Consider the following 72,089-nt stretch of genomic DNA (forward strand, 5'->3'; position numbering starts at 1 on the left):
TACTGTATTATTGACTGTATGTTTGTTTATTCCATGTGTAACTCTATGTTGTTGTATGTGTCGAACTGCTTTGCTTTATCTTGGCCAGGTCGCAGTTGCAACTGAGAAATTGTTCTCAACTTGCCTACCTGGTTAAATAAAGGTTAAATATTTTTTTCTTTTTTTAAATGTCAAGCAAAGAGGCATTGGGTTTGAAGGTAGGTCTTGAAATAAATACACAGGTACGCCTCCAATTGACTCTTATAATGTCAATTAGCCTAGCAGAAGCTTTTAAAGCCATGACATAATTTTCTGGAATTTTCCAAGCTGTTTAAAGGCACAGGCAACTTAGTGTATGTTAACTTCTGACCCACTGGAATTGTGATACAGTGAATTATAAGTGAAATAATCTGTCTGTAAACAATTGTTGGAAAAATTACTTGTGTCATGCACAAAGGAGATGTCCTAACCGACTTGCCAAAGCTATAGTTTGTTAACAAGACATTTTGGAGTGGTTGAAAAACGAGTTTTAATGACTCCAACCTAAGTGAATGTAAACATCCGACTTAAACTTTGTAAATATATATATGACACTGAATGTACAAAACATTAGGAACACCTTCCTAATATTGAGTTGCACTCCGTTTTGTCCTCATAATAGCCTCAATTCGTCGGGGATCGAACTCTACAAGGTGTAGGACAAAAAGGGGGTGCAACTTAATATTAGGAAGGTGTTACTAATGTTTTGTACCGTCAGTGTATAACGTTTCTTTCCTAATTACACTGGACTCCAAGGTCAAATGTAAAAAGGAAAAAAAATCTGAATTCCTACTCTCAGATAACCACAGACTAAGCCACCTTTCCCAGTACACTAACATTTCACTATTTCCTTTTGCATACATCCTTCTATTTTACTGTGATGTTTTATGAGGGTCTTGAACCTCTCTATTTGTAGCATTTCTACCGAGATTCTCCTAAATAATAAATACTTTACCTTAGGGTATTATCATATTTCCCAATAATTGATCGTGGTTTTTCAAATCTCTTGACAGTACTGTTTGTAGGTCAATCTGAGCACAGACTTTATGACTTAATAACCACTTGTGGACCTGACTCCAAAAGCGAGCCACCGAAGGGTAGTACCAAAAGAGATGATCTATTGATTCTATTTCTTCGTGGCAGAGTCTGCACAGGACTCACTGTTCAATGCCCCATATATTAAGCATTCCTTTTGTGGTGAGAATTTTACATAATAACATTAAATTAAAAATAATGGATTTATGCTTCAATTGTTGTTTTGTAAATCAGTTCATAAACCCGATGCCATGGTATTGGGACATAAAAAATCTGTTCCCAACTATCTAGAATTATATGCGGCGTAGTTATCAAACCTCTCGACCTTAAGTGAAACTGATACATTTTACGATTTATACTAGTCATTTTAAGCCATGCATGGTTTTTCATTGGAGGCAGACAAACCAATTCATTCCTTTCTATTTTGAGAAATGTCCTCTGCTGCGATGAGTTCGTTATACTCCATACACCTTTGTTAATTGCTTGTGTGACATAATTTTAGTGTCCTTATTTACAATGTCAATGTCATCCCTTATACATTTTTTCCAAGAAAATGTGTATTTCCTTTATCAGTACAATGGAGTTTAGCCTTAACATTTGTGAATAATAATAATATTATTATTCTATTAAAGACAATTTTGTGAGGGTCCCCTACCAGAAATGTACATGCTAAAAACGTATGAATGTACATTCATTTCACAATAACAACATTTATTGTAACACAAATCGAATTGTAACATACTTTTTTTTTTCATAAACACCTTAAAGGTTGTTTGGAGTGCCTTTGTAGTTCCAAAACACATTACAAATGCACAGGAAACAGGTAATCAAGTAATTTCACATGAGATGGAACATGTTAGAATTGCAAACAGAATGTGTTTATTTTGTGTCAAATTTCCAGTAGGGTAACTGGTGCTTTAGGTGGTGATATTTCCGTGCTTCCTGGCTGTTCATCCGATGACATCTTCTTGATCCCGATTACATCATTCTTACCCCTCTCCTAATAGTTTTTTGTTTTATTCCCCCAAATCCAGATGAACTTGCATGCAGCCTTGTTCCCAAGGACCTCACCTGTGACCTTCAAGTAATCACAGGTTAAGGGTCTCAGGGACAACAAAACATGCGTAGATATAAGTCAAGTCTCTAAATATACTTAATGTGAATCTATTTGAGGATAAAAGGTACAATACAACAAAGACAATAGAGCATGTCATTATCACGTCACAATCAGAGTCATCATTTGGATGATGGTGGGAAGTGTATAAAGGCCTTTTGTAGCGAAACGGCGAACAGCAGTTAATGGGAAACTTACTTATGACGATCCCTGAAAGAAAGAGTCAATCTGCCACTAGTTTGGATACCATATAATTGTGTTGTGTGTTGGGTTGGCGAACGGCTCCACCTCATAATGGCTCATCTCTAAACCTCCAAAACTTGCCAGAGATGTTACCTGAAAGATGAAAAGAAAGAAAGAATCATTGGATGGTATTGATGCGCTGTACCATTCTTGTGTTTTCATTTGAATCTTTCAAGACATGAAGATATTGTATATGCATTTCATTCCTCTAGTTACCCCCTAGTGGTAGACAGACAGAGAAAAAGTTACTGTTGAAACAGACGGACATACTATTGTCTAAACCAGGGATGGGCAACTTTGATGGGGAGGGGGCCACAAAAAAATTTAACTCATGAGGGGCCGCAGTGGTTCGTGGGTCTGCGTACCCACACCCATATTCTAGTTTAAATGTATATTTAGTAGAAATATCATTGATTTACAGACACATTTCTACGCTAGTCTATATTAGACAAACAGTGAAACATAACTAAAGAAATGCTTTCTTAAAAGTAAAAAAAGGCTTAAAACTACTGAGATACTACCGATGCGCTAAGTTTGCTGCATGCATGTTAAAGACAGATCATGCATGTTAAAGACAGATGGGGAAGATGGCCTTCACAAGGCAGCAAGAACACATCTCCGAGCTCATGCAACGGAATACATACATGTCATGCAAATAAATCCAACACAACGAAGGTGCATGTAGCATGTACTGTCTGAAATTAGACCCCTTCAATTTCCTCTTGTCCCTCAGGTTTTCCCCGTCCCAGATTGACGAGCTCCTCCTTTCTCTCCAAAGCATGAGAGCACAAGAGGAAGGTGGATGAAGAAAACCAGAGAGAGAGGGAGTAGAAACACCACGCAAAAAAAAAAACAGGATGAATGTGAAAGAAGAAATGGAAAGAGAATAACGGCGGCTAGCCAAAGAGGTCAGATAGATAGCTTCTCTCTTTTCGTTTGCCTATTCGCTCGAGTGTATCCACTCACCATTTTGGCTTTAGCTGGTGTAGAATTTGTGCTCCTTGTGTAAACACACTCACACACATGACTGTGTGCACATACATACACACAAATGGATGCACATACTGTACATGCATACACAAGAGCGTGCACACACACACACGCATGCAAACATGCACAGTAGCACACACACACACACAGACACACACACTCTCGATTAGTTATTGATCTATTACCCCACTGAGAAAAAGGACGATTATTCCATCGGTAAAGGAAATAAAGCACAATAAACCCTATCCTGCTCCATCTTCACTGTCTTCCTTTTTTTCAGGGCTGTAGCCTAGACAGTAACATGAAAAAGGTGCCCGTTCTACTCCCCCAGCGTTCTCTTTTTTGTCTCTCTCTCCTTCTCCTATCCCTCTCACAGGCTCTGTCCCTGGCTCTGTTAATGGCTGTCTCCATGTGCCAAGTCAGATCCCTAATTCTCCGGGCGATTAGAGTCCAAGCAGCCATTGTGTGAGACAGGTACACCACAGACAATCGCATTGATGCCATTACTGCTGTACTTACGGCCATACTTCCACAACCCCCTACCACAAACACCAGCCAGTGCCTCCATCTCTGACCTCCTCCCCTCATAAATCTGTGTCACCTATATACATCGCACACACACAAACACACACAAAACACATATGCAAGCTTACAGTCCATCTTTCTCTCTCGCCTGCTGACATTCTCACCGCTCTGTCCCCGCCTCCCCTGCTCTGTCTCTCACCCCCTTTCCCCTCATCTCCATCTATTCCCTTTTCCTCCTCCCCCCTCTCACTTTCTCTCTCTCTTTCTCGCTCATACTCTCACCCTTGTGTTTTTTTTCAGGCGTGACGACTTGTCTCGCCCATCTTGCAGTCTGTGTGCGCGCATGTGTGTCTTTACGTGTGTGTGTCTATCTGTACGTATGTGTGTGTGTGCACACTTGCATGTGTGATGTGTGTGCTCGTACACTGCTGTGCTCGTGCATCTGGGAAAGAGAGTAAATGTGTGTGAGAGCTGGAGGGAGGGAGTGGGGGAAGGTGGCAGTGGCAGGAGCAAACAGAGACTGAGGCTGTGGTATTCACACAGCATGAGGATCAAAGCCACATCAAGCCCAAAAGTGAGTAACCTCACATTCTGTTCGACCACCACCGTCCTCACTATTATACACTGGGCATGTAAACAACATACATCTAGCATCATCTCTACATCTAAACAACACTCAGTACCTCTGAGGCAAATATGTCCCTAAGAATCTGCCTCTTATAAATATCTCTTAATATAAATGTTTTACAGTTAGAATCCCAATTATAATATGCATATAACTGCCATCTCTTCATTGATCATTTCTACTTGGCACAGACACGTTTATCTCAAATGCACACATGAACAGATTCACTGTTATTTTCATGTTACGTGATTCACTTATTCCGCGCCACAGTTGTGTAGCACGTTTAAACCAACACAGGTTGTATGTGAATATAACACAATCAAGATAAAGTCATATGAGACAATTGGTAATATCAAGAATGAAACATCAACGGTTGACGGCTTGAAAGGAATGTCAGAAAGTCAAAAATAACAAAGTGCCCCCACAAACCTATGAATGGCACGAAATTCCAAAATAGCAGACAATAGTTGGCACTAGTGCCATGCTGGGTATATTTATCCTGTTGGAGGAGAGATCAAGCAAGTATTTCTTTGAGTGCTTAAAGATAAAACAGCGGCAGGCACAGATGAATGATATGTGTTCTTTTTCTCGCCTTACTCGAGCACTGTAACGCAATGCGGATAGTGACTGTCTGAGCCACTAGCCAGACACACTGGGGGGGACTTAGGGGGAGTGGAGGGGGGTTGTAAGGCGAGGAGGAGGAGAGGGGGAAGGCAGTATGGTGGGGGGAGCTCAAAGCTCCCATGCTTTCAGACATATTGGTACTAATAGCTGTACTTCCTGCAACCACACAGAACAGCAGACTCTTGTGAAGATGGCGAATTTACGAGATCACAGTAGAAACCTGTCACCTGTCCATTTTATTCAAAGGCTATATAATCCAGGGCGTGTGCCTATTTTTTTTATTTAACTTGTATGTAGTCAGGGGAAACTGATTGAGACCAGGGTTTCATTTTGAAAGGTGCCCTGAGCACAGCAATACAACAGTATAAAAATGATCATTCTAACAAAACAAAAAGAAAACTACATTACAACTTTCAACATTACAACCAAAACAATCTCTGAATTCAATCAAAACAACTGCAACTTTCATTCAACACATCTAATACTATAATCTTAAACCGCCCTGGCAGCACCAGGGAACCAAGATGCAAGAAGTTCTGCAGGCTAGTCCAAGAATGGGGGGCATTAAAACTGAAAGCAGATCTACCTAGATTGGTGCAGACTGGTGGAACCCCAAGAGTTAACCATCCCTGTGAATGGGTTTGGCGTTTTAATACATTAGATATTTATCAATCCAAACGCACAGATATTTAAAACCTCTTAGGGCTAGGGGGCAGTGTTCGGAAGTTCGGATGAATGACGTGCCCAAAGTAAACTGCCTGTTACTCAGGCCCAGAAGCTAGGATATGCATATAATTGCATTGGATAGAAAACACTCTGAAGTTTCTAAAACTGTTAAAATAATGTCTGTGAGTATAACAGAACTGATATGGCAGGCAAAACCCAGAGGACAAACCATCCCAAAAAAAACAAAATCCGCCTACCACTGTTTCCACTGGCTTTCATGTTTATTATGAGGCGAAGTCTTCCCAGATGGCAGTTCCTAGGGCTTCCACTAGATGTCAACAGTCTTTAGAAGGAGTTTCAGGCTGGTTTTTGAAAAATTAGCTAGAAGTTGTAGTTTTTCTAAGTGGTTCCCATTTTGGCTGTAGTGTTTCCATGCTCGTGGATGAAAGCACATTCTTTGTTATTTATCTCCGGTAATGAACATACTATTCTCCATCTTAAATTTGATCGTTTATTTACGTATTAGAGTACCTGAGGTTTGATTATAAACGTTGTTTGACTTGTTTGGATAAGTTTATTGGTAACGTTTGGGATTCATTTTGTATGCATTTTGAAGGAGGGAAACCGGTTGATTATTGAATGAAGCGCGCCAGCTAAACTGAGTTTTTATGGATCAAACAAAAGGACCATTTGTGATGTAACTGAGACCTTTTGGAGTGCCAACAGAAGAAGATCTTCAAAGGTAAGGCATTTATTATATCGCTATTTCTGACTTTCGTGTCGCACCTGGTTGAAAAATGTTTTTCATGCTTTTGTATGTCCTCAGATAATCGCATGGTGTGCTTTCGCCCTAAAGCCTTTTTGCAATCTGACACATTGGCTGGATTAACAAGAAGTTAAGCTTAATTTTGATGTATAATACTTGTATTTTCATGAATGTTAAATATTTATATTTCTGTAATTTGAATTTCGCGCTCTGCAATTTCACCGGACGCTACCGTCCCACCTGCCCATAAGAAGTTATACTCTGTCAATTAGGTTAGTATTGTGGAGTAACAACAATGTTGTTGATCCGTCCTCCAGTTTTCTCCTATCACAGCCATTAAACTCTGTAGGTGTTCACCATGCTCAAAGGGATATTCAATGTCTGCTTTTGTGGAAAAAGTCAAGGGGTGTGAATACTTTCTGAAGGCACTGTGTTTAGTCCATCTGAGAATTTTCTTTGCGTGAATTAGAGAGCAACATATATTTAGTTTTGCTCGCATTACTGTAAGTACAAGTTTTAAATCAACAAGGGCTGGGAGTTGGTCAGGGATTCTAATACCTTGGCTAGGCAAGATAACTATCGCCCAATTTCCAAGTTATCCAAGTCAGAAGGATCTCCACCATTTTCCAGAAGGGGATAACACCAGTAGCAATTGTCAAGTAAAAAATAACGGTTAATGATTCAACAATGAGTCGGGCAGAGAGCTGTAGTAAGCCCATGGGGATTTTTTTCCCATCGATCTTTAGCAAGGTACTAAATATATCAGACATAAAATACTTGAAATGAAAAAAATAAGATTGTCTGTACAGTCTGTTTCAAGTTAAATAAACTCCCTATAGAGAAATTAGAGGAATTCTCAGAAACTATTCTTTCAAAAAGGTGGCCAGCTGAGACAAAATGGTTAAAAGCATCACAAATTTCCATTTGCTCTATATTACGGGACCAGAGGCTGTCATAACCTGTAATGGCAATGGGGGAGTGCAACAATAAAAAGGGCAATACACTGTAATCTGTGACCATGAACAAACCATGATAATGGTGTTTAGGTTATGTTATTGTATGTGTACCTCTAGTTAACAGAGCGCAGTTGAGAAATCTCAAACTGTGTAGGAGAATAATTGATAAAAGCTCTATACGTCCACATGCTGCACCAAATACTTATCAAACAGCAGACCATGTTGATGTCTGCATGGATTTCCCTCACTGTCTAAGTGCTTTTGGAGTTTCACATTCAGGAACAAAAGCCCTGATGTCAACAGCATATATTAATGAGAATACCATTTTCCTTATGTCATTCCATGTCTATTTCAATCGAATTGACATTTTGGTTGCATTAGGGTATTTGTTTATAAAAAAATATGAATGTTGGGATGAAATTCAAGTAACATTTTCAAAGTCTAAATAATGTGCCTTAATCGGCCTCTTATGCCCCTTATTCAATCGCACACATAGATTGCGTCCCTATGGGCACTGTTCAAATGTACAGCACTATTTAGGGAATACATAAAATCTAAATCAAATCAAATTTTATTGGTCACACGTGTTTGGCAGATGTTATTGCGGGTGTAGCGAAATGCTTGTGTTTCTAGCTCCAACAGTGCAGTAAAATATAACAAGTAATACCTAACACTTTCACAACAGTATACACAATACACACAAATCTAAGTAAAGGAATGGAATTAAGAATATATACATATGAGATTATCAATGTCAGAGCGGCATAGACTAAGATAAAGTAGAATATAATAGAATACAGTATATTCATATGAGATGAGTAATGCAAAATATGTAAACATTATTAAAGTGACTAGTTTTCCATTATTATAGTGGCCAGTGATTTCAAGTCTATGTATACAGGCATCAGCCTCTAATGTGCTAGTGATGGCTATTTAGCAGTCTGATGGTTTGAGATAGAAGCTGTTTTTCATTTTCTCGGCCCCAGCTTTGATACATCTGGACTGAACTCGCCTTCTGGATGGTAGCAGGTTGAACAGGCAGTGGCCCGGATGGTTGTTGTCATTGATTATCTTTTTGGCCTTCCTGTGACATCGGGTGCTGTAGGTGTCCTAGAGGGCAGCCTTCTTCATCACACTGTCTGTGTGGGTGGACCATTTCAGTTTGTTAGTGATGTGTACGCCGAGGAACCTGAAGCTTTCCACCTTCTCCACTGCGGTCCTGTCGATGTGGATAAGGGGGTGCTCCCTCTGCTGTTTCCTGAAGTCCACGATCAGCTACTTTGTTTTGTTGACGTTGGGTGAGCGGTTATTTTCCTGGCACCACACTCCCAGAGCCCTCACCTCCTCCCTGTAGGCTGTCTTGTCATTGTTGGTAATCAAGCCTACTACTGTTGTCTCGTCTGCAAACTTGATGATTGAGTTGGATGTGTGCGTGGCCACACAGTCATGGGTGAACAGGGAGTACAGGAGGGGGCTGAGCACGCACCCTTGTGGGGCACCTGTGTTGAGGATCAGCAAAGTGGAGGTGTTGTTTCCTACCTTCATCACCTGGGGGCGGCCATTTGGGACACAGCCCTATTTCACATTTCTTACTCAGTGGTATTACACATCATTATACATTGTTCATTATAAATTGACAGAATACATAGTAAAGGTATTTTTAGGGGCGGTTTCCTGGACACAGATTCAACCTAGTCCTGAACTAAAAAGCAAGATTAATGGAGCGTCGTAGCGTAGAGCTGACACTTTCTAAATGGCCCACTCTGTCTAAATGTCCAGAACTGTTGTGGGGTCTTTAGTCAACTCTTCATACTTACCACAGGGGAGTTGAGAGAAGGGGTCCATTGGATGATGTATTGGTGACACCGCAGGGAAAGCTAGAAGGTTGTACAGTTATCTCCAGGCTGTTTATTATGCGAAACAATACAACCAACTACCTCACACTGCAGAGCCCTCTTAGAGCAGGGTCACTGCTGGAGTTTCCTGACAGAATGACTGTCCATCTCTTTAATGGTCTGTCCTTTCAGTATTTTTACTCTAAATACAGTATGTTTTTCACCCGATTCATCATACAATTCAAAATTGGTTCGAAAGTCATCCTGAATTAAAAAAAAAAAAATAATAATAATCCAGAAAGGTTTGTTAACTTATATCCTAACATTGTACAGGGTATCATGATGAAATGTTCAGATTCCAAAGTGATTAAAAAAATGCGCGAGGGTTAAGAAATGCATCCACCTAATGCATTTCTGTGGTATTGTCTCCCTCTTGTGGTACGTGATTGAACCTTCAAGACATCCCCTCCCCCTTCAACTCACTTATGGCAAGACCTTGGTTACGTCCCAAATGGTACTTTATTCCCTTTATAGTGCCAGATCTGGTCAAAAGTAGTGCACTATAAAGGGAATAGGGTGCCATTTGGGACCCATCCCCTTCACTGTCTTACAGCACAAAGCCAGGCACTCTACCTGCAATCTGTCTGACGTACTTAAACAATAATGTGGTGCATCCCCTTGAATACTGAGAATACTTCATTATTCTAAAGCAGTCTAGAAATGCTGAGTTCAGTCTCATCCTTTCTCCTTCTTCTCCCACAAAAAAAACATCAGAATTATTGTCTCTCTTTGTGAACTGATAATCATCACTTTACTCAGGTAAAAAGGTCTGTAGGATCACTCTTCACTAGACTATCAACTGATGGCAATAAGATTGTGACACAAGAATGATCAAGACATAGAGTGTAGTGATTTGGAAAGGATGATGCTAGATATCTTCTTTTAGCACACTCGTTCAATCACCACAGCATGAGTCATTGTATCAGTAGACATTCTGTCTTAATAATCATATGGGAGTGCCTAAAACAGGGAGTATAATATGTACTAATATAATATACTCCCTTCTCTGATCAATGAAGCAACACTTGTCCTGATGGTAGATCCAGGTTTGATTTTTTATTTGTAAAATATGAGTAATCATGGGTTACAGATCTACAGCTCAACATTAGGTCAGTCTCTCTCACTGCACAACATAGGGAGCTGATTTTGATAGGCGCGTACAGACTGCAGAGGGAGGTGCAGATCTACAGCTCAACATTGGGTCAGTCTCTCTCACTGCACAACATAGGGAGCTGATTTTGATAGGCGCGTACAGACTGCAGAGTGAGGTGCAGATCTTTTCCTCTCCGATAACAGCAGTAAATTGGCTGTTGTTGGAAGTCAATGGTGGTGTTTTGACACTCTTCCTTTGTGCCTGAAGGACTCACTGATTACTTGATAGCTACACAGCTTTGCTAGGCTCCCCATTCAGCTTGGTTAATGCGCCAAAAAAAAAACATCCTTCACTTCTGAGTTGGCGAGCTAAAGCCTTACGGAATTTCTGTTGACCAAAAGGTTGAGGCGCGGGAACAAGGTTTCATGTCAACTGATGCATATTGACTGGGAAATTCGTATTGCGACAATTACGTCAGTGGCTTTTTGTCTAGGCCTATGTATGAGCATAAATGCCATCACCAGAGCCAGCTATCTGAGTCTACCCTTCGTTTGATATATTACACAGATATATCAGGTGGGAAAGACCAACTTTTATGCCCTTCAATAGATTTAGTGCCAATGTCAAACCTATTATGAAAAGTATGATCAGTGGAGACATTACAGATCGTAATCTTTTTCTTTTTTTTTAACTCATTTTGGATGGCATCCAACTGCAAACCCCATTCGCCACTTCTCTTTCTCCTTCAGTCTACCCCACAAAGCCCGTCTACCCTTCATTCGCTTTCATTGGCCGGCTTCCCCGGTCTCTAAGTGCCTCTCAGTTGTCCTTCATTGCTAAACATTTGTCTGAGAAATCTTTTCCAGCTCTTTTTGTTGTTGGACAATCTCTCTTTTCATACAGGTCTCCCTTCTTCATCCCCTTGATTCCGCTCCTCTCCTTTCAATCTCTCTCACTGTCTCATTCGTAGTCGAATCACGTGTGTATGCGGCATGGTTGTGCCAATGCCATTTCTCTGCCAGTCTGTGTGTGTGTTTGTGTGCCAGTGTAAGCCTGATGGAAAGCCCTTGCGTTGGATGCCAGTCTATGGTTTATGAACCCAAGATGGTTTGGGGTTATGTGAAGCTATTGTAGATGACTATTCAAACAACTTGATTGACACCAAATTAATTGGGAGGGTTGGAGGATCGTAGCACAGAGCTCCACCGTCAAGACAAATATTGATGAAGAATATTTAGATATAATAAAGAATTAGAAATTCCTCTCTGTATATTCAGAGAGTGACAGTACATGCACTTATTAGGCTCTGTCTGGGAATCTGTGACTTTGCACCAGACACCAGAGTTGGGCTTGTTAAGGTGAGAGAAGGAAGCACATCCGTCGACAGAATCCAAATTTGGCACTGCACAGTTGACTGATGGATGGTCAAACTTTCCAGCTGTTTCACAGTGGGTGGCTCCCTCCCAGCCCGTCTCTGTAACTAACAGTGTCTACGTCCCAAATGACACCCTTTTCCCAACATAGTGCACAGCCATTGACCAGGGCCGAGAGTAGTGCACTACATAGGGAATAGGGTGCCTTTTGGGACGCAAACAGTGTCCCACTGGATATTCACTGAAGATAGAAGGACATTGGCCCCCTTCTGAGTAACCAGCAGTTACATTTTTTTTTATCCATTAAGGATATAAGGAGAGAGAAAGAAAAAAAGTAACCAAAGCTTGTTTGTTTGTTAAAAGAATAAACGTAACATCTGTTCTTGTAGTCAAAAGTTGAGAGATTGACAAAGTCTTAAATGAGATTTGAGGAAGATAATACATTTAAAACACAGTTTGACTTAACAGGGAGGGAAGGCAAAACAAAATCTTTTGAATTTATATGCTTCTGACTTGACTGGATAGAGACACTAGAGCGACGTGACAGCTGCATTGGTATCAAACGTGCCAGTCTGATCTTTGTCAATCACTGAGAAAGTGATACAAAGCTAAAAATAATGAGCTCAGGTGACAGATACACCTTTGACACACTTTTAAAAAAAATGACACGTCTTAAGACTTAACATGTCTCCACTGTGATTTGATTGACAGACAACTAAGCCACTGTGTACCCAGACAGCCGGAGAGCAGAGTCCATGAAGTCTGCATGGCAACAAATAAATTGTTGAGTGGAGAGTCTTGACTCAATCTATCATTGTCTCCTCTTCTAACTGGAAAAGCAGATTGAGTTGGACGGCAAGTCGACGTGACACGCATTACCTCACCAGAGCGGAGGCAGGTGGGAGTATAAACTGTGTATACTGTGTGGATATGTGGTAATTATTTTCCCTTTTATTTTCAGAACTTTTATGAGAGTGTGTTTATGTGACCGTTAGACGTTGGGGAGGATGCTGGAATGTGTTATACTCCTCTCCGGAGTCATATACAGTCCCTTGTACTCTTTAGAGTTTGGGTCTGGTTCTCTGTATGGGAGAGCAAGGCTCAGACCACCCCACATACAAACTTTCCCTCTTCAGCCAGATGGCAACTTGATTCAAGGCCAGGGTAAGTATCTGCTTCTCCCAGACCATAAATGATTAGCTTTCTCAAGATGATACGAGATGCTGTAGTAGTCCCCACCCCTCTATTCTCTTCCCCCATTTCTCTCTCCCATATTTACAAAGGCAGCATAAGATGTTACCATGGGAACACTGACACTGCCTGGCAACCTCAATGGCTTGGCAAGATGCCCAATAGTTACTATGGCGCAGTTTTCAGTTGCTATGGGTATTGTGCCAATCCTGTGAGTGCACGTGTGGAACATGTGTTTTTGTAGCCTATGTAAGTCAATGTACTTGTACCCAATTCTAATATAGCCCATTGAAAAAGTTGATATAGCTCATTATTTGATGTTTTATGTAAATTAGATATTCTACCATCTGTTTGAAATAGCTACTAGTGGGAGTGATTGTGAGTGGAATGAGATTTGAAGTTGCCAGAACATTCACATATGTGTGTATATGTGCGTGTTTCTGTGTGTCTCTCTCGCTCTGTGTGTGTGTGTGTGTGTGTGTGTGTGTGTGTGTGTGTGTGTGTGTGTGTGTGTGTGTGTGTGTGTGTGTGTGTGTGTGTGTGTGTGTGTGTGTGTGTGTGTGTGTGTGTGTGTGTGTGTCTGAGAGAGAGAGAGAGAGAGGAGACAAAGAGAGAGCGAGAGAGGGAAAGAGAAAAAGAGGGTGTGAAAAAAGGGTGAGAGAGAGAAAGATTGGAGGCAGCTTTACCTTACTGAGGCTGGACTGAAATTCTTTCCATTGTTCCTCCTTAGTGGGAAGTTTCCACGGACTCAAGACAAGAGTAGACCACAGCATTCCTGAAAGCAACAGAGAATAGGCTGTTTATTATTATATATTAATAAATCAATTCATATGTCCACAGTTCAGACCTGACCTTGTCCAGTGCTATTTCCGATGGAAACATAGAGCATTGGATAATGTAAGCTAAACATTTGTGAAGCAAATCTTTGAACAATAAATAACAATAGTAGAGTAAACCCATTGAACCGAAATCATAATAGCTCATAGTCTTATAGATAAACTATGCAGAAATCACTACAATTCTAATAGTTTGCCTAATTTCAGTTTTTGACAAAACAAGCAGTCATTGTGTAGAGAATCATTGTACCATCTAAACCGCTGTGAAATATATTTTCCATTAGCAAAAATATTGTATATTTAACTGTTTGAAGCTGGTGTACGAAACCAAAGCAAAAGAGCAAAAACTAAACTTCAGAACGGAAAGAATAGAAATAGCACACATAGAACATATCTACAGCTTATTAGACTTGCCTTCAATGGGAATGAAAGATCTATAACACACATTTCAATGCGAATTTGGTCAGGTTGACCAAAAAGTTACATATTGTAGCTTTACGTCAGGAAACAGAGTATATCCGCAATATTATCTGTGTAGATAATGAAAGGGAAAATGGAAGAGTGAAAATATTACAATGATGTTGTGCTATTGACAAAGACTGAATAGAACATGACATACAAAGCCATGAAGAGATGCTTTAAGACAATAGTGATGAATAATACATTAACAATGATGAACAGCACAATCCGACATTATAAATTAAATAGTAGTGAGCCAAACAAATGCAATAATTATTACATCTCAACACAGTGTTTGCATGCACTTAAGGCCTCTGCATGCTTTGGTTCAGCTGGCACCTAGCTGTCTCGGTGCGGCGAACCGAACGAGTGCGCTTGCATACCTTCGACCTTCGCTTGAAAACAACTTGGCTTAAAAGAAAACAAGGGGAAAAAGCATCCTTAGTACCGTTTGTCAATCTGGAGACGCGTAGCCAGTATACACTTCCTCAAAATAGTCAAGATATGTCATTCACTTTTACATGTTTGCCAAGGAAATCTTAGTCGCACATTTTTATATTTAACTAGGATGTTTGGTGCAGTATTTCTCAAATGAAAAAATGTATATGAAAACGAGTCGTCCATCTTTGAATGACAACAAACTCTTCATTGAGTAATCCTTACTGTTGACCAATTACCGATGAAAGGGCGTAGACTTCGCCTTCCGAACAGCCCTAACAAAAAAAAAACTTGTCGAAGGCCAAAACCAACAAAAACGTCACAAAACGTAACTTCAGAACTTCGGTTTGCCTCAAACATTTTTGTGTGCACGAACAGCTGAAAAAACCCTTGCCGAAGGACAAAACGAACGACAACATCACAAAATGTCATCCTAATATATGCACAAACTGCTCCAAACTGTTTCAGATGGGAAGCATGCCTTCAGTAAGAGATCAGTGTTGCCTGCAGTGTGTTTTGATCTAACATCACCAGAGGAACTGTTGCCCCTTCCCCTGCCTCTCCCATCCCTTTGAATTTAAACCATGGCTGGAGATGTAAGATTGAGCTCAGCATGCCCTTAAAGGAGGTCAAAGACCAGGCTAAACAGTCAGGTGTTACGGCAACTTGATGCCACCAACCAGAGATTGTGAGGGGGGATGGTTTGGGAGGTCAGACAACCTGTCAGGGGGTCATTATCAGAGACGCATCATTATGGCTCTGAATCAGCAAGAAGGAAGTTGAGCCTAAAATATTGATGTTTCTTAAAGTGTATGTTCAAGTGAATCTCGGTCTGGATACTCATTGAGTTTTCACTTGTGTCCTTCATACTTCCCCATGCATACTACACTCTTAGAAAAAAAGGGTCCCAAAGAGGTTCTCCGGCTGTCCCCATAGGAGAACCAATTTGGGTTCCATGTAGAACCCTCTGTGGAAAGGATTCTACATGGAACCCAAGAGAGTTCTACCTGGAACCAAAATGGTTCTACAGTATGGAACTAAAACGGGTTCTTCAAAAGGTTCTCTTTTTTTTTCTAAGAGTGTAGACATCCTTCTATGAATGAATTGTATGTGTGGTGCCAGTGTTGCCAAAAAACAACAATGACAATGCAACACTAAACAAAAATGTAAAGCCCCTTCAAAAACGTCAACACTGAAAAATGAACAGCAGCTTTAGCCTAATTGTGTTACCTGCAAGGTCTGACTCTGTTTTCAATTCAGCTCTGGAGTGTTGGGTCAATATGGAATCTGGTCTCCATTCTGTGTCATTTGCTTGTCTGATCATTTAAGGAGAGACCTTTTTAAGTGTGTCCGCAGGTGTGTGTGGGACAGAGAGAGATAGAGACATTGACGGGAATAGCACTGAGTGAGTGCATATTTATGCATGCATAGTGGTATTTCCATTAAATACAATTCAGATACAGACCTGTCTTCACAACGTGCATGCATTGACGCAGTTCACATATGTCCTATGTGAGTGGGTGTGTGTGTGCTTTTCCAGAGTGTGTGTGTGTGTCTTTATGTTTGTTTAATGCGGCAGAGGGTGGAGTGGCGGATCAATAAGAAACAAAGGAATTCAGATCAATATGAAGCCAAGTGAGAGAGTGAAGGAGAGAGAAGGGGAGAGAGAGAAAAAGGGAGGAGGGGGATGAAGAAGTGGGAGGTGGTGAGTTGGAGGGTTGGACGGGGACTGACTGTTAGTGCTAGTGCACTGGCTAACTGTACACTGGGGAGAAACCAGTCATCTCTACAGCACAACCTGAGTACTTAAACTCTAGACGTCAGTGACAGTGAAGAAAGAGGGTCAAGGAGGGGAGAGAGAGGAGAGCAGAGATACTGGAGACTAATTCAACCTTCCTGCATTGTTATTGACATTCTGTTAAAGCAGTGACTCAGACAGAGAGAAGAGAGGGAATTGGATATTATTACAGGCTTTGGTTTTTCCATTTATGTTTTGAGGTTGGACTTTAGTACGTTAGCACTTAGGACGTACCGATTGGTGTCACATCGTTAGTCAGTATGTGTTACACCTGTGGTGTCTTGTTCATCTCATTAGTGGGAAGGTGTTTCATCTGTGCTGGCCCAGGTGCTATTTAAGAGTGGCTGGCCCAGTACTCCAGTTGTCTTGTTAGATGCAGAGCGTTAACACCTTTAGTTGGCTATTCCTATTTTGATGTCTAGACAAACAATCCTTTGTCTGATTTTGTTTTGCGCCAAGTTTGGTGGCCTCTCATGGTCGGTGTCTTTTAGGTTCCAGTTGTTGTTGCTAGTCAACTTTCAGTGGGCACCCCCATGAGTGTCTTTCAGAACCCCTCCTAAAATCCCACCTGTTTCGTTTTGGTTGTTGGTTGTTGCTTTGTTAGTTCCCCCTTCTGTTTGAGCAACATTATTTGTTTTTGACCAGTGCACTATATGGAGAATATGGTGCAATTTGGGACAAAGCCACGGTTTGGAGGGTGTCCAGGGTATGGCTGTGTGTCACCTATCCTTGACCTCTGAACCCCAGTCAGTGAAATCTGGCTCTGTATGATAGAGGCAGACACACTACAGCTGAGGGCCAGGTGGACTCTGACCATCAATCTGTCACCCCACCGTCTTAAGCAAAACTCCATCTTTTGTTTTGAGAAATGCATATGCAAGTATCATGCACTATACATACCATACATTCTATCTTTTCCAACTATCGATTTCCTTTTCAGATTGGTATTATTTATCTATCGTGACAAATATTTCAAATTCTTTCAGCCAATGTCTTCACACATTTCAAAAGTGGAAACAGGATAACTTGGGTTTCTACAACACCTCATCGCTTGGCGGCGAGATCAAAGCGCAGAAGGCCATTTCGGTGTCTATACTGGATGAGACTTTTTTTGATGTGAAGTGGTGAAAGTGCTGAGTGCTATTGAACCTGCTCTCCATCTTGCTCAAGGTTCCTCAGTACTCGAGACAAGTTTTAATTAGAAAGGCCACCGCATGCATACAAGTCAAACTGACCATTTCTTCTGAATGATCTGTGTAGAAATATAGCGTAGTGGTGTTAACTGCTGAGATTCAGCAGGAGGTTCAGGGGCATAAGTGTACATTTCTATTAAAAGTAACCACATTTCCATCCACAGTTTTTATACCGTATTGAAAAATCACGACAGCTATGATGGAAACAGGATGTTTCGGGAAAATGTTATAAATGCCGACAAATCATTTGTTTGTTCGGTAAAATGTATTATGCGAGAAATGTCTGTGGAAAAATGCTACTTGAAGTCATGATATGGTCTGTGGTCTTCCCACTACGACTTGGGAAACCATGCAGTTTATTAGGCTACGGATGAAATAACTTACGATGAAATCCACAGGGTGGTGAAAGTGCATGTTGATCTTGATGCTTCTTTCCAATAATTATCTCGGGTCTCATTATGGTGGCATGAGGATCGATGCTTGGCTGCCAATTGACCCCCCAAAAATATTCTCACTGTTATCCGTAATAATATCATCATGTAGACTTGCCTAACCGCACAGCCTACCTGCACTGTATCTGCGAGCTGTTCACTACAGCACACATGCCACGACTAGAGTAGGTACATTTGTTTTTTATATTAAACCTTTATTTAACTAGGCAATTCAGTTAAGAAAAAAAGAAGTAATATTTACAATGACGGCCTGCTCCGGCCAAACCCCAACGACGCTGGGCCAGTTGTCTGCCGCCCTATTGGACTCCCAATCACAACCGGATGTGATACAGCCTGGATTCGAACCAGGTACTATAGTGACGCCTCTTGCACTGAGATGCGGTGCCTTAGATTGCTGCGCCACTCGGGAGCTGATGGGAACCACATTTGCTATTTAACGCAAAACACTTTTTGTGATAAAACTATGGGTAAAGTTGAAAATGCAATGGAAATAGAAGTTTCGATTTTTATTTGAAAACTTAAGAGAGAAATGACATTTTGTGTGGACTACATCATCACACACTGATTTCTATCCGCAACAAGTCCGTTTGGTGGAAACACACCACTGGCGGGAAAATTAGCATATTTTCTTGATGCATATTTTGTTACATTTGCATGAAAGTCTGTCGCCGATTGGATGGAAACCTAACTAGTGTTCAAACAGGTGCATCCTAGATAATATCGATGCATGCGCATTATGTGGGTCCAAATGAGGAGAGGATCATCATGTTGAAACTGTACCAGTAATCGTTTAGCGATATGTGTGTTTGGCGAAAGGCATATAACGGTATTCTTGTCCCCTATAGACAGTACCAGTCAAAAGTTTGGACACACCTACTCATTTAAGGGTTTTTCTTTATTTGTACTATTTTCTACATTGTAGAATAATAGTGAAGACATCAAAACTATGAAATAACACATGGAATCATGTAGTAACCAAAAAAGTATTAAACAAATCAAAATATATTTAATATGTTAGATTCTTCAACTCACTGCCTTGATGACAGCTTTGCACACTCTTGGTATTCTCTCAACCAGCTTCACCTGGAATGCCTATTCCAACAGTCTTGAAGCAGTTCCCACATTTGCTGAGCACTTGTTGGCTGCTTTACCTTCATTCTATGGTTCAACTCATCCCAAACCATCTAAATTGGGTTGAGGTCATGTGATTGTGGAGGCCAGGTCATCTGATGCAGCACTCCATCACTCTCATTCTTGGTCAAATAGCCCTTACACAGCCTGGAGGTGTGTCGGGTCATTGTCCTGTTGAAAAACAAATGATCGTCCCACTAAGCGTAAACCAGATGGGATGGCGTATCGCTGCAGAATGCTGTGGTAGCCATGCTGGTTAAGTGTGCCTTGAATTCTAAATAAATCACAGTGTCACCAGCAAAGCACCCCCACACCATCACACCTCCTCCTTTATGCTTCACTTTGCGTCTCACAAATCACAAATTTAGACACATCAGACCAAAGGACAGATTTCCACCAGTTTATTGATCGTGTTTCTTGGCCCAAGCAAGTCTCTTCTTCTTATTGGTGTCCTTTAGTAGTGGTTTCTTTGCAGCAATTTGACCATGAAGGCCTGATTCATGCAGTCTCCTCTATACAGTTGATGTTGAGATGTGTCTGTTACTTGAACTCTGTAAAGCATTTATTTGGGCTGCAGTCTGAGGTGCAGTTAACTCTAATGAACATATCTTCTGCAGCAGAGGTAACTCTGGGTCTTCATTTCCTGTGTCGGTCCTCATGAGAGCCAGTTTCGTCATAGAGCTTGATGGTTTTTGCGTCTGCACTTGAAGAAACTTGTTCTTGAAAAAAAAGAATCTTTCATGTCGTAAAGTGTTTCTCTTTGCTTATTTGAGCTGTTCTTGCCCTAATATGGACTTTGTCTTTTACCAAATAGGGCTATCTTCTGTATACCACCCCTACCTTGTCACAACACAACTGATTGCCTCAAACGCATTAAGGAAAGAAATTCCACAATCAACTTTTAACAAAGCACACCTGTTAATTGAAATGCATTCCAGGTGACTATGAAGCTGGTTGAGAGAATGCCAAGAGTGTGTCCAAACTTTTGACTGGTACTGTACATTATCATGAAATATCATCCTTATTTTACCCCCATGGAACTTGGCATCTTTTTTAAGCGGATTCAACATGTTCCAAGTTATATTGACTACCTTTATATGAACATACAGTTGAAGTCGGAAGTTTACATACACTTAGGTTGGAGTCATTAAAACTAGTATTTCAACAACTCCACAAATGTCTTGTTAACAAACTATAGTCGGTTAGGACATCTACTTTGTACCTGACACAAGTCATTTTTCCAAAAATTGTTTACAGACAGATTATTTCACTTATAATTCACTGTATCACAATTCAAGTGGGTCAGAAGTTTAAATACACTAAGTTGACTGCCTTTAAACAGCTTGGAAAATTCCATAAAATGATGTCATGGCTTTAGAAGTTTCTGATAGGCTAATTGACATCATTTGAGTCAATTGGAGGTGTACCTGTGGATATATTTCAAGGCCTACCTTCAAACTCAGTGCCTCTTTTCTTGACATCATGGGAAAATCAAAAGAAATCAGCCAAGACCTCAGAAAAACAATTGTAGACCTCCACAAATCTGGTTCATCCTTGGGAGCAATTTCCAAATGCCTGAAGGTACCACGTTCATCTGTACAAACAATAGTACGCAAGTTTTCTACAAACAGGGGCGCACAACTTGATAACATGCATGCAGTTTTGATTAACAACACTCAAAGCAGGAATGTTCTAGTCCAAATGCTGCAAACCAAACTTTCAATTAATGAACACCATGACCAAGTTGGATGAAAAAACAGAGGAACTCATTGAAGTTGCTGATCAAATGATTTGAGAGAACCAAGGCGAGAAAGATGAAAAAAAATATATTTCTCAACAAGCGGAGGAAATCTCATCACTGAATCGCTCACTCCGCACTCAAGACCTCTACCTGCAAACCATGACGGATAAGTATGAGGCTGAACGGAGACAGTGTGACACTCACGTGTCTAGATTAAGTACTCTAAGCGCCCAAGTGGACTCTGCCATGCAGAGTAATACCACCCTTAGGTACCATTTGGAAGAATTCCAGAACGGTCACGTGCTACAGAATGAGTACCCAACCAAGCAACCAAGCTCGCAACCAGAGCTCGGTACACAAAGAAGTGAAGACAACAAAAGGTTTCAGGCTTTGCCTCTCTCAGGTGTCCCTCAGTCTGACATGGCAGGGCTGGCAAACTATTACAGACTACAAAGGGAAGCACAGCCGAGAGCTGCCCAGTGACACGAGCCAACCAGACGAGCTAAAAAACTTCTATGCTCGCTTCGAGGCAAGTAACATTGAAACATGCATGAGAGCGTCAGCTGTTCCGGATGACTGTGTGATCACTCTCTCCGCAGCCGATGTGAGTAAGACCTGTAAACAGGTCAACATTCACAAGGCCGCAGGGCCAGACGGATTACCAGGATGTGTACTCCGAGTATGCGCTGACCAACTGGCAAGTGTCTTCACTGACATTTTCAATCTCTCCCCGTCTGAGTGTGTAATACCAACATGTTTCAAGCAGAGCACCATAGTCCCTGTGCCCAAGAACACTAAGGTAACCTGCCTAAATGACTTCCGACCCGTAGCACTCGCGTCTGTAGCCATGAAATGCTTTGAAAGGCTGGTCATGGCTCACATTAACGCCATTATCCCAGAAACCCTAGACCCACTCCAATTTGCATACCACCCCAACAGATCCACAGATGATGCAATCTATTGCACTCCACACTGCCCTTTCACAGCTGGGCAAAAGGAACACCTATGTGAGAATGCTATTCATTGACTACAGCTCAGCGTTCAACACCATATTGCCCTCAAACTCATCACTAAGCTAAGGACCCTGGGACTAAACACCTCCCTCTGCAACTGGATCCTGGACTTCCTGACAGGCTGCCCCCAGGTGGTAAGGGTAGGTAACAACACATCTGCCACGCTTATCCTCAACACGGGGGCCCCTCAGGGGTGCGTGCTCAGTCCCATCCTGTACTCCCTGCACGGCCAGGCACGACTCCAATACCATCATTACGTTTGCAGATGACACAACAGTGGTAGGCCTGATCACTGAAAACAATGAGACAGCCTATAGGGAGGAGGTCAGAGACCTGACCGTGTGGTGCCAGGACAAAATCCTCTCCCTCAACGTGATCAAGACAAAGGAGATGATTGTGGACTACAGGAAAAGGAGGACCGAGCATTCCCCCATTGTCATCGACGGGGCTGCAGTGGAGCAGGTTGAGAGCTTCAAGTTCCTTGGCGTCCACATCACCAACAAACGAACATGGTCCAAGCACACCAAGACAGTAGTGAAGAGGGCACGACAAAACCTATTCCTCCTCAGGAGACTGAAAAGATCAGATCCTCACGAGGTTTGACAGCTGCATCATTAAGAGCATCCTGGCGGGTTGCATCGCTGCCTGGTATGGCAATTGCTCGGACTCCGACCGCAAGGCACTGCAGAGGGTAGTGCGTACGGCTCAGTACATCACCGGGGCCAAGCTTCCTGCCATCCAGGACCTCTATACCAGGCAGTGTCAGAGAAAGGCCCTAAAAATTGTCAAAGACTCCAGCCACCCTAGTCATAGACTGTTCTCTTTGCTACCGCACGTCAAGTGGTACCGGAGCGCCAAGTCTAGGTCCAAGAGCCTTCTAAACAGCTTCGACCCCCAAGCCATAAGACTCCTGAACATCTAATCAAATGGCTACCCAGACTATTTTCATTGACCCCCTCCCTCTTCTACGCTGCTGCTACTCTGTTATTATCTATGACCTCAATTACCTCGACACCTGCACATTGACTCTGTACCGGTACCCCCTGTACATAGCCCCACTATTGTTATTTTACTGCTGCTTTTTAATTATGTTATTCTTATCTCATACTTTTTTTGTTGCATTTTCTTAAAACTGCATTGTTGATTAAGGGCTTGTAAGTAAGCATTTCACTGTAAGGTGAAATGTTGCATTCGGCGCATGTGACAAATAACATTTGTTTTGATTTGATTTGATTCATCAGTATGCACACCTGGCATCCATCATTACGCGCACCTGCAGATTGTTAGGATACTCACCTGGACTCTATTACCTCCCTGATTACCTTCCCTTTATCTGTCACTCCCTTGGGTTCCTTCCTCAGTCGGTATTGCTGTCTCGTTTTCATGTTTGTTGTTTTATTAAACGTTTCACCTGCACCTGCTTCTCAACTCACAGTGTCATTGTTACACTCAGATTGCAACACGTGGAAGGAAATCTCCAAAACAATCTTCTGATGGTTAACACACATGCCTTAAATAAATAGAACTCTCCATTCAGGAGGAAAGTGTGACATGGTGAGGTTGGACCAGGTGCAGAGAAGAGACCAGACGAGGAATCAGTGGTAAAGGATAAGCATAATACTTTACTGAGAAACGGTCATGGAAGGATCACAGTAACACTGGGAAAACAACAAACACTAAGTCTTGAAAACTCACTCAGGAGACAAACGCACACGGCTTCAGAAAACACACCTCTTTTAACAGGGAAATCATAATGAGTAAATAGGACACACCTGAGTGTCGTTAATGTCTCTAGGACGGTCTCTGCTGCCCCCTGGTGACAGGTGGAACCATGACAGTACCTCCCCTTCTAGGTGCGGCACCAGTCGCGGAGCCAGGGCGACCACCACATAGTTGGTGAAGTCCCGAATGAGTCCCGGATCCAGGATCTCCTGGGCAAGCACCCACGCCCGCTCCTCGGGCCGTAGCCCTCCCAGTCCATCAGGTACTGCAGGGTGCCTTGAACCTGACGAGCCTCCAACAGGCATCGGACCGTGTAGGCCGGGCGACCATCGACAAGTCGAGGGGGCGGAGGGGCAGGTGTGGGGGAAGAGAAGGGACTGGTCCTTACCAGCTTGAGACGGGAGACATGGAAGGATGGACAGACCCTTATAGACCTGGGAAGCTGGAGACGATAGGTGACCGGGTTGATGAGACTCGGGATCTTGAATGGTCCTACATAGCGTAGAGCGAGCTTCTGCAAGTCCACCTTTAAGGGAAGATCATAGGTGGACAGCCACACTTGTTGACCCAGATGGAGGAGCCGAAGAGGCCTTCAGTGCCGGTTTGCCTCGTGTTGGTGTCAGTGAGATGAACAGAGTAAGGAGGATCGCGCTCTGATCCAGGTGAGTCAACATCGTCGAAGGAACGCCTCGGCTGATGGCACCACTGCTTCGGCATCTTGTTCAGGAAACAGGGGGGGGGGGGGGGGGCGGCGGCGAACTGACACTCGAATGGTGACAGTCCAGTGGACGAGTTTGGCAGTGTGTTGTGAGCATACTCCGCCCAGACAAGGAACTTGCTCCAGTTGCTGGCCTGGGTGGAGACGAAACAGCGGAGGAACTCCAACTCCTGGTTGGCCCGCTTTGTTTGCCCATTCGACTGTGGGTGGAACCACAAGCCCAATTTCCCCGACAGGGGCAGAAGACTTTCCAGTACCATGCGACGAACTGGGGCCCATGATCCGAGACAATGTCCTGGGGAAGTCCGTGTAGTCAAAAGACATGGGTAATCATGAGACCAGCGGTCTCTTTCGCTGAGGGCAACTTGGGTAAGGCAATGAAATCGGCTGCCTTGGAGAACCAATCAACGACTACCAGGATAGTGTTAAGACCTTGGGATGGAGGTACCCCTGTGATAAAGTCTATAGACAGGTGGGACCAGGGCCAGCTGGGGATGGGCAGAGGTTGCAGCAACCCAGCCGGTTGCTTTCATGAGGACTTGCTTTGGGCACAGGTGAAACAGGCCGCAACCAATGATCTCTTATCCTCAATCATGTTGGGCCACCAGAATTTCCGCCTAAAGGAACTCCAGTGTCCAATTAACCCCTGGAAGCCCAGTTAATTTAGAGTGTCCCCGTTTTAGCACTCGAGAACGGACTGATCGCGGAACATAAAGTCTGTTAGTGGGACCTCCGCCGGGGTCAGGTTCTCGGGTCTGGGCTTGTCGTACCGTGATCTCTATACTCTATACTCAGAGGAATACCACCCTTAGGTACCATTTGGAAGAATTCCAGAACGGTCATGCGGGTCTGGGTCTTGCGGGTTAGGGCTGTGAGAGGCGCTGCCATCGTACCAAAGTTCTGTAAAAATGCCTGTAAAAATTGGCAAGCCCGAGGAACCGCTGGACTTGTTTGAGTGAGGCGGGATGGGGCCAGTCAGTAACCGTCCTAACCTTAACAGGGTCCATTTGGATGCTGGCGGTAGAGATGTGGCCCAGGAAAGAGACTTGGGATACATGGAACTCACACTTCTCAATCTTGACGTATAGTTGACTCTGCAGGAGGTGTCCCAGGACTTGGCAGACGTGCAGGATGTGTTCCGGAAGGGTCTTGGAGAAGATCAGGATGTCGTCGAGGTAAACAAAGACGAACCAATTCAATATATCCCTAAGAGTGTCATTGACCAATGCTTGGAAGACTGCCGGTGAGTTTGATAATCCGAATGGCATGACTAAATACTCATAGTGGCTACTAGGGATGTAAAAGGCAGTTTTACATTCATCTCCCTCCCTGATTCTGACCAGATTGTAAGCGTTGCAGCGGTCCAGTTTGGTGAAGAATTGGGCCCCTGGTCCAGCTCCAAGGCGGCGGACAGAAGGGGTAGGGGGTAACGGTTCTTAATTGTGATCCTGTTTAACCCTCGGTAGTCGATGGTGGGACGCAGACCTCCATCCTTCTGAGGAGCGAATGAAACCTGCCTCCAGCAACTCCCGGATGTAATTGTCCATGACTGCAGCTTCAGGGATCGAGAGGGAGTAAAGACGGCCCCGGGGAGTGGTGGAGCCAGGTAGGAGATCTATGGCGCAATCGTATGGACGATGAGGAGAGAGGGTGGTGGCTTGCCTCTTACTGAAGGCCTCCCGGAGGTCGAAGTATTCGGAAGGGAGAACGAAGAAGTCTTGGTCTTCAATGGATGCAGGGGGATGCGGCGAGGCTCTAGGTGGGGGTCTTAGACATTTAGTCTGGCAGTTCTTTCCCCAGTCTAGTATGTGTCCAGGAGAGTAGTGGGTTATGTAGTGCTAGCCAAGGTTCTCAGGAGCCGTGATCAAAAGAAAACTAAGAGTCTGAGTGATTCACCCCAACATGCAGTAGAATGGGCTTGGTCTGATATTACACCTGACCGGAGCCAATGGGGCATCCATCGAGGGCTTGAATCTGCAGAGGGATTGTATATTTCACGCAGGGGATTTGTAATTCTCTGCTGAAGTCCTGATCAATGAAATTATCTGAGTCCCTGGAGTCCACGAAGGCTTTAATCTGGTGCTGACGGTTGTCCCAGTGGAGGGTTGCGGGTAGTGACAGATGGTGAATAGGTAGCCAGGGGATAACTGCACAGCTCGTCAGGGTATCCCCTTGTCCTGTGGAGCCCTGGCGTTTTCCAGTCAGCTCTGGGCATGTAGCACGGTGATGGCCGAGCTTCCGCAGTAGAGGCAGCAGACTTCGTGCATGTGTGCCTGTCACGCTCCTGTGGGCTCAGACGTGTGCGTCCCAGCTGCATGGGCTCCTCAATGCTGGGTTCGGGGGGCTTGGGGTGCTCAGAAAACCAGGGCACTGGGGTGGTGTCAAAAAAGCGATGTCTCGCGTTCTTGGAGGCGGCCATCTATCCTGATTGCCAGCATTATCAGGGACTTGATGTCCTCTCCCAGTTCCCGAGAGGCCAGTTCATCCTTAATGGAGTTAGACAACCCCTGGTGAAAAGCAATCCACTCTCGGCAGCGAGGGTGCGGAACTCAATGGCGAAGTCAGCCACTGGTCTGGCCCTTTGGCGGATGTTGAACGGTCGGCTGGCCGATTCTCGTCTGCCGACTGGGTGGTCGAAGTCTTGTCACAGCGAAGGCTAATATGGAGCTGCAGGATGGTGGCTGCTGTTCCCACACCGCCATTTCCCACTCCAGGACCTTGCCCGAGAGTAGAGAGATTATATAGGCGATAATAGCCCTATCAGTGTGGAACGAGGAGGACAGTAGCTCAAACACCAGAGAGCACTGGATGAGGAACCCCTTGCATCCTCCAGGGTGGCCGTCATACCACTCAGGGGCTGGGATCTTGGATTCCCGGTGGAGGTCCCCTGGAGGAACTACGGCAACGCCTGTAGCACTGGGTGATGAGACTTGGACATTGGCTGCTCCTGGGTTGGGGTTGGACTGTGGTTGGAGGGAGTCGGTAATTGCCCGGAGGGTTTCTGATATCTGAAAGAGTTGTTCTTGCTGCCGCCCCAGCAGTGCTCCTTGGTGGGTTACAATATTCTTGACCTGACTGACCTCTGCTGGGTCCATGTTGTAGGCTGAAGATTGCTGTGACATGGTGAGGTTGGACCAGGTGCAGAGATGAGACCAGACAAGGAATCAGTTGTTAACTTCTCTGGGATATGTGGGATGCTAGCGTCCCATCACGACAACAACCAGTGAAATTGCAGGGTGCCAAATTCAAACAGAAATCTCATAATTAAAATTCCTCAAACATACAAGTATTATACACTATTTTAAAGATAAACTTCTCGTTAATCCAGCCACAGTGTCTGATTTCAAAAAGGCTTTACGGCGAAAGCACACATTGTGATTATGTTAGGTCAGCGCCAAGTCACATAAAAACACAGCCATTTTCCAAAGAAGGAGAGGTATCAAAAAACTCAGAAATAGCATTATAAATATTCACTTACCTTTGATGATCTTCATCGGAATGCACTCCCAGGAATCCCAGTTCCACAATAAATGTTTGTTTTGTTCAATAAAGTCCATCATTTATGTCCAAATACCTCCTTTTTGTTCGCGCTTTTAGCCCAGTAATCCAAATGCACAATGCGCGAGCAATTAGTTCAGACGAAAAGTCAAAAAAGTTATATTACAGTTCATAGAAACATGTCAAACGATGTATAGAATAAATCTTTAGGAGGTTTTTATCATAAATCTTCAATAATGTTTCAACCGGACAATTCCTTTGTCTTTAGAAATGAAAAGGAACGCAGCTCGCTCTCACGGCCGCGCGCCTGACTTAGCTCATGGCATTCTGCCAGACCTCTTAGTCAAACAGCTCTTATTCGCTCCCCCTTCATAGTAGAAGCCTGAAACAAGGTTCTAAAGACTGTTGACATCTAGTGGAAGCCTTAGGAAGTGCAATATGACCCCATAGACACTGTATATTGGATAGGCAAAGACTTGAAAACCTACAAACCTTAGATTTCCCACTTTCTCGCCTGCCATATGAGTTCTGTTATACTCACAGACATCATTCAAACAGTTTTAGAAACTTCATATTGTTTTCTATCCAAATCTACTAATTATATGCATATTCTAGCTTTTGGGCCTGAGTAGCAGGCAGTTTACTCTGGGCACCTTATTCATCCAAGATACTCAATACTGCCCCCGTTCCCAAAGAAGTTAAGGATAAGCATAATGCTTTACTGAGAAACGGTAAAGGAAGGATCACAGTAACACTGGGAAAACAACAAACACTAAGTCTCGAAAACTCAGGAGACAAACGCACACAGCTTCAGAAAAGAACAACAGAAAACACACCTCTTTTAACAGGGAAATCATAATGAGTAAACAGGACACACCTGAGTGTCGTTAATGTCTCTAGGATGATCTCTGCAGCCCTCTGGTGACACGTGGAACCATGACAGAAATGTATTAGAAGTCTTGAACCATGATCACATCACGTACGACTGGTTCTGTGCTTTTGAGGCGACAGGTAGCCTAGTGGTTAGAGCGTTGGGCCAGTAACTGAAAGGTTGCTAGATCGAATTCCCGAGCTGACAAGGTAAAAATCTGTCGTTCTGCCCCTGAATAAGGCAGTTAACTCACTGTTGCTAGGCCGTCATTGTAAATAAGAATGTTCTTAACTGACTTTCCTAGTTAATAAAAATATAGAGTACTTCTTGGCGACAAACTCCCGTCTCAGACAATCACTGGTACAGCTGATTAGCTGTCCTTGGTCAAATATCTCGAACTCTTCAAACCATCCCATCTTACTACGAGTCTCAAATCACCGTAGTACACTACACTAATCCCCCCTATGGAAGAGTGAACTCTATTTAGTTTTCCAAACGGGCGGTTCGTGTGCAAACTATATCATTGTGAGAATAGTTATAGAATGTGTCCAAGATAAGTAAGTATCTCTCTCTCTCTTGGGCATTACAAAAAACTGCCTTCATTGAGAGGAGGGGAGGCTATGCTTGGTTTTTAATCAAATTAAAATACATGGGGGGGGGAAAAGCACATCCCTCTTGCTCCATGCGCATACGGGCACTGTGCATCACGGCTGGATAGGCTGTGCTTCCAACTTCAAAATCCATGTCATAACCGCTATGACCAGCTTTTGGTTGGTCTTAAATATCCCCACCAGCACTGCCTGAAATTGGCACGTTGGCACATGTTTTAAAAGACACACCTCAGATATTGCCACCCCTCCCACCTCAGCGCACAAAGTGCTCACAGCAATGGAAGTGCTCACAACAATGGTAAACCAAGGACAATTCTGAGGCTATTTTAGGCTTCGGGTTAGGTTTAGGGTTAGAATTAGGGTTATTGTAAGGGTTTGGTTTAGGGTTAGGGTAAAAAGTCCTCACAAGTATAGTAATACAGAGCTGTGTGTGTATGTTTGTCTGTGTGTCTGAGTGAGACAGACCAGGAGACTCTCTCTCTGATCTCTTTTTCCCCCTTCCCCCTCTCTCTCTCTCTCCCGCCCTCCCTCCCTCTGTCTGCCCCCCTGAGCTAAGTTCTATTCCCTGCCAATCTGGCATTAAAAGCTTCCTTTGCGTCAGATATGAGATGCCCTACATCTGTGTATGTGAAATGTGCTTTCATTCAAGGGGCATGTGTATGAGGTTTAAAGTATGTCAAATCCCCCATCTGACAGAAGCTAGAACATCAGCGTACCTGAGGGGGCTATCTTTGAGTCTGTCACTCACAATATGAACCAGTCAGGATTGGGGATAGTAGGGGGGGAGGTTACAGAAAGAGAGAATCACAGCTTTGGGTTACTACAGTCAGATATCCAGATAGCTCATATGTGACTCATTTCAGGAAACTACGCGTATGTCGTGCGTCACTACTTCACAGCAGAGCCTTTTGAACATAAACTACATTTTTTGAATGAAAATGCGTTTTTGGGCAGAAATGCTTTCTGGAACAATAACAAACTTGCATGCCATTTGTAAATACTTTTGCCATCTATAAATAAAATTGTTAAATTACGAAATGAGTCAAAAAGAGAACACACAGAAGGCTGTTATATAAAACACCTGTCTCTGGATTACAACTTCAAACTAAGGCAACTATGGCATCCGTGACAGAGAGGGAGTGTCCATGTATAATTTTGTCAGAAAGTCGTTTTCATTTCAAGTTAAAGTGTACTGTTAGCTAGCTAACATAACGTTAGCTGGCTGGCTCGCTAGCTAATGTTATGTGTATGATCTGTGTGGTAATATTATTAGTATCTCAGAGCCATTTGCATTGCTAGTCAATGTTAGCTCGCTAACATTGAACCTGGTGGTTTAGCTACCTGCAGATTCATGCAGGGTAGTAACATAATGAGTTGGGATTATGGCTTGTTGTTTAGCTGGCTAGCTAGCTACATGTCTAAACAAAAGACTCCACTATGCAAGTAACCATTTCAATAGAATGTTATACAATTTTTGAGCTCTGAGTCTCTACTTTTATCCAATGTAAAAAACACAATTTCAAATTTTGTGTCGGACGTATTTGATACCATTCCACTCATTCCACTCCAGCCATTACCACAAGCTCGTGCTCCGCAATTAAGGTGCCACCAACCTCCTGTGTTTGGGAACACATGTTATAAATCATACATGACCACCAGCACCAGGCACACTATACAGACACTGTACCGCGCTGCATTAATAACAAGTACGCACAGACGCACAGTCTGTATCTTTCCCTTTCTCAACCAACCCCCCAGCACCACAGGTACTGAACTCCATGTGCCGAAGAGAGCGAGAGAGAGAGCTACAGTATTATCTACTTCACTTGCATTGGCAATGTTAACATATGTTTCCCATGCCAATAAAGCCCTTAAAATGGAATTGAATTGAAATTGAATTGAGAGAAGGAGAAAGAGATCAACGAAGGGTAGGTATAGTGCATAAGGATAATAGGATACCTAATGTAAGTGGAGGATATGTGAATGTGAATAGAGAGACGTGGAGATCAAGACAAAATGAGACACAATGAACAGGAGTGAGAAGAGAGCAGAAAGTAAGACAGAGAAGCAGGAAGAATGAGCAAGAGGTTGATAGACAGGAATAGACTACCCGTGAAAGAGAGCGGGGCAGAAAGGGCCTGGGTTAGGGGGGAGAGAGAGAGAGACAGAAAAAGAGAGCGATAAGAGAGAGAGAGGGCAGGCGGGAGGGTGTGTGCTAAAATAAGAGGCAGGCTCTTGTCGGCACTGTGACCTACTCATGCAGGACTGAGGAATTCTCCCTGTCGACCAGGACACATTCCTCCGGTCCTCAGACATTAACCCACGCCCTGCCGCCCTGTTGGGGTGGAGCGGGTTACACTGGCAGCCCTCACTGGCACTGGGTTGCACCATTGTACAACGCTCTACACTAGCAACTCATTGTTTTAAAGTTTGTATTTATTTATTGGATAGAGACAGTGAAGGGAGACAGTGCTCCAAAGGCAGCCACAGTAAACGGCTAGACCACCACTGGCCACTTCCTCAGTACTGTCCTGTGCACACATTCACCAAGCCTAGTTCTGCACACACAATAAATCAGCACATATACTGTATCTGAAAAGCCACTGATCTACATATATTGAAGCATGATTAATTGTGATGCCTAAACTGACACGGCACACACACACACACACACACACACACACACACACACACACACACACACACACACACACACACACACACACACACACACACACACACACACACACACACACACACACACACACACACACACACACACACACACACACACACACACACACACACACACACACACACACACACACACACACACACACACACAAACACAAACGCTGAAGGGAGCCTATACACATTTCTAAACGAACACAGTAAACAAGAATGGGTTGATCAGGTAAAGTGCGTAGCATAACCAAATGAACCATTGAACTGGGTGTAGGTGTGCATATGGTGCTGCAAAAACACATTGTGACAATATCTGGATATGAAGGGCTCTATTGTGTCGCCGGGGCAGAATGTAGCTCTTATTCTGCTGGTGGGAACGGGGGACGGGGGGTTACAAAGACAAAAATGTAATGTGAAGCTTCTCAAAGCCACATGCTCTTCTTTATACCCCTCTGCTTCTCCATGATTCCCTAGCAATTCACTACATACAATACTGCAGGATCAGGACATGACCAACTGGTAACCTCACCACTTGTAACTCAGTAAGAAGTACAGTATGTCAAAGCTCAAACATGCAACCCGCATTGTACGAAGATCAAATGTGACATGAAATACCCATCACTGTAGAACATTATCATTAGTTTGCTATTTAGCTTCCTTGGTAGAACAACCTTAAAGGGAATCATTATAGGATGACTCAGGGAGTTGTAATTCAATTGTTCTGGTGGTAAATCGGTTCCGAGCTCAAAATGGCTGACCAAGTGATCTTCCTCACTGCTAGATCTTTGAGAAAAAAGATGACCTATAGAGCACTTGATTCTATTCACCTTCAGATGACTTCCTTGAAAGGTAAGTGAAGTATGATGGATCATTTGTGTTGGTTAGTTTTGACTGAAAATAAAAGAAATATCCTTACCTTCGGTGGGGGGTAAAAGCACCCAAATGTCATACTTGAGTAAAAGTAAAGATACATTAATAAAAAATGACTCAAGTAAAAATGAAAGTCACCCAGTAAAATACTACTTAAGTAAAAGTCTAAAAGTATTTGCTTTTAAATAAGTAAATGTACCAGACAGCCTAATTTTCATGTTTTTTTTATTTACGGATAGCCAGGGACACGCTCCAACACTAAGATATAGTTTACAAACAAAGCATGCTTAGTGAATCTGCCAGATTAGAGGAAGTAGGGATGACCAGGGATGTTCGCTTGATAAGTATTTGAATTAGACCATTTTCCTGTCCTGCTAAGCATTCAAAATGTAAGAAGTACTTTTGGGTGTCAGGGAAAATGTATGGAGTAAAAAGTACATCATTTTCTTTAGGAATGTAGTGAAGTAAAAGTAGTCAAAAATATAAATAGTAAAGTAAAGTACAGATACCCCAAAAACCTACTTTAAGTAATACTTTACACCACTGCTTACTTTTCAGGTCTTGGGCTACATGGAATGGGAGTGGCAATGTTGGGTGCGTAGGCCAGGTCTGAAAAAGAGAAAAAAACTGTTACCTTTTTTGCAGTCATCTTTAGTTATTTTGAAAACTTTCAGTTCTAGTTCTGTATGCTTGACTGCTGCTCCCCCGCTACCCCTAAAGAGAGGTAGCCTCTGTATTCTCTATATTTGTCTTTGCTTGTCTGTTAGGCTGTCTATTGTTTTTACTGTATATCCACCTGTCTGTTTCCCAGTATGTCTATCAGCGTGTCCACTTACTGTATACAGTTGAAGTCTGAACTTTACATACACCTTAGCCAAATACATTTAAACTCAGTTTTTCACAATTCCTGAAATGTAATCCTAAAAATCCCTGTTATGTCAGTTAGGATCACCACTTTATTTTAAGAACGTGAAATGTCAGAATAATAGTAGAGAGAATGATTTATTTCAGCTTTTATTTCTTTCATCACATTCCCAGTGGGTCAGAAGTTTACATACACTTCCTGACTAATGTCTTGAGATGTTGCCTCAATATATCCACATCATTTTCCTGCCTCATGATGCCATCTATTTTGTGAAGTGCACCAGTCCCTCCTGCAGCAAAGCACCCCCACAGCATGATGCTGCCACCCCGTGCTTCACGGTTGGGATGGTGTTCTTCGGCTTGCAAGCTTCCCCCTTTTTCCTCCAAACATAACGATTCCCATTATGGCCAAACAGTTCTATTTTTGTTTCATCAGACCAGAGGACATTTCTCCAAAAAGTACGATCTTTGTCCCCATGTGCAAACCGTAGTCTGGCTTTTTTTATGGCGGTTTTCGAGCAGTGGCTTCTTCCTTGCTGAGCGGCCTTTCAGGTTATGTCGATATAGGACTTGTTTTACTGTGGATATAGATACTTTTGTACCTGTTTCCTCCAGCATCTTCACAAGGTCCTTTGTTGTTGTTCTGGGATTGATTTGCACTTGTCGCACCAAAGCACGTTCATCTCTAGGAGACAGAACGCGTCTCCTTCCTGAGCGGTATGGCGGCTACGAGGTCACATGGTGTTTATACTTGCGTACTATTGTTTGTACAGATGAACGTGGTACCTTCAGACCTTCAGGAAATTGCTCCCAAGGATGAACCAGACTTGTGGAGATCTACAATTTTTTTCTGAGGTCTTGGCTGATTTCTTTTGATTTTCCCATGATGTCAAACATAGATGTCACTTAGTTTGAAGGTAGGCCTTCATCTACAAATACATCCACAGGTACACCTCCAATTGACTCAAATGATGTCAATTAGCCTATCAGAAGCTTCTAAAGCCATGACATCATTTTCTGGAATTTTCCAAGCTGTTTAAAGGCACAATCAACTTCTGACCCACTGGAATTTTGATACAATGAATTATAAGTGAAATAATCTGTCTGTAAACAATTGTTGGAAAAAAATACTTGTGTCATGCACAAGGTAGATGTACTAACCGACTTGCCAAAACTATAGTTTGTTAACAAGAAATTTGTGGAGTGGTTGAAAAACGAGTTTTAAATGTAAACTTCCGACTTCAACTGTATGTCTACCAATCTGTCTATTGCTCTGCAGATATATCGCTCCTACTCTTTGCAACAGTCACACTGGGAGTTTTTCCATACCATCACAGATATATATCATCAATGACCAGTGTATCATATCATATCAACAGATTTCTGTTGATAAAAATTGACATTCAACCCCTGCCTTCAGAAAGATTCATACCCCTTGACTTTTTCCACATTGTGTTGTGTTACAGCCTGAATTCAAAATGGATTAACTATATTTTTTTGCTCTCACACAAAATACCCCATAATGACAAAGTGAAATCATGTTTTTAGAAATGTTTGCAAATGTATTGAAAATGAAATACAGATATCGCATTTTAATAAGTTTTCACATTCCTGATTCAATACATTCAATACAGGTGTTAGAATTATGTTTGGCAGTGATTATAGCTGTGAGTCTTTCTGGGTAAGTCTCTAAGAGCGTTGCACACCTGAATTGTATAACATCTGGCCATTATTCTTTTCAAAATTCTTCAAACTCTGTCAAGTTGGTTGTAGATCATTGCTAGACAGCCATTTTCAAGTCTTGCCATAGATTTTCAAGCCCATTTAAGTCAAAACTGTAACTAGGCCACTCAGGATCATTCAATGTTGTCTTGGTAAGCAACTCCAGTGTATATTTCTCCTTGTGTTTTTGGTAATTGTCCTGCTGAAATGGGGATTTTTGTCTCCCAGTGTCTGTTGGAAAGCAGACTGAACCAAGTTTTCCTCCACGATTTTTCCTTTGCTTAGCTCTATTCCGTTTATTTTACCTTAAAAAACTCCCTAGTCCTTGCTGATGACAAGCATACCCATAACATGATGCCACCCCCACAATGCTTGAAAATATGAAGAGCGGTACTCGGTGATGTGTTGTTTTGGATTTGCCCCCAACATAACAATTTGTATTCATGACATAAAGTGAACTTCTTTGCCACATTTTTTGCAGTTTTACTTTAGTGCCTTATTGCAAACAGGATGCATGTTTTGGAATATTTTTATTTTGTAAAGGCTTCCTTTTTTTTACGCTGTCGTTTAGGTTAGTATTGCGGAGTCACTACAGAGCTCTCTGAAATTAGGTGTCCCCCTTGGTCAGTTCAGAGTAATGATCTCTATATTGATAAATGTATTATTGTTAAACAAACTTATTTAGGCTTGCCATAACAAAAGTGTTGAATACTTATAGACTCAATACATTTCAGCTTTAAATTTTAAATTAATTTCTAAAAAACATAATTCCACGTTGACATTATGGGATATTGTGTAGGCCAGTGACACAACATTTCAATTTAATCCATTTTAAATTCAGGCTGTAACACAGCACAATGTGGAAAAAGTCAAAGGGTGTGAATACTTTCTGAAGGCCCTGTATCTCAATGAATCAACCCCATCTACACACACACACACACAGAGCCAGCCTGCAGAGGAAATCCTTAGGTCTGCACTGATCCAGTTAATGTCTGATGCTGCGGTTGAATATCATCTCTTAAGCATGAGCAACACAACAGATTCACACACAGAAGAATGGAACTGATGGTGAGAGGAACATTCGGATGCTAAAACAATGGTACACATCGATGGTACACTTATTCCCTATATAGTGCACAACTTTTGACCAGAGCCCCCATACAGCTCTGGTCAAAAGTAGTGCACTACAAAGGGTATATGGTGCTATTTGAGACCTAACCTAAGAGAGCAAGATGTAGACAGATTAGAGCTATGGGCTTGTACAGTATGTATTTCTATTACATGTTTGGAATATCACATGAGCTGCTGGAGGGTGACAATGTTCATATACTTGTTAAAATTCTCCATATGAGCCTAATGTGATGATGAATGATTTCTACATTTCTGAAATGGATGGATCTAGTAGATTTGAAATCTGGTATGATTATGATAATAATGTACTCTGTGGTATTTAGATGTGATGTCAACCTCCCTCTGAGACATACAGTATTCTTGTCATTTACAACCTGTCTCTTCCACTTCAAGCACAGGTATGTACTGTACTATAGGTGCTAGGATGGGGCCATCGAGTCCATGCCAGGGGTAGACCCATATAGTTCACTACCACTGATCATGAGCCTGCACCCTCATCCAGCCACTGTCACGTAAAGATTACAAAACACCCGGGTCCCAATACAGTACACTGGCATTACCATCAACTACCTACAGGACTGAAATCAAAGGCGGTTTGTTGAGGTTGAGGAACATTCAGAGACATCTGACGGTGGAGTTGAATCAAACAGGTGTACTGCCGGAGCATGGGATCCCCCCCTGACTGATGCTGCTGCAAACCCAGACGTTTGCCTCATGTGAACTTTGACATCAAAGACTTTTCCCCCCTCTTTCTTTAAAAGCCATAGGGGGGTCGTGGTGGTGCCAGGGCTGGAACGCCACTAAACAAAGGGACATCCCACGCATACTATTGAGATGATGTCTTCATTAATCAAATCAAGACATGTGAATTCATCCTGTAACTATGCACGAAACATGCGTAGAAATTAGGCCGCGTATTGTAGTCATACTGGTTCGACTTAAGCACATACTGTATATAAATCAACCACAGAGTAGGGAGGCAGATAACGCAGGGGAGGGAAGAGAGAAAGGGAAAGATAAACTACATGACCAAAAGTATGTGGACACCTTCTCGTCAAACATCTCATTCCAAAATTATAGGCATTAATACGGAGTTGGTCCCCCCTTTGCTGCTATAACAGCCTCCACTCTTCCCACCAGATGTTGGAACGTTGCTGTGGGGACTTGCTTCCATTCAGCCACAAGAGCATTAGTTTGGTCGGGAACTCCTGTTTAGCGATTAGGCCTGGCTCACAGTCGGTGTTCCATTTCATACCAAAGGTGTTCGATGGGGTTGAGGTCAGGGCTCTGTGCAGGCCAGTCAAGTTCTTCGACACTAATCTCGTCAAACCATTTCTGTATGAACCTCACTTTGTGCACAGGTGCATTGTCATTCTGAACATGGAAAGGGCCTTCCCCAAACTGTTGCCACAAAGTTGAATGTCATTGTATGCTGTAGCGTTAAGATTTCCCTTCACTGGAACTAAGGGGCCTAGCCCAAACCATGAAAACATCCCAGACCATTACTCCTCCTCCACCAAACTTTATAGTTGGCACTATGCATTCAGGCAGGAAGCGTTCTCCTGGCATCCGCCAAACCCTGATTTGTCCGTTGGACTGCCAGATGGTGAAGCGTGATTCATCACTCCAGAGAACGCGTTTCCACTGCTCCAGAGTCCAATGGCGGCGAGCTTTACACCACTCTAGCCGACGCACGGTATTGCATATGGTAATCTTAGGCTTGTGTGCGGCTGCTCGGCCATGGAAACCCATTTCATGAAGCTCCCGACGAACAGTTATTGTGCTGACGTTGCTTCCAGAGGCAGTTTGGACCTCGGTAGTGAGAGTTGCAACCGAGGACAGAGGATTTTATGCGCTACGCGCTTCAGCAGTCTGCGGTCCCGTTCTGTAAGCTTGTGTGGTCTACCACTTTGCGCTAAGCAGCTGTTGCTCCTTGACGTTTCCACTTCACAATAACAGTACTTACAGTTGACCGGAGCAGCTCTAGCAGGGCAGAAATTTGATGAACTGACTTGTTGGAAAGGTGCCACTTTGAAAGTCACTGAGCTCTTCAGTAAGGCCATTCTACTGCCAAAGTCTGTCTATGGAGATTGCATGGCTGTGTGCTCGATTTTAAACACCTGTCAGAAACAGGTGTGATTGAAATAGCCGAATCTACTAATTTGAATGGGTATCCACATACTTTTGTATATGTAGTGTATATCAGGCTGATGATGGCGAGGAGAAGGTGGGTTTACATACTGGTACTGGACATACAATACATACGGACGGATTAGCAGCTGGGTAGAGCATATTTGGGTCTTTTTCTAACCAACAATCACATATATATAACATATGTAGTGTGAATCGCCATTGCCTCACATGTCATTACATTGATATGACATGTGAGGCAAAGTAATGAATGACCACGATATCTTTAAATGAACACAAGATACTACTATTGCTATTGCTCTGTGTCGAAATTGTATGTACATACCAAGTCTCTCTCTTCACCAGTAAATATCACCACATCAAACAAGTTATCCTCAAAAATGCAGGAAAGATAATCAAACTAACTTTTTGAAACCGTTTAAGTGGTTCGGAACCAGTAGTTCATTTACCCTGATCTATTGATGACACCAGACCATGTCTTGATTTGTGAATATTGTCTTTCAATACAGGAGGACAGACAGATTGAGGGGTACCCGGATGGAAGATGGGACAGAAAAGGGGAAAAAGATGGGAGGAGCATATAACAAAAAGAGAGAAGAGGCGACCCTATACTTCTATTTCCCAATTCCCAATACCCATATTCTAATACTAAAATAATCAAACTTGGCTGTCATCAGCCAAGTCGACATGCCCTTCATGCCTCCTTTAACGCTTCATTATAACATACAACATCCTTTCGATACACACGCCGATATATAACATGAACCGTGATTGGCACAACACCACGAATGCGTAGGGAGTCACAGAAGAGTGATCCGCCATAAGAGTGAACCGCCAGGCACCTCTCACTCTCTTTCTCCTCTGTCTGGACCCCCAAAACGGGATGCTCTGAATGCAGCCCCCTCCAAAAGCCCCATCTAAATGCGACCAAGGGTAATCCTACAGGGAGGCACTTAAGATAGCATATGTTAGAGAACAGCAGAGGGGGGGAGAGTAAGAGAGAGAGGGAGATAGGGAAGAGAGAGAAGGAGAGAGAGAGAGGGGATAGGATGGGGGATTAGGATCCTAGGGAACACATTTTTCAAACAAAAATAAAATAGTTGAAAAATGGAGCAAGGCATGAGGAGGGCGGGAGAAAGGAGAATCTGAGAGAAAGAAAGCGATAAACGTATGAAGAGGAAAAAAGGATATGAACAGACACACAGAGGCGAGAGGGACATTGACGGAATTATAAGAAATGAGGAAAAGTGAGGGGGCAAAAAACACAAAAGCGATATAGAAAGTACCAGCACACGTTTAGGTCTTGTTCCTTCTCTTTTTAGTTTTCTCTTTTTTTCCCCTCTTTTTCCCTTGATTTTGACCCTCTTACTGGTCCCCCCTTCTCTTCTCTCCCTCTAATTTTTCTTGGTAGTGCCGGTACTCTCTCTCCTACCTCTCTTGCTCTCCCACAGAACATGCTCTCCATTTTCTCACTCTTTCTTCTGCTGTCCCATTTCGTCTGTCCATTCCGTGAGCGTTCTCTTCTTTTCTTCGTCCTCTCTTCCAGAATGGGTATGTGAAGAAATGACTCAAAATGAACCGAATTTTTACATTAAAGCTGGAGAGCAATTTTTTATATAAAGAGCAAAAATAATAGGGAGGAGTAGATGCACAAATCAATTGGTAGCATGCAGTCTGATGCAGGGACAATCCAGGGCCTATGTTTTCAGGGGCAGAGGAGGGGTGCAATGGGACTCGTCTCGCTGTACAAGAGGGAAAGACCCAAAGCAAGCAAAGCAAATTAAAAAAAATCTAATAAAAAACTGAGCCCTGTGCTGGCTGCGGTCTCAGGCGAAAGTGGATAGTAGGCGTGTGAGGGAAGGAGTCAGCCCGGGTGTGTAAAGAGGTGGGAGGGGAGAAAAGGGAAAGCTAGCTAGAGCGAGACTGGGATTTCATGGTGAAATATCCAGGAGGGAGGGATAGAAGAGGAGGAGTGTGTTGTTGGGGAGAGAGGGAAGAGGAGGGGGCTGCTGGAGTTTATTTTTTTCTCTCTCCCACTATTCATTTTTTGTACTTCCATTTCTTCCCTCATTCCTGGGTTAATATATTTTCTCTCAGAAAGAGAGAGTAAGAGCACTGCTCTCTCCACTTTGTGCCTCTTTTCGCCTCCCTTCCTCCTTGCTTACTTTCCGCTCAGTCTCCCTTTTATTCAGGCAATTTTCTACACGTGCACTTGAACTCCAAATCCTGTCTGGCATACCCTCCCCTTTCCCTCTTTCTCTCACGTGCACTTGCTCTCTCTGTCTCTCTCTCTCCTAGACAGAGGATTGAAATAGTGCTTGCAGGCTAAACACAAGAGAGAAATGGAGAGGGCGAGGGGGACAAAAAAGGGGAGAGAGATGTAAATAGAGGGAGGGTGTCAGAAGGTGAGTGTAGCTGGTGCATGAAGTCATGCGCAGGAGAGCAGAATGAGTGAGCAACGTACTTTACTCAACAAGGCACAAGGTAACAATTAAACTTGACCAAAACAAGACGGTAAAGATAACGCACGGGTGAACATAGCACCTGTCAAAAAACCAGCCATCATAATAAACCTAACTAAACATGAAATAATCCCGCACAACACCATGGGAGAAACAGAGGGTTTAAATACAGGAACAAATCATTGTGAAATGGAAAACAGGTGTGTGAAAACAAAGACAAAACCAAAGGAAAAAGAAAAGTGGATTGGCGATGGCTAGTAGACCGGCGACGCCGACCGCTGAGCGCCACCCGAACAAGGAGATGCACCGAAGTCGTGACAGAGGGGGAAGAGGCTTAGAAGGGCTGATTCAGAGCTGTGTGTGTGTGTGTGTGTGTGTGTGTGTGTGTGTGTGTGTGTGTGTGTGTGTGTGTGTGTGTGTGTGTGTGTGTGTGTGTGTGTGTGTGTGTGTGTGTGTGTGTGTGTGTGTGTGTGTGACTTATCATTTTTGTTACTTAATACTTTGGGTCTTAAAATTTGATTTAATGTGTGGTACACTGGTAAGCCTGAGGCAATGGCAAATATAGAAGAAACTACTATGAGGGAGGAAATCATCAAAACATAAAAAACCACAGCAGCAAACTTCAGGGACCTCATGACTGTCTCATGAAAAGCTGCAATAACCGAACACCACAAACTACACACATTCAAGAGCTCCCATAACAGCACAAACAGTGACGATGACTTGTCTTACATCTTTCAGTTTAGGGTTGTTTACCATGCATTGTGCCGTCTTGTATTGTTAGCCCCTCTATTACATATGGTGCGTACTACTCTGAGACAATCATATACAGTGGGGAGAACAAGTATTTGACACACTGCCGATTTTGCAGGTTTCCCTACTTACAAAGCATGTAGAGGTCTGTAATTTTTATCATAGGTACACTTCAACTGTGAGAGACGGAATCTAAGGTAATGAGTGGAGAACAGGAGGGCTTCTTAAAGAAAAACTAACAGGTCTGTGAGAGCCGGCATTCTTACTGGTTGGTAGGTGATCAAATACTTATGTCATGCAATAAAATGCAAATTAATTACTTAAAAATCATACAATGTCATTTTCTGGAGTTTTGTTTTAGATTCCGTCTCTCACAGTTGAAGTGTACCTATAATAAAAATTACAGACCTCTACATGCTTTGTAAGTAGGGAAACCTGCAAAATCGGCAGTGTATCAAATACTTGTTCTCCCCACTGTATTTACACAAAAATGTAGCGGTATTGTCACGGCCGTCGTCGGAAGGAGACCAAGGTGCAGCGTGGTAAGCGTACGTTTTCTATTATTATTTTAAATGTTGCCAACAAAACAAGAAACGAAGAAACAACCGTGAAGCTTAACAGGGCTATAGTGCCACTAACAAAGATAACTGCCCACAATCACAGGTGGGAAAAAGGGCTGCCTAAGTATGATTCCCAATCAGAGACAACGATAGACAGCTGTCCCTGATTGAGAACCATAGAAATAGAAATACAAAAACATAGAAATAAAGAAACTAGAATGCCCACCCTAGTCACACCCTGGCCTAACTAAAATAGAGAATAAAAGCCTCTCTATGGCCAGGGCGTGACAGTACCCCCCCCCCAAAGGTGCGGACTCCGACCGCAAAACCTGACTCTATAGGGGAGGGTCCGGGTGGGCATCTATTCACGGCGGCGGCTCCGGTGCGGGACGTAGACCCCGCTCCAACTCTGGCTCCCCCCACTTTGGTGGCGCCTCTGGTGCGGGGGCCCTCGTCGCTGACCACGGACTGGGGACTCTCGTCGCCGACCCCGGACTGGGGACCCTCGCTGCAGGCCACGGACTGGGAACCCTCGTTGCAGGCCCCGGACTGGGGACCCTCGCCGCAGGCCCCGGACTGGGGACCCTCGCCGCAGGCCCCGGACTGGGAACCCTCGCCGCAGGCCCCGGATGGGAACCCTCGCTGCAGGCCCCGGACTGGGAACCCTCGCTGCAGGCCCCGGACTGGGAACCCTCGCTGCAGGCCCCGGACTGGGGACCCTCTCTGCAGGCCCCGGACTGGGGACCCTCGTTGCAAGCCCCGGACTGGGGACCCTCGTTGCAAGCCTCGGACTGGGGACCGTCGCTGGAGGCTCCGGACTGGAGACCGTCGCTGGAGGCTCCGGACTGGAGGCCGTCGCTGGAGGCTCCGGACTGGAGACCGTCGTTGGAGGCTCCGGACTGGAGACCGTCGCCGAAGGCTTCGTGCCATGGATCGCCGCCGGAGACTTCGTGCCATGGATCACCGCCGGAGGCTTCGTGCCATGGATCACCACAGGAGGCTTCGTGCCATGGATCATCACTGGAGGCTTCGTGCCATGGATCACCACTGGAGGCTTCGTGCCATGGATCATCACTGGAGCCTCTCTATGGCCAGGGCGTGATCTGGGTAAAATAATGTATTCATGGTGAGTACCTATAACTTGTTATCATACTATTACTATGTTAGTAGCACTGTATGCTGTGCTACCCATCTAACAATGTGCATTGTCCTATTGCAAAACCTTTTCCATGACCTACAAAATCCAAGCCAGTTTATGCCATACTGACAAAGGCTTTTCATCAGGAAATCCCCAGGCATCAGTGCAGGTATGAGGGGAAAAGTAAGGTGGCGGTGCAGTGACATGTGGGTGGAAATGGAGGAGAGAGAGAGTGGGGAGAGGGGGGGGTCATAACAGTTCAAGGAAGGCATATGCTGAATTCCCTGTTACCTTGGTTAAGGAGTGGCCTGTCTGTCCCTACTACCAAAGCCAGAGAGCATTTCCACCAGGAGTGAGCGATTCCATTAAAAACACTTCACGGCTAATACAGATAAAGTATTTCCCTTATCCAAGGACAATATGAACCTAAACTCAGCAAAAAAAGAAACATCCTCTCACTGTCAACTGTGTTTATTTTCAGCAAACTTAACGTGTGTAAATATTTGTATGAACATAACAAGATTCAAAAACTGACAGATAAACTGAACAGGCCAGAGTACAGGCCTCGGTGTAACGCTCATTCTTTCGACGATAAACGCGAATCCGACCATCACCTCTGGTAAAACAAAACCGCGACTCGTCAGTGAAGACTTTTTGCCAGTCCTGTCTGGTCTAACGACGGTGGGTTTGTGCCCATAGGCGACGTTGTTGCCAGTGATGTCTGGTGAGGACCTGCCTTACAACAGACCTACAAGCCCTCAGTCCAGCCTCTCTCAGCCTATTGCGGACAGTCTGAGCACTGATGGAGGGATTGTGCGTTCTTGTTGTAACTCGGGCAGTTGTTGTTGCCATCCTGTACCTGTCCTGCAGGTGTGATGTTCGGATGTCCCGATCCTGTGCAGGTGTTGTTACACGTGGTCTGCCACTGCGAGGACGATCAGCTGTCCGTTCTGTCTCCCTGTAGCGCTGTCTTAGGCATCTCACAGTATGGACATTGCAATTTATTGCCCTGGCCACATCTGCAGTCCTCATGCCTCCTTGCAGCATGCCTAAGGCACGTTCACGCAGATGAGCAGGGACCCTGGGCATCTTTCTTTTGGTGTTTTTCAGAGTCAGTAGAAAGGCCTCTTTAGTGTCCTAAGTTTTCATAACTGTGACCTTAATTGCCTACCGTCTGTAAGCTGTGCGTGTCTTAACGACCGTGCCACAGGTGCATGTTCATTAATTGTTTATGGTTCATTGAACAAGCATGGGATACAGTGTTTAAACCCTTTACAATGAAGATCTGTGAAGTTATTTGGATTTTTACGAATTATCTTTGAAAGACAGGGTCCTGAAAAAGGGACGTTTCTTTTTTTGCTGAGTTTACAAGCAGGAACATAAAATAGCCACTATGACATATGCATGAGCACAGGAGAGGATACTGTAGGCGGCTTTGATTCATATGTCATTAAGGTTGAAAAAGTAATTTCACCCCCTCTCCCTGTCTGCATCCCAAATGGCACCATATTCCTATAGTGCACTACTTTTGACTAGGGTTTTTGTCAATAGTAGTGCACTATATCAACTATGGGGAATAGGGTGTCATTTGGCACGCAACCCTGTCTTGTCACTGCACCAGTTAAGTTGCATGGAAGCATTGATCTTAGGTCAGTTTGTTCATATAGGGTACCTTTCTAGGTGGTCGGTGAACTTGCTAATGGTGTAGGCTATCTTCTCTCTGAGGCCACTGCACCAAACTTCATGTATAGGAATGGTGGGAAAGAAACACATGGACATTAAATGAACAAGCCTGCCCTCTGCTGGTATAGCATAGTAGGCTATTATCCCTTACATCTATGCCCCTGAAGAAGCAAAGGCATTTAAATTGTACTCATAGCTATCTCTTGCAATATCGCTTTGGAACTGTCTAAATACACCTAACTCCTAATTACATGGTCACAAGGTTGCCAGGTAGGCTACAAGCCAAGTTGCAGGGTAGGACTATATCAAAATGAGGAGAATACATATACTCCAACTGAAGGCAGTAACCCTACCCAGCAGCGAGATCTAGTGGGTTTTTATATCAGACATTCAACAGACATTCGCTGTTAAATCTCTTGTCTGCAAGAACTTTTGCATTGATTGTATCAGAACTCAGGATAAGACCCAGATGCATACAGCTATCAAATCAAATCAAATGTATTTGTCACCTACACATGGTTAGCAGATGTTAATGCAAGTGTAGCGAAATGCTTGTGCTTCTAGTTCGGACCATGCAGTAATATCTAACAAGTAATATAACCTAACAATTCCACAACAGCTACCTTATACACACAAGTGTAAAGGAATGAATACGAATATGTACATAAAAATATATAAATGAGTGATGGCCGAACGGCATAGGCAAGATGCAGTAGATGGGCAAGATGCATGAGAACATTATATAAAGTGGCATTGTTTAAAGTGGCTAGTGATACATTTAATTACATCAAGATGGCAAGATGCAGTAGATGGTATAGCGTACAGTATATACATATGAGATGAGTAATGTAGGGTATGTAAACATTATATAAAGTGGCTAGTGATGAATTGATTACATCAATTTTTCCATTATTAAAGTGGTTGGAGATGAGTCAGTATGTTGGTAGGAGCCACTCAATGTTAGTGATGGCTGTTTAACAGTCTGATGGCCTTGAGATAGAAGCTGTTTTTCAGTCTCTCGGCCCCCGCTGTGATGCACCTGTACTGACCTCGCCTTCTGGATGATAGCGGGGTGAACAGGCAGTGGCTCGGGTGGTTGTTGTCCTTGATGATCTTTTTGGCCTTCCTGTGACATCGAGTGGTGTAGGTGTCCTGGAAGGCAGGTAGTTTGCACCTGGTGATGCGTTGTGCAGACCTCACTACCCTCTGGAGAAACTTCCGGTTATGGGTGGAGCAGTTGCCGTACCAGGCGGTGATACAGCCCGACAAGATGCTCTCGATTGTGCATCTGTAAAAGTTTGTGAGTGTTTTTGGTGACAAGCCAAATTTCTTCACCACGCTGTCTGTGTGGGTGGACCATTTCAGTTTGTCCGTGATGTGTACGCCGAGGAACTTAAAACTCTCCACCCTCTCCACTACTGTCCCGTCAATGTAGATAGGGGGCTGATCCCTCTGCTGTTTCCTGAAGTCCACGATCATCTCCTTTGTTTTGTTGACATTGAGTGTGAGGTTGTTTTCCTGACACCACACTCCGAGGGCCCTCACCTCCTCCCTGTAGGCCGTCTCATCGTTGTTGGTAATCAAGCCTACCACTGTAGTGTTGTCTGCAAACTTGATGATTGAGTTGGAGGCGTGCATGGCCACACAGTCATGGGTGAACAGGGAGTACAGGAGAGGGCTGAGAAAGCACCCTTGTGGGGCCCCAGTGCTGAGGATCAGCGGGGTGGAGATGTTGTTTCCTACCCTCACCACCTGAGGGCGGCCCGTCAGGATGTCCATGACCCAGTTGCACAGGGCGGGGGTCGAGACCCAGGGTCTCGAGCTTAATGACGAGTTTGGAGGGTACTATGGTGTTAAGTGCTGAGCTGTAATCGATGAACAGCATTCTTACATAGGTATTCCTCTTGTCCAGATGGGTTAGGGCAGTGTGCAGTGTGATTGCGATTGCGTCGTCTGTGGACCTATTGGGGCGGTAAGCAAATTGGAGTGGGTCTAGGGTGTCAGGTAGGGTGGAGGTGATATGGTCCTTTACTAGTCTCTCAAAGCACTTCATGATGACGGAAGTGAGTGCTACAGGGCGGTAGTCATTTAGCTCAGTTACCTTAACTTTCTTGGGAACAGGAACAATGGTGGCCCTCTTGAAGCATGTGGGGACAGCAGACTGGGATAAGGATTGATTGAATATGTCTGTAAACACACCAGCCAGCTGGTCTGCACATGCTCTGAGGACGCGGCCGGGGATGCCGTCTGGGCCTGCAGCCTTGCGAGGGTTAACACATTTAAATGTTTTACTCACATTGTCTACAGTGAAGGAGAGCCCGCAGGTTTTGGTAGTGGGCCGTGTCAGTGGCACTGTATTGTCCTCAAAGTGAGCAAAAAAGTTGTTTAGTCTGTCTGGGAGCAAGGCATCGTGTTTCGCGACGGGGCTGGTTTTTCTTTTGTAGTCTGTGATTGACTGTTGACCCTGCCACATACCTCTCATGTCTGAGCCGTTGAATTGCGACTCCACTTTGTCTCTGTATTGACGCTTAGCTTGTTTGATTGCCTTGCGGAGGGAATAGCTACACTGTTTGTATTCGGTCATGTTTCCGGTCACCTCGCCCTGATTAAAAGCAGTGGTTCGCGCTTCAGTTTTGCTCGAATGCTGCCATCAATCCACGGTTTCTGGTTGGGGAATATTTTAATAGACGCTGTGGGTACAACATCACCGATGCACTTGTTAATAAACTCGCACACCGAATCAGCGTATTCGTCAATGTTGTTGTTCGCCGCAATGTGGAACATATCCCAGTCCACGTGATCGAAGCAATCTTGAAGCGTGGAATCCGATTGGTCGGACCAGCGTTGAACAGACCTGAGCGCGGGAGCTTCCTGTTTTAGTTTCTGTCTATAGGCAGGGAGCAACAAAATGGAGTTGTGGTCAGCTTTTCCGAAGGGAGGGCGGGGGAGGGCCTTATATGCGTTGCGGAAGTTAGAATAACAGTGGTCTAGGGTTTTGCCAGCCCTGGTAGCACAATCGATATGCTGATAGAATTTGGGGAGCCTTGTTTTCAGATTAGCCTTGTTAAAATCCCCGGCTACAATAAATGCAACCTCAGGATATGTGGTTTCCAGTTTACATAGAGTCCAATGAAGTTCTTTCAGGGCCGTCGATGTGTCTGCTTGGGGGGGGAATATACACGATTGTGATTATGATCGAAGAGAATTCTCTTGGTAGATAATGCGGTCGGCATTTGATTGTGAGGAATTCTAAGTCAGGTGAACAAAAGGACTTGAGTTCCTGTATGTTGTTATGATCACACCACATCTCGTTAATCATGTGGGTGTCTGAAGAAGGATGTTTTTACAGTGCTATTACACTGTGCGCATGAGCCACATTTGTAGTTCCCATTTGGGATGGGTGTCAAGAGTGTCTGAGTGGGCTCAGGAGGCATGTCAGATCTCACCAAAATATCTCCAATATTGCGACCACACTTATAGACCACCAGTGGGAGTTCCTTGAAGAGGTGTGCCGTTTTTTTGGTCTGATTGCAGAATATGCCAGTGCTTTTTCAGGATTGCTTTCATTTTCTCCGAACCCTTGATGTACTTAGTGCAAAAGACGGTTGCGTTGTTTTTCTTCTTTGGTTGAGTTTTTAGTAATTCCTCTCATGGTTTTTGAGATATTTTCATCATTGCAGCATTAAGAGTTTTGTCCTTGTAGCCTCTCATTTTGAATTGATCTGTCATTTTGTTAGCATTGCTGTCAAAATCTGTCTGGTGGCCACAGATTTGTTTAACCCTGCATAACTGGCTATATGGTAGACCATTCTTGAGGGGAAGTGGATGCATACTATCCGCTCACAGCAGGGTATTGTGATCTGTGGGCTTTGTGTATAAGTCTGTGTGTAATCCATCATTCTCTTTGATAATCCATAAATCCAGGTAGTTTATTTTTCTCTCATCAGTCTGCATGGTGAATTTGAGGTATTCAGAGTGCACCAGAGTTTGGAATTAATTTAGTTCCTGCTGACTTCCTTCCCAGAGCACAAAGACATCATCTATGTATCTCTTCCATAGAAATATTTTTGAAAGTAAGGGGTGTGTCTCTGTTTAATAAAGGAATGCTTCTTCAAATTGTCCCACATACAGGTTTGCATAGTTGGGGGAAAAAGGGGAGCCCATGGCTACACCCCGAATCTGAAGGAAAAAGTCTGACTCAAAGACAAAGTAGTTATGGGATAATACCAGTTCAGTAAGTTGTAAGATGCAATCATTGGATGGAGCAAGGGTAGAGTCTCTCTGCTGAAGGAAGTCTATCATTAACATTTAGGTCCACTTAGGCCTGTTTGGTAAGCAATACGTCTTGTGTCATAAACTTTATTTTGCAGGAAGTGCACAGAGATACAGTATATCCAAATCTATTCTTTGCAGGTGCAGGGGCGCATAGGTTATGGGTAGCATTACATGGATAAGTGGCTCGAGAAAAGTAATTCATGCTTATATATCTATCTGACGACATCATTGTTAGCTTGCTCACTGTCACAATCTTTATTAACGGTCTGCACGCAATGCGTAGTAGGGAAGCAAATCAAATCAAATTGTATTAGTCACATGCACCGAATTCAACAGGTGTAGACCTTACAGTGAAATGCTTACTTACGAGCCCCTAACCAACAATGCAGTTTAAAAAATATATGGATAAGAATAAGAGATAAAAGTAACAAGTAACTAAAGAGCAGCAGTAAAATAACAATAGCAAGACTATATACAGGGGGGTACCGGTACAGAGTGAGTGTGCGGGGGCAGGTAGTATGTACATGTAGGTAGAGTTATTAAAGTAACTATGCATAGATGACAACAGAGAGTAGCAGTGGTGTAAAGGGGGGGGGTGGGGGGCAATGCAAATTGTCTGGGTTCAGGAGTCTTATGGCTTGGGGGTAGAAGCTGTTTAGAAGCCTCTTGGACCTAGATTTGGCGCTCCGGTACCGCTTGTCGTGCGGTAGCAGAGAGAACAGTCTATGACTAGGGTGGCTGGAGTCTTTGACAATTTTTAGGGCCTTCCTCTGACCCCGCCTGGTATAGAGGTCCTGGATGGCAGGAAGCTTGGCCCCAGTGATGTACTGGGCCGTTCGTACTACCCTCTGTAGTGCCTTGCGGTCGGAGGCCGAGCAGTTGCCATACCAGGCAGGGATGCAACCAGTCAGAATGCTCTCAATGGTGCAGCTGTAGAACGTTTTGAGGATCTGAGGACCCATGCCAAATCTTTTCAGTCTCCCGAGGTGGAATAGGTTGCCCCAGTATCTATGCATTAGATGCTGTATGTCTGCTATGAGTATGACATGTCCCCTCGCTAACGACCAGGAAGCTCTGATTCAAACTCCCGTTAGTCAGCTCTGTAAGTGTTATAATGTCAAAATACGTTTGTTACTCACAAAATATTGAGTTTTGCTGAGCAACTATTTTCATTTACCTCTGTTACGGGCCGGTATCTACTTCCAAAAAACATCTAACTAAAATTTAGCAAGCAGCCGAAAAAAAATGCCTCTTTTGGCACCTCCAATGTATTGAGCTGTTGCAGACCTCTGACCTGTGCATGACAGTAATGAGTGATTCGGAGGTGCTGAATAGGCATTTTTTCGGTTGCTTGCGTATTTGTATTTATACCTTTTTTTGGAACCCATTCGGTAATCCGTCTCTCATTCCTGATGCATTCAATTGCGCAACTGACTAGGTATCGCCTTTCCCTTCCCTATGGTATCTTTGCGGTGAGTTTACAACTTATTTTGGGGATTTTGTTCCTTCCCGTGACATATGTTCGGCTGATCTGGTTTTCCACCCTACTCATTATTTCCTTACTCTCAAGCACTCTAATGGGTTGATGCTGCACTATCATTATAGCTCGCTTAAACACTAAATGATTTAGTTATGTTTCCATGTTAAACATCTTCTCGCTTGAACTCTCTCTGCTCCACGTCATCCTTTTTCTAGTCTCTCTTCTATACTTTCCAAATTCTGATTGACTTCTCACCTTTAAGTAATGCAACAGTGTAATCGTTCACCTCAACGCCACACTGGTCACTTGTTCAGAACTGGAGCTGCAACCACAGTAGTTGGCAACACCACCTGTCGAGTTTCCAATTGCAGTCATGCATGTAGCGGTGGCAGCCATTCATTATTGCACCTTCTCAAATGGAACAGTGCAAGCCACTCAGCAGACCAACATTGGGTCAGACACTCTTGGGCACATGTCCCTATCGCTTCGCGTTACGGCATGCATGCCTGTGTTCGATGCAAAGCAAACGTCTCATTTTGTCAACACAACATGCGTGATTGGGTTCTACGTACTAGCATACGTAGCATTTCATCTAAACACATCAGCAAATGTTTGATTGTCACGCTCAGCAGGCCATGCTTTATTGAGAAAAAATTCATATAATACTTTCCATGACAGCATAAATCTCTCTTTTGTTCTATTCTCCGCATGCATATCTTTTACATCTAATGAATCATTGTTTTCAATCTTAAGATCCAATTGTTCCTTCTCCCCGGTGAGTAACTTATATTATTTTTGGAGGGTTTCGATGCCAGTAGCCCGGCATAGAGCTACCTGCCATCACATCCTCTGGTTCCGAAGATCCGAAGATGTCCCTTGGAGACGAGACCATTCCCCAAACGATTTAATAAAATGTTCTATTGCATTCCGTCTCTGTTGTAGATTGAAATGTAGTTTACGAAAGTTCAATCAGTAACGCAGGTCTGAATGCTCACATTAACTGAATACAGGAAGCATAATATAAGTCACAGTTCCCTATTCTATGTGCATAGTGGGAATGTACACTGAGTATATAAAACATTAGGAACAACTGCTCTTTCCATGACATAGACTGGCCAGGTGAATCCAGGTGAAAGCTATGATCCCTTATTGATGTCACTTGTTACATCCCCTTCATTCAGAGTAGATGGACGGGAGGATAAAAGTTAAAGAAGGATTTTTAAGCGTTGAAATAATTTGTTTGTGTCAGGCGCATTTGCTTGTGTCAAGAATTGACACGCTGCTGGGTTTTTCCACACTCAACAGTTTCCCGTGTGTATTAACAATGGTCCACCACCCAAAGGACATCCAGCCAACTTGACACAACTGTGGGAAGCATTGAAGTTAACATGGGTCAGCATCCTTGTGGAACGCTTTCAACAGCTTGTGGAGTCCATGCCCCAACGAATGAATGCTGTTCTGAGGGCAAATGTTTGGTATACTCAGTGTATATGTTAGAAGTCACAAATGTTATCACCATTAGCATAGCGTCATATCTCTCCTAATCTTTTCTGTTAGCCACGTGGGGACTGTCATTCGCCCATTTACCTCAACGCATATTCCTCTCACATACGGTCTCACTCTTACAATTATCACCTTTCTGTGGTCATAAATCTTGGGATGTATTCACATGTCAAACTTACCCACGTTCTCTTTCTGGCTGGGATGCAGCGAAAGTTACCGACAACTCTCCACCTCCAACTATAACAACCTTATAAGGCCTGTCATTGGAACTCCTTTCTCCCAGCAGCCCGGCATAGGGCTACCTTCCATCACATCCTCTGGCTCCGAGGATCTTCCTTTGGAGACGAAGCCATTCCCCAAACTATTTAATAAAATATCACGTTGCATTCCGTCTCTGTTGTTCATTTAGTTAAGCCTGTACTAGACTGAATTGCATGTTGAATAGGCTCATGAATAGCCTCTTAGTGGCACTTTAACGCAACTGGTTGATGTTATCATGTTTGTTCTTCCTTGCAGGGCCCGAAGACTCATTCCTCAGGACCAAAGAGAGCTAGATCGAATTGCTGGTCAGGTGGGTCCCAACCTAACGTAGCAGACGTAAAATAAATGTCTGAGTGACGTTTCTCTCTTTCTGGGGAGGCTCTCTTCTGCACTATTGAACCAATCCAGTCAATATGGAGGAGGAGTTAAGATAAATATGGAGGAGGAGTTAAGATACATATGGAGGAGGAGTTATGATGGAGGTTAGAAGGGTGTGCCAATCAACTTAAAAGATGTCTCTCTACTTATACAGCCTGCTTCTGCAAACAACAAGCAGTGAGTGAAGTTCACAAGAAGTATGATAGAAGAGAAGCATAGCTTCCTGTCATGTTTTCCCTGCACTTTGACCTCCATTTGAACTGCAAGTGAACCTTGTCGTGGAACATTCTAATCAAGTGAGAGAGACTTTGTCATTTCTTCAAACAGCCATCGATTAGTTATTTCAATAATGTAGCTGGTCAACAACCCACCCGTAGGTGATTCGTTGAGAGCCCAATGATTCTGAGTTGGGTCTTGCCTTATATAGCCCAACCTTGTTACATTTCCTTAATCCACCACAACTGTCTCAATGTGCCGAACCAACAGATATATATATATTCGGAGTCCTCTGTGTTCTCCTGCAAGTACTAAGAACTGAAGGAGAGACTTCATTCGGAACAGAGACACCTCGTTCTGAACATGCCGGTTTCAGAGTACAGAGAATGGGGGTAAGAACACGAGATGCGCAGAGCCGTGGTGAATTAGGTACAGAGTTATGTGAAAACTGCAACTTACACAACCAGAGTAACAGGATTGTACACACCTATAATTTATATAAACCTTAAAGTAATGCACATTTTCCCCTTACAACCTATTCTTAACAACCTGAAAAAGACAATAGTTGATATCCCTTGTGACAGGCTTGGAATGCATCTCAAATGGCACCCTATTCCCTATACAGTGCACTACTTTGACCTATTGAGTCCTGTTGGCCCTGGTCAAAAGTAGTGCACTAAATAGGGAATAGGGTGGCATTTGGGGGGTAACATACTGTAGGCTACAGCTCATTGAGAGATGAGAGGTCTCTTAGATCATGTTCTTTGAAAATGTCAACATGTATTCCTGAAAGGAAGAGACCAATATTATCAACTAAACTGTCTGTGAACATCCTCCTTCTCAGACTGCTGTGAATCAAAATGTTGAGAAAACGCAACACCCCCCCAACAACTGTGTGGCTCACATGCTGTTCCCATCACAATGTTTTATACCTGTCGGTGTTACGAAGAACAGTTTGAATCATTTTGAAGAAGAAAAAACACACGGATATAGGATTTATTGTAGGTCATTTTATAGGTATAGCCTAAACTTCTCTGGGGGTAGTCTATAGTCTGCGCGGGATATAGTGTGTGTGTGTGTTCCAAACGGTATATTACTGACAGGGTGTGAGAGTGCTGCACAGTATCCAAACGTATTGACTGATACACTGTCTGTTGACTCAGAGGTAGAGTGAATGTTTCTGATTGGCATAGTTAGTGTGACCTTGAATGAGTGTGTGAGCATTACAGTACATGTGTGTGTGTTCAACACTGTGTATGTGTGTGTGTGTTTAGTTGCTGCTCATGATATCGCTGATCCAGATGTTGTATTGGCAAACGCGGGCATAGACACTGGGGTGTCCCTCCTGGGCACACTCGTAACCCCAGGACACCACACCCTGCAGCTGACCATTACACACTAGGGGTCCACCGGAATCCCCCTGCGTGCACACACACACACACACACACACACACACACACACACACACACACACACACACACACACACACACACACACACACACACACACACACACACACACACACACACACACACACACACACACACACACACACACACAGAGAGAAAGGCAGAGAAAGGCAGAGAGAGAGGATTAAAAAGGTCAGAATGAAAGTGAATATTCTCAGGAGACAGAATACTGTAACTGTAGTAAGATAATCTAAAGGAGAGTGTTGAGTAGAGGGTTATTATCAATACAAGTGACAGAGGGGACGAAGAATGAAAGCAGGAAAAGGCTGTGGCTGAACCTGATAGTATAGTCAAACAGTCCTATATCGGTATCTCCACCCCCTTCTTCTCAGTGGTTTAGGCCGACTAACCTGACAGCTGCTGGCTCCTCCGTGCATGAATCCGGAGCATACCATGTTCTCTGTGAACAGATGGGGGTAAGCATTCGCGCAGATTCTGTGATCGATGATGGGCTGCCTCAGGCACTGGAGTTTAGTAGGAAAGCTGTCTGGCAAAGCAGAAATAAATCAATGAATATGCTGTGCCACACTTACTACACAGCCTCTCATTCAACATGCAGTATTCTTCACGAGAGGTGCTGTGTTGTGTGCATTCAAGTCAGCCCTAGACCGTTTGCGTTTGAAATGGTATGCATCGTGTACACAAAAAAAGCATACCCTTCAAGTAACTTTGCTTTAATCAAAGAAAGCACTTATTAACTTCAAATCCCAATCCCCTCTGATTTCCCCTGTAGTTTGTGTCCTCTAAATCATGGCATAGTTATGGAACTGTAGAAAGGGCCCATAGCCACTAATACAGGATCAGATTATTTTGTATTCGCCTAATAGTTTTACGTTTAAGATTGAGGGTTGGCTAGTCACATCCTAAGCCTACGGTTAGGTGCAACTTCTACATTTAGCTCCCAGCCTCTCACTTACTTCCATTGGTGATGGTGTTGCCCCAGCCGGACACCAGGCAGTTCTCGTCGGCCTGGGGGCAGCGGGAGGGCAGGGCCACAGTCTGGACGTAGCTGTAAAGTTCAAATACATTTTTTTATATTCCACCTAAATAGCAGCAGTCAGTACAAATTGAAATCCACAAGCATACAAATGGCATAGGCCTAACTAAATACATATTTATTTATAAATTGATAAAAGGACAAAAAAAGGATCTTGAAGACTTAGAGTGACTCATTAGCAGGGTTGGGGAAGCTACTCTGAAAATATAGTTTTACCAAGCTACCAATTACTTCACGCTGTAAGAAGTTAAGATACATTAAAGCTAACCTTAAGAAAAATACACTTTACTTAACTAGTTACTTAGAAAAAGTAGTGCACTACATCAAACTACTCCGTGAAAAATGATCATATCTAAATTTGAAATGTCATAGACTACAAATTGCCAGTCAAAATGTGTAATTTAGCCTATTAAACACAAAAAGGTGAGAATTAGGTATACAAGTGTTTCAAGTGAGAATTAGACAGGTCTGATGCCAAAAAAGAAAGTATGTAAATTCTTGCCTACTTCATCAATATGTTATTTTAGGAAGATGAGTAGTGTCGTCCCAGTAGTTAGCTACACCACTACATGGCAAAACAGTAATTAACTACCGAAAACACAAACAATATTTTTATTTCGTTCAACGACCACAGAATTACTACAAGATGTAACTAAATTACTAGTTGAACTAAATGTAGTTCACTACTCCACAACACTGCTCATTAATCACCTGTTGAGGGTGGCAGGCTTGCTCAGCTTGATCAGCATGATGTCGTTGTCCAGGGTGTAACTGTCGTAGTTGGGGTGCTTGATTAGCTCGGCGGAGTCGATCCACTGCTCGGTGACCTCGTTCTGCTCGATGTTGTGCTCACCCAGACGCACCTGGATACGACTGAGGATCAAGAGAGGGTTTTAGGAAATCCATCCTTTTGGAGTGAGCGAAAAGTAAAGCACATATCTAAGATTGTGTGAAGTCCCGCGGTAAGGCCAGCCATACGATAATGTATGCACACGCTACTTGTAAGTCGCTTTGGGAAAAAAGCGACTGTGAAATGGCACATATTGAAATGTGGTTCTGTAGTAAACAATACATTTAGACTAATACCTGACCAACATCACCTATTATACCGGACTCTTTCCTGACCATATGATTATCTTACCAAGAAAGACTGTGTCCCACTTGTTATAGTCTATAACAAGTGGGGCCCAATTAAAAGCTAAAACACCAAGGGCTGACATCAAATAGGCCTACATCAGTTGAATTAACTCCCTGTCAGTACTTACGACTTGTGGCAGTGGGCAGCAGACACCACCCACTGGCTGGAGATCAGGGAGCCACCGCAGAAGTGGTAGCCAGCGTTCAGGGACACTTGGTAAGGCACCGAGTGGGCAGGGCACTCATACCCTCCGACAACCTTCTCATCGCTCTCCTCCACCGGGGCAGCAACTGAAACAATCAGGTGTGGAGTTAAGCCCGATCAAACTCACATACAGAAGAGTAGATAAGAAGAGCCACAAGCTGATGGATCCATTAACAAAGAGGATTTTTTTTTAAACAGTTTAGCGAACAAGGATAGGCACATCAGTCCACTTTCCCTGTAGAGTGATTTGTTTTTCTTACATACTGCTCCGAGCAAAGCCAGAAGAATCAGGACTTTCATGTTTGTTTGTACGTATGGCGCTCACACAACCAAGGCTCCAACCGCCTTTATATACTGTACCAATCCACGCTATCTCCACTTCTTCAAGGTCCTGTTAAAACCAGTTCTTCCTGGGAATAGGGCATATGGCTCCAGAACACATGGATACGGGTGTAGTATGGAACCAATAGGCCTCCAACTAGGGGCCACGGCATGTTATCTACTGTATGACATTCCAAACGTAATGATAAACTATAGACTCAAGTAATTTGACATTTACCTAGACACCTGAAGTAATTGTGTGTCATATTCTCACATAATACATGATAGCTTGCAACATATAGGAATACTGTATATATCAGCACATTCTTTATAATTTATAAATAAATACTGTTCTGGGCGCTCCTTTCCTGTTCTAGCCAGGGTCAGCAAGGAATATTATGTCAACTCAGATAACCTCATCAGTTCTGCCCTTATCATATTAGTTGTGTTTGTTTAAATGTACTTCTGAGTAGCCTTGGGAAATGTTGGGACACAAATTAGATAGCATGTCCTAAGAGTTTAACAGTCCTTGAAACATGAGCCTGTGCAGTAGCTTGAAAAAAAAAGGTGTTCCATAACATGGGATAATTCAGATTCACACATATTCCTCTGAGTCACATCATGTTATCTACTGTATGACATCCCAAACGTAAGGATAAACTATAGGCCTCCAACTATGGGACTCCAACTAGCCGCGTCCTCAGAGCATGCGTAGACCAGCTGGCTGGTGTGTTTACGGACATATTCAATCAATCCCTATCCCAGTCTGCTGTCTCTACATGCTTCAAGAGGGCCACCATTGTTTCTGTTCCCAAGAAAGCTAAGGTAACTGAGCTAAACAACTATTGCCCCGTAGCACTCACTTCCGTCATCATGAAGTGCTTTGAGAGACTAGTCAAGGATCATATCACCTCCACCTTACCGGCCACCCTAGACCCACTTCAATTTGCTTACCGCCCCAATAGGTCCACAGACGACGCAATCACACTGCACACTGCCCTAACCCATCTGGACAAGAGGAATACCTATGTAAGAAAGTTGTTCATCGACTACAGCTCAGCATTTAACACCATAGTACCCTCCAAACTCGTCATTAAGCTCGAGACCCTGGGTCTCGACCCCGCCCTGTGCGACTGGGTCCTGGACTTTGACGGGACGCCCCCAGGTGGTGAGGGTAGGAAACAACATCTCCACCCCGCTGATCCTCAACACTGGGGCCCCACAAGGGTGCGTTCTCAGCCTTCTCCTGTACTCCCTGTTCACCCATGCCTGCGTGGCCATGCACGACTCCAACTCAATCATCAAGTTTGCAGACGACACAACAGTGGTAGGCTTGATTACCAACAACGATGAGACAGCCTACAGGGAGGAGGTGAGGGCCCTCGGAGTGTGGTGACAGGAAAATAACCTCACACTCAACGTCAACAAAACAAAGGAGATGATCGTGGACTTCAGGAAACAGCAGAGGTAGCACCCCCTATCCACATCGATGGGACAGTAGTGGAGAAGGTTGGAAGTTAAGTTCCTCGGCGTACACATCACGGACAAACTGAAATGGTCCACCCACACAGACAGCGTGGTGAAGAAGGCGCAACAGCGCCTCTTCAACCTCAGGAGACTGAAGAAGTTTGTCTTGTCACCAAAAACACTCACAAACTTTTACAGATGCAGAATCGAGAGCATCCTGTCGGGCTGTATCAACGCCTGGTACGGCAACTGCTCCGCCCACAACCGTAAGGCTCTCCAGAGGGTAGTGAGGTCTGCACAACGCATTAACGGGGGCAAACTACCTGCCCTCCAGGACAACTACACCACCCGGTCACAGGAAGGCCAAAAAGGTCATCAAGGACAACAACCACCTGAGCCACTGCCTGTTCACCCCGCTATCACCCAGAAGGCGAGGTCAGTACAGGTGCATCAAAGCTGGGACCGAGAGACTGAAAAACAGCTTCTATCTCAAGGCCATCAGACTGTTAAACAGCCATCACTAACATTGAATGGCTGCTGCCAACATACTGACTCAGATCTCTAGCCACTTTAATAATTCAAAATTGGATGTATTAAATGAATCACTAGTCACTTTAAACAATGGCACTTTATATAATGTTTACACACCCACAAGGGTGCGTTCTAAGCCCTCTCCTGTACCATTGTTCCTGTCATTACTCATCTCAAATGTATATACTGTACTCTATACCATCTACTGCATCTTGCCTATGCCGTTCAGCCATCGCTCATCCATATATTTATATGTACATATTCTTATTCATTCCTTTACACTTGTGTGTAAAAGGTAGTTGTGAAATTGTTAGATTACTTGTTAGATATTACTGCATGGTCAGAACTAGAAGCACAAGCATTTCGCCACACTCGCATTAACATCTGCTAAACATGTGTATGTGACCAATAAAATTAGATTTTCTTTAATTCAGGCTCTAGAGTAAATTGACATTTGCCTAGACACCTGAAGTAATTGTGTGTGTTCAATGACTCAAATTCATTGACTCAAAAAGTAATATTCACACATGGCTTCGTTGTTTAACAACAAAATCGACACGTGCGCATCTATGGGGCAAAACAGATGGGATTTGCTTAGATTGACAGCATGTAAACTATATATCATCTCCAATGTTTATTGAAAATAAATACATTTGCACAATGAGCACTTGTCTCAAATACATTGTTACAGTTGTTGGTTAGCTAGCTAGCGAATTTTTGACATATTAGCATAGACATGACAGTCAAAACACCTCAAAATAAGGCATCGATTCAAGAACAAGATAATATTTGCTGAAATGAGCCATCTATGATTACCCACATGGCAGCTTCTTGTCATTGTTGCTAGCTACAGTATCTGGCCATCCAGAATCACAACAACACACTGCCTTCTGCTCCATTAAAGTGTGCGCATTGTTTTCGTAACGTACAGCACGCATAAAGCAACTATTTCTGTCTTACAATCTCTCTCCACCAGGTGTAGCACTTCTCTCATCGTTTAAAAACAAGAAATGGACAGTGACGGGGGTAAGGGGATACCTAGTAATTTTTTTCGTCATCATTGCATGCGATCATCATTCTCAAAGCCGCTGTTTACTTCTAAGATCACCGCCCTAAAAACCCGATTCAAATTCGACACAAACCTTCAAATAGGTATGTAATGACACATTATAAAAACTCTTTATAGTGTTTTATTTACATTTTAGGGGCGATAAGGTGATAAGTTGGACAGATCGAGTGAAAAAAGCAATTTTTGGCCTGCCTGGTGACATCCCCATGCGGTATAAGTTAATAGACCCATAACAGAGAGTTTCAAACCTCTCTGCCAATAACAGGTAGTTTTCAAGTGACATATCCCTCCCATTAGGTCCCTCACTCAGGCCACTCACAGACAGCCCTAGTGAAATTCTTGCTAGAGAAATTGCTTTTTGCTAATAAACTATTTATTTTTAACCATTTTAATTTAAAACAATCACAGTAAGGTACTTAATTGTCAACTAGAAATGATTTGATATTGATATATCAATAGCTTCATTGGACCTTTAATGCAGTGGGAATCTATTTGTTTCCATATTGCCAATATTTCACCATATAACATTTTTATTACATGTAGAAATGTAGAGCTAGAACTATCACCGAATAAGATCAGAATATTATATGGTATTTATGTTTTCCGTTCATTTGAGGTTGTCTGCATACAGTTGGACGTACACAATATATGGACTGGGACATGGATCTATCTCAACATAAGTCCACTTTTGAGGTCTGAAAACGTCTGACAAACTTTGATTTTGGAGTGTGATGACCCTTTACAAGCAGAACAGAGCCTCATTTCTGAAGGAGTTTAAAAGAAAACAGGATAAATATAAAAATCTAGTTTTATTAGGTTTACTTCAGCACAGATCCTTTCTCTAGATTCTCAGCTGGATTTCCGCTTAAATTTGAATACATTTTGGATATACTTTAGTCACTTCATCACAGGCAGTCCTGAGAGAGCGAGAGGGCATTAGTTCAAACCATGTTATACCAACACAGCCAGAGTAAGAACTAAGCAAAACGTAACAGTGCATATCAACTATATCGTTTTAGGTTATGTCCCAAATGGCTCCCTATTCCCTATTTAGCAAACTACTTTTGACCAAAGCCGTTTAGGGAATAGCCCACTAGGCACAGACGTCAGTTCAACGTCTATTCCACGTTGGTTCAACGAAATTTAATTGAAATGACGTGGAAACGATGTGGATTTAAACCGTGTGTGCCCAGTGGGAGGGTGCCTTCAGGGATGCAGCGTACCCACTGGACACACCACGTCATTTCAACGTGGAGAATTGGGTAATATTTGGTAGATACTTTGATCAATGAGATTCCAACCTATTTTCACACACTCAAAAAGACAGACAAACGTTTGTTGAATTCCCAATGTGTTATTACAATGCTTTCAGAAAATCAATGTCAGATTATTTTTATTTAGTTGTCACCTAAACGTGTTTTCACTGCGCTTTCAACCCTTTAAAAGGACACCAAAGTTCAAATGTTTTATTATCACATACACCGGAAAGGTGCAGTGACGTGTTGTTTTACAGGGTCATTCACAGTAGAACAGCACCCCTGGAGAAAATTAGGGTTAATCGCCTTGCTCAAGGGCACTTATACAGATTTTTCACCTTATTGTCTTGGGTATTCGAACCAGCTACCTTTCAGTTACTGGCCCAATGCATTAACTGCTAGGCTACCTGTGGTACAATGCCATGTCAGATATTTTGTTTATTTATACAACTACTTAATGTGTTATCGCTGTGCTTGACGTAATAGCACAACCAAATTACCTGGATTGCAACTAGTTGAGATTCCATTCCAGTACATGGTGCAAGTGTTCAATGTCGTTTGAGATTCTGGGTAGATTATTTTAGCAATTGTGAAGATTTTCACGGACCTGTGACTCTGAACACGCACACTTTCTACGATTACATAAGAAGACATTTATTGTTACAGTAACCTCAATGTGGCAATGGATGTGTTACTCAGGTTGAATAAATACTGTTACATAAGTTTGTAAGATAGTAAATAACCTTATGTTAAGGCTGTCTTACAAAAGTCATATTGAATTTGTATCAACATTTAAAAATAAGATTTATCTCTTGCCTATTCTTTAACTTTATTTTTGGTTGAAATGGAGACGTGAATCCAACATACAGTATCATTTGCAAAAGTGCCAATGAAACCAAATATCAAATCAAATGACATTTTATTGGTCACAAGCACCGAATACAACAGGTGTAGACTTTACATTGAAATGCTTACTTAAGAGCCCATTCCCAACAGTGCAGATTTGAAAAGTAAGACAAATATTCGCTAAATAAAAAAAGGAAATAGTAACACAATAAAAACAATAACGAGGCCGTATACAAGGAGTACCAGTAACGAGTCACTTTTCAGGGGTATGTGGTAGTTAAGGTAATTGAGGTAACACAGTATGTACATGTGGGTAGGAGTAAAACTGACGAGGCAATCAGGATCAGTGGAGGCTGCAGAAGGGAGGACGGCTCATAATAATGGCTGGAACGGAGCAAATGGAATGGCATCAAACGAATGGAAACCGTATGTTTGATATATTTGATACCTTTACACTAATTACGCTCCAGCCATTATCACAAGCCTGTCCTCCCCAATTAATGTGCCACCAACCTCCTGTGATCAGGATATATAATAAACAGAGTAGCAGTAGCATATGTAAAGTGTGTCTATGTGCGAGTGTGTGGCATCAATCTGCATATGTGTCTTGTGTGTGTGAGCGTATGTTGTGTGTGTGTGTGTGTGTGTGTGTGTGTGTGTGTGTGTGTGTGTGTGTGTGTGTGTGTGTGTGTGTGTGTGTGTGTGTGTGTGTGTGTGTGTGTGTGTTGGTGTTTCAGTGTAATATGTGTGAGTGTTTGGGTAGAGTCTAGTGAGGGTACATAGTGCCAGTGCAAGGGAGTCAATGCAAAACAATTATCTTCTGCTTGGATAGCTACATTGACTGAAGTGTACAACAGTTTCCTGAGTAAACATGGGCCAGTATCCCTATGGAACGCTTTCGACACCTTGTAGAGTCCATGCCCCAACAAATTGAGGCTGTTCTGAGGGCAAAAAGGGGGTGCAACTCAATATTAGGAAGGTGTTCCTAATGTTTTGTACACTCAGTGTAGAATTGATCAAATATGGTTACATGTCATTTGCTCGGTCGAACCTACACCTTGGAAAGACTTCGATAGCAACAGTGAATCTATTAAGTACAGATTTCTCAAAAATCATTCTCACGATAGCACATTGGCAATAGTATCCGGGTTTGGCTAAAACATGGGAGACCGATGGGATAGCTGTAGATAGATCAACTCTGCAGTAGGAGGTGCTGGCCAGCCTTTTGTTTTTCTCAATGATCTGTTGTTTCAAAGATACAAATTCAACATAAGGTTAGTCTATGTTGAAAATCGTTACCATGATGACAATCTTGTGGTCCCGTGTGGCTCAGTTGGTAGAGCATGGCGCTTGCAACGCCAGGGTTGTGGGTTCATTCCCCACGGGGGGACCAGGATGAATATGTATGAACTTTCCAATTTGTAAGTCGCTCTGGATAAGAGCGTCTGCTAAATGACTTAAATGTAAATGTTGTGGTTGAAATGTTACACTTACAACAAGTTTAGTCTTTTTTTTTTTTTTTTTTAATCCAATGTCTTTTCCACGTAACAATACATTGACAAATTATGTTGAAACAATGATTTAACTTACTTTTAGTGAACATAAAATAACTTTGGGTCAACTGAAAAGCTCAAAAACACTTAGAAACATGTAAAGTGTTGGTCCCATGTTTCATGAGCTGAAATAAAAGAACCCAGAAATGTTCCATACTGTCACGTTTACTCCTGCTCCCTCTCTCCAGCGCTCGACGTCGCCAGTTTACTTATTATTACGCACACTTGCCACCATCATTACACGCACCTGCACCTCATGAGACTCACCTTGACCCCATCACCTTACCTCCCCTATATCTGTCACTCCCTTTGGCTCTTATTGTTTCTCTTTATATGTTTCATGTCTGTATGTATGCTACTCATGTTTCTTGTTTTGTTCCATAATCGTTTATTTATTAAATTCACTCCCTGTACTTGCTTCCCGATTATTAGAGTACACGTTATACGTACATGCGCACAAAAAGCTTATTTCTCTCAAATTTTGTCCACAAATTTGTTTACATCCCTTTTAGTGAGCATTTCTCCATTGCCAAGATAATCCATCCACCTGACAAGTGTGGCATATCAAGAAGCTGATTAAACAGCATGATCATTACACATCTGGGGACAATAAAAGGCCACTCTAAAATGTGCAGTTTTGCCACACAACACAATGCCACAGATGTCTCAAGTTTTGAGGGAGCATGCAATTGGCATGCTGACTTCAGGAATGTCCACCAGAGCTGTTGCCAGAGAATTGAATGTTAATTTCTCTACCATAAGCCACCACCAACGTCGTTTTAGAGAATTTAGTAGTATGTCCAACCGGCCTCACAACTGCAGACCACGTGTATGGCGTTGTGTGGACTAACGGTTTACTGATGTCAACGTTGTGACCAGAGTGCCCCATGGTGACGGTGGGGTTATGGTACAGGCAGGCATAAGTTACAGACAACGAACACAATTGCATTTTATCGATGGCCATTTGAATGCACAGAAATACAGTGACTAGATTCTGAGGCCCATTGTGAGGCCCATTTTTTTGTCAGGTACCTTTGACCAACAGATGCATGTCTGTATTCCCAGTCACGTGAAATCCATAGATTAGGGAATATGTTGGAATATGTTCCGCTATTCTTCCGATGGCATTGAGGAGTACATCACATCAGTCACTGGCTTTATCAATAAGTCCATCGAGGACGTCGTCCCCACAGTGACTGTACGTACATACCCCAACCAGAAGCCATGGTTTACAAGGCAACATTCGCACTGAGCTAAAGGGTAGAGCTTCCGCTTTCAAGGAGCGGGACTCTAACCTGGAAGCTTATAAGAAATCCCACTATGCCCTCCGACGAAACATCAAACAGGCAAAGCATCAATACAGGACTAAGATCGAATCGTACTACACCAGCTCCGATGCTCGTCGGATGTGGCAGGGCCTGCAAACTATTACAGACTACTAAGGGAAGCACAGCCGAGAGCTGCCCAGTGACACGAGACTACCAGACGAGCTAAATTACTTCTATGCTTGCTTCAAGGCAAGTAACACTGAAACATGCATGAGATCAGCTGTTCCGGACGACTGTGTGATCACTCTCTCTGTAGCCGATGTGAGTAAGACCTTTAAACAGATCAACATTCACAAGGCCGCAGGGCCAGACTCCAACCACCCTAGTCATAGACTGTTCTCTCTGCTACCGCACGGCACGCGGTACCGGAACGCCAAGTCTAGGTCCAAAAGGCTCCTAAATAACTTCTACCCCCAAGCCATAAGACTCCTGAACAGCTAATCAAATGGCTACCTAGACTGCATATTGCAGATTAATGTAAGTACAAAAAAAATTGCGTGGTTCTCTACCTGTGTAATTTATTGAAATTTGGTTGGTTTCTGAAGGAGAAAATGTTATGTAATTCAACACACACACCACTCATAGAGGGCAACGATGAGCACAGTGATGGCTACCAGCTTGTTCATTATGAGTTGGCTGTGGTTGTCCAGGTAGACCTGCTGTCACAGCAGTTAAGCCTCGTTCACACTGGCAGTTTGAAGTGACTCAAGTCCTATTTTAAAAAAATCTGATTTGAATCTGTTCTTTTTCCTGCAGTTTGAACAACCAAAAAGAACATGGATTCGGATATTTCAAGCCACAGATACAAATCTGATTGCTGGTTATGTGACTTGTCTCTGAATGGTCAAATACGATTTATTTGCCCTCAAGTGTTTTTTAGACTGTTATTTGGCACATCTTGTGGCTTGCTAGCTACTCTGTTGACAGTTTAACAAGAACATGTGGTAGCTAACTAGCTTGTTAATTGTTTTTAAACAAATTAGTGAATGTGCTAGAAAGCTAAACCGCAACCTAGCTAGCTAGTTGACTGCAGTGGCTAGCCAAAAATGACTTCGATCATCTTATCCTTTGAGGCTTTAAAAGTGTTCTTACACTATGATTTTGAACATTCCACGTCTCCTTAGCTTGCTACATAACTTCTGAGTGATTGGAACCACGAGCACCACCACCAATCAGCCTACATACACCCGTCGTTACTATGACAACACGCGTAGCCATGTCAGCAAATGACTGCTGTCTGAACACCAACAAATCCGATTTAGTCACTTGTAACTTGCTGTTTGTAGTCAGTATTTCAAATGGATTTTAAAGCAAAACTGATTTGATCTTTCAGGCCTGCAGTGTGAACAAGGCTTTAGAGCCTGCTTTTATGTAGAAATAAGTGACTTGGACTAGCCTTTTGGACTGTGAAGGATGGTTTTGTTCTCTTTTTAACAAAAATATATGCCTTATAGAAATAGGACATGTTAATCACAAAACATAGCGTGACTGCAGAAAAGCTGTTGCTAATCTAGGGTGTCGACTGTGCTAACCACAAGGTTGAGACAAGATGGAAAATTACTGAATAACAAGAAAACAGGAACTGAGCAATGTAGCAACCGACAACTCAGCTCAATCTTCACAACAAACACTTCCGGATATCTGGATCCTGTGTGCTGTGAGGCTGAGCCCAGCCTGGGCACCACCGATAGGCTAGCAAGTTTAAACCACGCTAAGCCTCTACTGTGACAGGCCAACTCTCAAGTTGGAACTACCTCTGTCACAGTATAAAAGAAGATGTCTGTACTATTTCAGTCAGTTCTCTGCTTTACCCTGCGTGGTGATACAGTGAACCCGTATATACGAAAATTGCATTTACCGCTTGTGTTAAATAAAAATACTTAAAGTATATTCGGTGACTCTGAATCACATTTTATCCTGATACCAGATTCGATTGACGCAACCCTTTACAGGACTCACCAAGCAGTCTAGTTTCTTTTAGGGGCCAACCTCTTCATGTTGGAGAGAAAACTGTACGTTTTAAAGCAGGTTTTCTGCAGTTCTATACATTTTGCAATTTTATAAAAAAAGATATGCAATTCTCTACTCAACCTTCCACAAGACATAGTCCCGACACAAATCTAGGGCTGCTACCCAAGCCGGCTGGTCGTTCGACCCAGTCGTTCAGTCTTTTTGTTCTGTGTCTATGGACGAGACCCAGTCGTTCGTTCTAAATGTTCCATTGACATATTGGCTGGCAACGTTATTATCCCTTGCTTGCTAGCCAGAATAACAAAGTAGCAGCCAGAGTGCAGAGTGCAGCCATGCAGCCAGAAGTGCAGCCAGAATAACAAAGTAGCTGCATTTGTTAAAGCTGTTTCCTAGTGACATTTATTTGGATACATCCATAACAATGAGCTGAGGCGCGATTTTGCCTGGCATAGAAAATGAGCTCACTCGTCTGTCAGGACACTGTTGTTCAGTGGCGCTAGCCAACAACACAGCTAACGCAATCACTTCGAACTGAAGCTGTAAAGACTGCAAACCAGCTGCACTTCGTTTCGTTTGACATTTCTTTGCATATATCCATAAAAAAAATGCCAGCTGATTCATGATTTCAACTTGTCTGTCTCGTCCCGACTCCGGTTAAGTTCATTACTATGGGACAGCTGGAGATCGAATTTGAATATTGAAACAATGTTGCAAATGTTGGAGACAGACAGCAAGGTTTATACAAATCTCCGTTGTTGAAAACCACATTTTTGTCTAAAAGAAATTTGAGATAATGTCTAGATACTTTTCATAGTGGAGATTAAGTTTATAAATTGCTGGGCTTATGAGACAGTGGATTGCACAGTCAGATGGAACAGAGTAAAGATTTTGCCAGTGGTAGTTTGTGGAATAGACACCGGCTGGAAAGCGGTTTTAACCAATCAGCATTCAGGATTAGACCCACCCCTAGTATAATATGTTCATAACACTGTCATGACCCATATATTTACACCTGTTGTGACATATATTGTGTTATTTTATGGCTGGTTATGACACCTACATAATTGTCAAAACGTAAATTGATAAAAATCTTAATTTTTCATGTCAATAAATGTCCTTTCCTTGTAATGAATTCTTTAGTCATGTTTTTTCATATTTTAAATCACTTGTAAAAAAATACACTTTATGACACTGTCAAGAAGCACTCTTTCTAAAGTTATCCGCCGCCATTGTTGCAACCCCTATTACCAGTCTGTTCAACCTCTCTTTCGTATCATCCGAGATCCCTAAAGATTGGAAAGATGCCGCGGTCATGCCCCTCTTCAAAGGGGGTGACACTCTAGACCCAAACTGTTATAGACCTATATCCATCCTGCCCTGCCTTTCTAAAGTTTTCGAAAGCCAAGTTAATAAACAGATCACTGACCATTTCGAATCCCACCGTACCTTCTCCGCTGTGCAATCCGGTTTCCGAGCTGGTCACGGGTGCACCTCAGCCCCGCTCAAGGTACTAAACGATATCATAACCGCCATCGATAAAAGACAGTACTGTGCAGCCGTCTTCATCGACCTGGCCAAGGCTTTCGACTCTGTATCCTTATCGGCAGACTCAACAGCCTTGGTTTCTTAAATGATTGCCACGCCTGGTTCACCAACTACTTCTCAGACAGAGTTCAGTGTGTCAAATCGGAGGGCCTGTTGTCCGGACCTCTGGCAATCTCTATGGGGGTACCATTGGTTTCAATTCGTCGGGCCGACTCTTTTCTCTGTATATATCAACGATGTCGCTCTTGCTGCGGGTGATTCTCTGATCCACCTCTACGCAGACGACACCATTCTGTATACATCTGGCCTTTCTTTGGACACTGTGTTAACTAACCTCCAAACGAGCTTCAATGCCATACAACACTCCTTCCGTGGACTCCAACTGCTCTTAAACGCTAGTAAAACCAAATGCATGCTTTTCAACCGTTCGCTGCCCGCACCCGCCCGCCCGACTAGCATCACTACTCTGGACGATTCTGACTTAGAATATGTGGACAACTACAAATACCTAGGTGTCTGGTTAGACTGTAAACTCTCCTTCCAGACTCATATTAAACATCTCCAATCCAAAATTAAATATAGAACCGGTTTCCTATTTCGCAACAAAGTCTCCTTCACTCACGCCGCCAAACATACCCTCGTAAAACTGACTATCCTACCGATCCTTGACTTCGGCGATGTCATTTACAAATCGCTTCCAATACTCTACTCAGCAAACTGGATGCAGTCTATCACAGTGCCATCCGTTTTGTCACCAAAGCCCCTTATACCACCCACCACTGCGACCTGTATGCTCTAGTCGGCTGGCCCTCGCTACGTACTCATCGCCAGACCCACTGGCTCCAGGGCATCTATAAGTCTATGCTAGGTAAAGCTCCGCCTTATCTCAGCTCACTGGTCACGATAACAACACCCGTAGCACGCGCTCCAGCAGGTATATCTCACTGGTCGTCCCCAAGGCCAACACTTACTTTTGCCGCCTTTCCTTCCAGTTCTCTGCTGCCAATGACTGGAATGAATTGCAAAAATCGCTGAAGCTGGACACTTATATTTCCCTCACTAACTTTAAACATCAGCTAACTGATTGCTGCAGCTGTACATAGCCCATCTGTAAATAGCCCACCCAATCTACCTACCTCATCCCCATATTGTTTTTATGTACTTGTCTACTCTTTTGCACACCAGTATTTCTACTTGGATATCATCATCTGCTATTTATCACTCCAGTGTTAATTTGCTAAACTGTAATTACTTCGCTACTATGGCCTATTTATTACCTTACCTCCTCACGCCATTTGCACACACTGTATATAGACTTTCTTTTTTTTCTATTGTGTTATTGACTACACTTGTTTATTCCATGTGCAACTCTGTGTTGTTTGTGTCGCACTGCTTTGCTTTATCTTGGCCAGGTCGCAGTCGTAAATGAGAACTTGTTCTCAACTAGCCTACCTGGTTAAATAAAGGTGAAATAAAAAATACAGATAAAAAAACTATGACCAATCATATAAGCCAGATAGGGTTATCATGTACATGCCCTTATATCAGTCATCAGTAAAAAAGAGGGTGTCTTCTCCTGCTCCTGCATTCATCAGTAACAGAGCATTGGGGCCGGCACATGTCTGACAGCAATGTGTACGCAATTACAATAATGAATATGGTCAATAAAATAAAATAAAAGTTAACATAGCCTACGTGTTAACAGTATGTTTATGGTGTAATGGAATGTTTTGCCTTTTGTATAGGTTTTGACATTTATGTAGGTGTCATTACAGCCATAAAATAACACATATGTCACAACAGGTCTAAATACATGTCATAACAGGTAATGACAAGTTGTCAGCTTTTATGTCATATGAGATTGGATACTTTTCCCACCACTGCTTATGTCACGTTAATGATGTGAGAGTGACTAACAAAATCAAATGGGGGCCCCCTTGAGGTCAGGGCCCCTGGGCACGTGACCTGCCGCACCCGGTCGGTATTCGTTCATGATTACTATAAGTTTAGATAACTGGCTAGATTCATTTACCAATCTAAAAATGGTTAGCTGACATGGCTAATTGAGTGACTATCAGTGACAAAACAAGAGAAACTGCTGATGCTCAACCAAATTTTAAAGTACACTAAAGTATCAAAACAGCCACTGTCAATTAATCAACGCATTACTGACCACTGGTGAACCACTGTGTCTCGCGACCCCCGTTTCAGTCCCCAGTATGTATGTACCAGGGGGCTAGGGTCAGCCTGTCTTATCTGGTGCACTGTGAGCTCAATCATGCTCCCACTAATTTCTCCCCCAACCCCGCCCTGTTACCTAACACAATCACAAAGTGTACATCAAGACAGACAGCAGAGCTTATAACAATCATTTAAAGTTGTATTGAATCGAATCAAAAACAAATCCCTCACTAACATTTCTTCAAACCTTTCAAGATCTTTATTAAGCCAAGAACATCAAGAATAAAATAAAAAGTGCGTAGAAAAAATGTAACAGGTTTAGAAATGTTGTATACAACTATGTACAGACAAAGTTCGCTTTGTGCCAAGGTAACAGAACCATGTTCAACACGCAGTGAGAGATTAATTTTTATTTTAAATATTTTTAAATAATCCTACAGAAATAACACAACTGCATTTATTCATTACTCTGGGGCAGAGACCCC

General features: G+C 43.2%; 2 protein-coding genes and 1 long non-coding RNA gene across 4 annotated transcripts in view; all 3 read right to left on the bottom strand.

Moving 5' to 3' along the window:
* Positions 1-1,747: 1,747 nt before the first annotated feature.
* Positions 1,748-40,919, bottom strand: LOC139554503 (uncharacterized). The gene is made up of 4 exons (XR_011670852.1): positions 40,451-40,919; positions 33,702-33,759; positions 13,801-13,889; positions 1,748-2,503 (listed from the first exon to the last, which is right to left on the bottom strand). It is a non-coding gene; the product is annotated as an uncharacterized lncRNA (long non-coding RNA).
* Positions 40,920-54,735: 13,816 nt separating this feature from the next.
* Positions 54,736-57,653, bottom strand: LOC139554504 (trypsin-3-like; the record flags this gene model as incomplete). Its single annotated transcript, XM_071367335.1, has 5 exons — positions 54,736-55,147; positions 55,548-55,684; positions 56,115-56,206; positions 56,906-57,067; positions 57,460-57,653. Coding segments are annotated over 5 exons (735 nt in total), but the record flags the coding sequence as incomplete, so codon positions are not given.
* A 14,187-nt stretch (positions 57,654-71,840) lies between these two features.
* The window catches only part of LOC139554265 (histone-lysine N-methyltransferase 2B-like), a 65,907-nt gene continuing 65,658 nt past the window's right edge, over positions 71,841-72,089 (bottom strand). For both annotated transcript variants that reach the window (XM_071367025.1, XM_071367024.1), the window contains exon 37: positions 71,841-72,089. This exon is cut by the window's right edge and continues 2,584 nt beyond it. The gene's annotated coding sequence lies outside the window, so the exon portion shown is untranslated.

This window comes from Salvelinus alpinus, chromosome 26 (genome assembly GCF_045679555.1).
Source record: "Salvelinus alpinus chromosome 26, SLU_Salpinus.1, whole genome shotgun sequence".
Taxonomy (NCBI): domain Eukaryota; kingdom Metazoa; phylum Chordata; class Actinopteri; order Salmoniformes; family Salmonidae; genus Salvelinus; species Salvelinus alpinus.